The following is a 64,081-nucleotide window of genomic DNA, read 5'->3' as shown; positions in this document are numbered from 1 at the left end:
CCTACAGGAGGTCAGTCGAGGATTACCCAGTGGTGACATCCTGACCGTGAATCTGAGTGGCACGGGCTAGAATCCGCCAGGGAGCCTCAGTTCCATTAAGATTACGGGTAAACCTTGTTGGCGAGTGCCAAACAGCACGACACCTAGGTTCAGGGATTCTTGTTGACTACCTCAAATCACTATCTCAATTGTCAACATCGTTAGTTATGAAGTCATAGTGCTTCTACTAAATGCTTTATTGTAGGTAGAATTTACAACCTTACGTTTTTCACTGAGTTACTGATATCTTCCTTTTAAATTTCTTCCAGTATACATTCAAAACGTCTGTATTTATCAAAGCCTTTGTCGTGTAAGCGGTTCCGGTCTCGGCTGCCATGTCGTTTATCATTAAAAAAACTGTGTGTGCGTCTAGAGTGCTCAGTAGACACCGCGTTAAGAAACTAAATGGATCAAGATGACAATAGGTCGACTTTCAAATGTACGGTTTTGCACTGCTTCTGTTGGTCACAGATAAATTATTCATTTTTCTGCCAACAAATTTAGTCATGCTTCGGGTTCGGTTCACTTGTTGAACAATTTATTTGGATGTTTTAACTAACAGGACTAAAACGACTTGTCATCGAATAAACATAAACCTCAACGGAAAGTGGAATATCACTTTTGATCTTTTCAGAGAAGTGATTCACAAAGGTTAGAATACTTGCAAGTTTCCATTGACCTTGATGTCACAAAAATGCAAGCTCTATATAGGCTAGTGTGATAACCCAGATTTAAGCTGTGAGAAAGTCCAGTCTCTCCAATCGCCAAATAAGTCTGTTATGTGGTGGACCAGACGATATATAAACGCAAAAAGTATCAACAAAGTTAATAAAAAGCAATAGTAATATTAATATATACCAGTTAAATGTTACAAATACAATAAAAATGGGACTTTACTTCAGTTCACCCAAAATGATGCGTGTTCGGCTTTAATCTGGTACAATAAATCCACAATTATAGATGCTTGGTAATTCCAAACGTATCGATGAACTCTCCAGTGGTGTAATCCAAAGTAAGGTATGGTGCATTCGCTCTCACTGTCTGTGAATGTAAATAATATTTGTTTCAGATCTCAGTTAACTCAATCACAAATGAAAATAGAACGAGGAATGTGTGAGAAGCAGTGTATTTGCTAGCCAGCAACGGTATGTCACGCTATGTTAGAATCACAACGGAAAAAGTGTTGAAGGTCATTTACTCAAACAACAGGTACAATCATTTAATGATAAATGTACATGTAGTGAGAAATTGACGAAATAAATACCAATAATAATAAAAACTATTTACAAAATAGGCTTGCCAGACCTATCTCCACATAGCTCCCCCCAGATTGTCCGGAGGTAACACTGGTTATAATAACAACAAAAAAGATGTGAGAATATGATATATATGTATATACAAAAATAATATTTACAGTTATAACCAACAAACGTTGTGGAGATGGATATGACATATACGTTAATAAGGTATATTTGAACAGGATTTCAAAGCCATTAATCCTTTGTCTAAGTTTCAAAAAAAGAAAGAAAATCAATGTAAGTACTAAGTGTCTCAGTTAACGTTTCCTTTTCGTCTTTTAGATGACGGCATCTACTCTTTGGAATATCAGTATACGTCTTGCCGTATTTTATAACAAACTTGTGATAAGGATTTTACGAAACAATCCATAACCGTCGGCTGCTGTTTCGTTTCAGAATTCCTGTGACGAAAACGCTACTTCTCTCTGACAACGCTGTTACTGAGATAGTTTCCTCTAGCGCGGTAATTTTTTATTAAATAATTTTTTACTAAATCTAGTACAACCTTTCCTCTTGTGTAGAATACATTTAAATGAACTTAATAAAACAGATAAAGGTTGCCATGAATTATATTACATCTGAGCAAAGAAGCCACCTTGATAATTATACATGATCCTCGCAATAACTATTTTTAGGTTCCATTTGAAAGTAATTATTTTTGTCGCTACTGCTAATATCATTGACAAATTGTCTGTAATAGTCTCTTATGCAGGTCATTATTTTCAATCAATTAGATAGGGCAGATCATTTATTTGGTCTTTAGACTTACCGGTGAACGTTCTAAAAATACAGGAAGTAGTGAAGTACTTCTTTAAGCTAAGTGAAGAGTTGACCATTTAACATATTAATTTTGACGAAAATAAACAATGAGGTGTTCGACTTGGGTATCAATTGACATTGGTAGAAAGAAAATATTTTGGTTTTGATATATTTACTGTCAATGGTAAAGGAATATGGGAAATTCCCACTATTTAATCCGAAGTGATGATAAAGACGACAATCTAATACATTTTTGTTTATGTGCACATTGACTATGAATTTTCCTAGAATTTCTTTAAAGTTCGCCTTTATTTTCCCTCTCTTGTGTTCCAGTATACACTTACTATTCTTGAATACTGTCATATGTTAATTGCAGTTGACGAAACTTTAATAACAACTTCCTCATAATTGATTGTTGGACATCTGTCCTAAGGCTAGAAAATTAAAGAGTGTTTCAAAGGTAAAGGTCCTGATTGACCGCGGTAGACAGTTTTGATTCGGTGCTCAACAAATTGTTGTCTACAGAATCAAAGAGGGAGAATGTGCACACAACTCCCAAGCTTTGTTATTCTTATGCTTGGACAGAAAATGTCGAACCCTTGAAATAACAATGGATTCTATTACTGATGTAAAATTTAAAGACCTGGGGAGGAGATCAGATGAGATCTTTTGTTGAAAAAACGCCACATAATGTACAAACTAAAAAATAGAAAACATGTTTATAAAAATGTTTGTCCGAGTATGAACTGTTTACAGTCTGCTGACATTTCATGCTATTGTAGCGTGGCGTCGAGTCACAGTTGATTATGAATACCGCTATAGAGAAACACGTGACAAATAAATCCTTCGGAAGCCAAATATCAGAAGGCAGTTAATGGACCAATTCGAGATATTTTTGCTATGGATCTCGTGGTATCTAAAGAATACCGGGATCGTTCCAGGATACAAGCTTGGTTACTGGGCGTAACTGGATTCACGCGAGGTCACAATCGAAGTAAGTATAATGGATGCTTTTAGCACAGTTAAACAAAGAGCACATTAAAACAGTCACTGGTGCGATTGGTTATAATAATAATTGTTTTTTCAATAAACTAATCCTGTTCTCGTGATAAAAGTGAGTCACTACACTATCAAAGAAATAATTTTCCACAATCGATAAGAAGTCTGCTAAATAATGTTGTAAGACCTATTGTTCAACATTTTAGATACCAATGGTCTAAGTAGGCACACCTGATATGTTGATTAAACAAAATCCTGGAAATTTCATGAGTTAATTTCAATATCCGTTGTCACTTTTAAGATTAGTGAATACATTCTACAGAATACAGAATCTAAGCTCTCCACCTAGCCGATCAGACACTTGATTGACATATTATAGGTTCCAGGATTACCATAGAAGCTGTGGCAGTTGCAGTATTTGCACCAAGTAACTCACTCGGATCCCATATAGGTTAATTTTGGCTGTGTTCACGAAGTTCTCTTTGACATGAACACTGGACCGAAAGTAACTACCAGAGTACGAATTGAACAATTTAGAGTATTACTAGTAAGCTTATAGAACTTGATTACTTCTAAACATCGCATCTCTGAACTCGACAGCTATGTTTTCTGAGCTATTGTGATTTACTAGTAAAACAATAAAGCATGTATCGAATCCAAATTCATTTCCTAATATTCCGAACATCAAAACCAGATCATATCTTTATTGGCGCTGAGATAGAGTGAAGCTTAAGTTCTCGGAATACTGGGATTGAAAGGTAGATAGGTAGTGGCATTGGGTTCTAACCACACTATCCTCAAACTGAACGCAAGACAACTGTGAAAATAAACATTCAACATTTAAAACAGAAAATCCCAACCAAGGAAAAGGCAGGAAGAATGACTCGAAATTCAGTTGCTTGAATGGTATGGCTCGGTTTTGTAGGCATGGTCTTGATTATGTGACATTATTTTTATCCATATTAAACATATTGTTATACCTCTAGTGGTTTTTGTCATGTATTGGTGATTGCAATAATACGAATGAATTAGGGTAGATAATTGCGTGACTTCCACGTACGATCTTATAGATTAGGCAGTTACATCATGACAACCTACAATTGTAGAATTAGGTCTCTCATTGGAGCAGTATCAGTATAAAAAGTAGACCATAATTCTACATTGTTAAGCCCGAAGTAAGAAACGCAACAACTTACTAATAATCCTAATTTCCACTTTTACTTTCCTGATCGATTTGTACTTATGTAAACCCATTATTCTAATAGTCTTCTGATTATTGCTCACATATATTATCGTAATACTATATTGATCAGTACTCATAACATACTAACTCAACCGATACTAATAACTGTTCGTCTATATTATTTAGGTTTAACGGTTCATTAAAATCTTTATTAGCATTTACATGCTTCAGAGAAATAAACTTGTTTAAAAATCAAGCTCTAGAAAATATGACCTGTATATAACGTAAATATTCCTTTAATGGCAACGTAAGCAAGGACTGAATAGTTATCTGGACCTAACTCTTGATATTCTTTCTTCACTTAACACCTCATTCTGCTTTAAACTCTGCACTATCTCGTAATATCTTTTCTTCCGTCCACTGCCTGCCTAATTTCCAATTTTCGAGTTCCATTGCCAAACAACAAGGATAGCACCACAGAAGCTTGCAGTTAGTTTCATTTATAAATTTTCTGTAATCATAAGGTCATTTAAGATAGTTAATACAATGACAGCCACATAATTATCTGGACTGATTTTAATTTTTCTGACTCGACGGAGTGACTAAAAGATCAATAGCATCAAGCAACCCTAAATTAGTTACCATACTGTGTGTTTAATCTGGATGCTTTCGGTGCTTTCGTCACGAATATAATAATACAATAATAATATATATTTCTGCATGTGCAGGTACACGCCATCTTTACAGGCATGATCTATAAATTACATCTGTTGGTTCACAAAATGCTTCTCAACTTATAAGTTTATAGTTGTTATATAAGTGAATCTTTGATTCATCTAGAAGAGGTCCGTCGATTCCCAGATTTTCCAGGTTCAGCAGTAGTCCGTCGTGAAGCATCCTATCAGATGCGTTGCTTCAACACGTTGTTGGTTTTCACAACGGACATAAATGGACTTACTGAGAACACTGGTGAGGCTGATCGGTTTGTAGTTTGGTATAAGTTGTCTTTATCCTGTGTTATGAACCGGATGAACAGATACATACTTCCAGTACGTAGGTAGCTCACCGTGGCCAAGTGATATCTTAGTATTGTGGTCAGCGGGGTCACAATATACTAGCTGATTTGTCGCGAAATTTTGAGAAACATTTCGTTCAATCCTGTGGGTTTTTGCATGTCGGACTTGTTTCGGGCATTTATTACGTCGTCTCGACCTGATAAAATCTTTTGGTCTATTCACTCTTCGAGAAGAGGCTTTAGAGGGTAAAGATCGTACGGAAGTAATCAGTCATGGCTTCCGTCATTTGAGATCCACTACCTACCATAATTATATCGGTAATGCAAGGAGGCGTTCTTATCCTGTACTTCACATATGTAGACAGTCTCAGTGGATGAATGATTGTGGGTCAGGCCGACTACTTTCATATTTTGGTCGAGCTGCTTGGATCGAGTCTCTACACTTATTTCGGATCGATTTGCAACGTTCCATCTTATTTGCTGTTTCGAGATTGGTCAATTAGTTCTTAGATTCGCCAGCTTCATAAGTAGTCTTTTCCTATCGATATAATGAGCTATCTTTTTTGTTTAAGCAGTAGTATCTATTTAGTAAGAACGGCATAACTCCATCGGGTTTTCTTCCAGTCTAACATGCTATATTTATTCCTAGCCTACTTCTTGCATAATCTAGTGCCGCAAAGTTGACCGTTTACAGGCTTGACTAGCACTGCTGACCTTGAGCAGACGCATGTAAGCATCTTTTTGCTAGCTTCCTTCTTTGACTTGCTTTGAGTTCAGAAAGTGAGCAGCCAGCTTCTGTTTGCACACTGCAATTATAAATGGGCACAGAAACACATACAGTGGACCGCTTAGTACTGTAAAATGCGGAATAGTGAATATACATAAACGAGCCGAAAGCAGCCATGCTACGAAAAGTCAAACGGTAGTGAAATAGGAATGGGAGACAGAACAATTACAGTTTACAGGTCAAACACAAGCTCGTGATAAACGGAATACGTAACAACATTAGTCTGGTTACTCATTGATTGCGCGACAAAACACAAATAATTTCAATTTGGAAACAGTTTCAAAGCCCTAGCTGTCGTACTATTATTCTCGTTATAACGCCTAATTAGATCTGGGAGGCAGTTAAGCTTTTTTCGTTTATTCTGAAAACAGAAAATTTTTAGTAGAATATGTTTAACATAAAAAATTATAGAAATCTAATGTACAGCAAGAAACCACCATACAGCATGTGGTTACCTTATGATACTTAATAAAATCCCATCAGTCACCATCTTTGAGGAAATCCGATAGACGATTTATCACTTTCTATACACGCGAAGCAGAAAGTGTGTCATAGGAGTGAGGCATGAGACATGTATGGCACCAAGGCACGAATCAATAAAAAGATTATAATCTTGAAATCCTATTTGTCTAGAAAAACTCCAGGTTCACCACAGTCCATCTAACATTTCATCCTCCTGTTATTACATAAGGCGCGCTATCTAAAAAGGACAGTGTTATTGTTTCTCGTTGAATTAGTAAACTGTTTTGATCGTAAATTACGTATCAAAACTACGATTTACACTTTAATTGAATCTAATACGGTTAAAGTGATATTCTGTTGAGTTTTTTGTCTTTTGTGTATTTATTACGTTCGAAGCATTCTTGGTCTGTGTCAAAGTACTTTCGTTAAGGTTTGAAATATTGCTAAAGTTTTTCTTGTGGTAACCTTTTATTCGTTGACTGACATTTGTGTTCATACTGTGATCATATTGTGTATTACACTTTGATCAGACTATAATGGTTGGTAGTACTCACAAATGTGGACAACCAAACTGTCTGTTCCCTGTGGAAGAGGCAATGCATTGTGACGAATGCCATAAGTGGTTCCACAAAATGTGCACCCGCTTAAGTCCCACCGCATACAAAAGATGCTCAAAGCCTAACTCACATTGGCTTTGCATGTTTTGCTGTGCCAACAAGGCATTACTAATACAGGAGGCTATGAGCCTGTTGGCTTTGGCCTGTAAAAAGAAGGATGGCATGTGCGCTGACAATACGGGCACTGACAGCGACAAATGTGTCAGTGTAGTACCTGCTATTACGCGACGCCTCAAACGACCGACTCTGACCGACGTAAAAGTGGAATCTTCGTTGACATTAACAGGGGGAGTAGTACTTTCGTGCCTTAAGGCAACCCTCGTGCTATTGATAGAAGAAACCAGAGAAGTAGTGAATAGGTCTTCAAGTATTCATTCACTTCCTTGTTTTGTATAAGCGTTATATTCCCTATTATCTTATATTGAATGTTGAGAGCCTTTGTTTGTCTGAACAGGTAATCCGACGCTCCACTGTTACCGCGCTGAGATTGAAATAAAGACCTATTCACTACTTCTCTGGTTTCTTCTATCAATATCACGTCGGGCTCACCAATTTCGTGCCTTAAGGTGAATGAATACTTGAACAGTACTGTTTTGGCATATGCTTGGTTGTTTGGGGTCAACTCTTAACCAACCAACCTAGGCTGTTACAGTACCACCTGGTACTGACATTGTTAATAATGCACCGTTAATGGGAACCGAAGATCTGGATAAAACAGTCACCGTTCCAAATAGTCCCAGTGTTATGAGGGATGAAAAATGGACTACGGTACGTAGGAAACGAAACGAAAAGAAAAAAGCTGTAAGCAGTACACAGGTAGTTAGTAACTCACTGGTGGACTCAAATTGTGGGCCACAAATTGCACTACCAAGATCTGAAGGTAAGAGTGAAACCCATCCTGGCGTGACTGAGAAGAAAAATCTAATAACATCGAATATTATTGTGAGCAGGAGTCAAACGACCCTGGTCCAAAAATTAGACACGCGCATGACTTAGAAAAGCTAGGAGAATACATTCGTAGTATTTTACCAGATAACTCCAAAGGAGTTCAGGTCAAAAAATTGGTAAGAATAGGCAAGAGGACCGAGGACAATGTTGAACCCCGTCCATGCAGACTCCTTAAGGTAATCCTAGGATCGGAGAAGCAACGGGATCTCTTGTTAAGTAGCGCTCGTTGTCACGACAATTCTGACATCCGAGTTAGAACTGACATGTCTCTCGAAGATAGAATAAAAAGGAAGAAAGCACTAGCTGAACTTGAAACCCGTCGGCAAAACGGCGAGGAAAATCTCCGACTAGTGGGTTTTCGGATAATCAGGTCTTGGAAGCGAATGCTACCAAGGCCTATGTGGATACGCTGTTCTACTTGGGAGTTTTATATGCCAACGCTCGTAGTTTACGAAATAAGTTCTAAGAACAAGAAGCACTAGTAGACAGGTTAAAGCCACTCATAGTAGCAGTGACAGGAACTTGGTTAGTTTGTAGAACTATGGTCTACTATGATATTAGCACTGCTCTAATAATAGACCTAATCCTAAATTTGTAGATTTGTCATGATATAACTGCCTAATCTATAAGATCTTACGTGGAAGTCACACCATCGACTACACCAACTCACTGTATCGTATCAATTACCAATACATGATGTGGAACAAGGTTAGGCTAGAGAAAGAACAATATATTTAATATGAATAGAAGATATAAGGTAACATTCAGCAGAGACCACGCCTGCATGGCCGAGCCATGCCACTCGATCAACTCCAGTCCATTCAATTCATTGTTCGCGCCTTCTCCATTGTTGGGTATTTCTCCGCGTTAAATATTGAATATCTATTTTCTGAGTAGTCTCGTGTTCACAGCTTTGTGGATTGTGTGGCTATTGTCCAATGCCACTACAAGTCCATGACTTAGACATTACTCCATAATTATCCGGATACCATTGCATCAGGAGCGATAGACATAGATGTAGAAAAGGAGGCGGCGTCCTGTTATATATAGCCAATGGCATAAATATCCGCTCCTCTGCTAGCGAATCACATGATAGCAGCACTTGTGAAGTCATTATCTGTAAGTTGGCAATAGGATGTAGTACATTTATGCTAGGTGTCATCTATCGGAGCCCAATCTGCTTAGCTGATGACTTTGTTTTAGAGCACATTCATCTTTGGAGTGATAATACCAGGTGCTTGATAATAGGAGACTTTAACGCACCTGATATTAGTTGGACTGATATGACCACAGAAGGATCTATAAACTCCTTTGATAGTAGGTTCCTGATAACAATAATGGAGCATGCACTAGTGCAGCATGTATCCAAACCCACACGTTTTGGTGTTAACCAGGGTTCTTCTCCGCCGGATTTGGTAATCACTCATGAGACTGAGGATATTGTCGACTTAAATATTCTTCCACCGTTAGTGAACAGCGATCACGCTGTTTTGTCATTCACGTTTAGGACTAGGGACATGTTATACGATCAGGTTACACCGCGCCCAAATGTATGGAAAGCTAACATATCGGCCATTCAGGAATGCGCTGCTAAGACAGATTGTTTAGTAGATACTAGCACATCAGTTGAAGAAGCATGGTCTGTATTTAAAGGTAAATTTAGACTAGTTACGTCCCCGTTCATACCATACCTGGTACCGCGAAGAACGAATAACAGTCTACCAGGGATGACTAAAACAGTCAGGAAACTTCTTAGAAGAAGGGAAAAGCACTGGAATATGTTCATCTCTACTGGCTTAGAACAATACAGATCCAGTTATTGTAAGATTAAGAATGCCTGTAAAGCGTTAAAAAGCAAGACTAGACATTCATAAGAAAAAAATTGGTTAGGGATTCTAGATATAGTCCGAAACGGTTATTCTCGTATATAAAAAGGCGAACTAAGAGAAGCGATGGAATTCCATCACTTTTGATACGAGACAATCCGTTAATCTTAACAGAGAATGATGCCGAAAAAGCTGAAGCTTTATCGGAATATTTTAGTAAAGTGTTTTTTATCGGTAATGAGGAATGACCAATGATTCATTGTGACCGTGACGGCTCGCTGATGGATCCTGTAGTCATTGAGAAAGATACTGTTTTAAGGCTACTTCAGCATCTCAAACCTTATAAGTCCAGTGGTCCCGATGATATTCATCCTAGGATTATGAAAGCCATATCAGATGAAATTGCTGAACCATTAGCGATACTATTCGACATGTCTCTGAGACAGTCCAGACATCCTAGAGACTGGAAAGACGCCATAATAAGTCCGGTGTATAAGGCTGGGAGTAGGGATTTAGTTAGTAACTATAGACCCGTTAGCTTAACTACTGCAGATGTGAAACTGATGGAGAAAATCATTCGGATAGCTATTATAAACTATGTTGAAGGGCAAAATCTTTTCTCCAGGGCACAACATGGTTTTCGGAAAGGCCTATCTTGCTTGACAAATCTTCTCATTGCACGAGAAGAGTGGGCTGCGGCAAAGGATCGGAATGCTCCTGTGGATGTAATTTTCATAGATCTAAGTAAGGCCTTTGATAAGGTTTCACACTCTGGTCTTAAATTCAAACTGAAACGTTTTGGAATCCATAACACAGTCGTCGATTGGATAAGTAACTTTCTCCATGACAGGAGGCAAAGGGTAAGGGTCAATGGGGCTCTCTCCTCGTGGGTACCTGTAAAAAGTGAGGTTCCCCAAGGCACAATCCTAGGTCCTCTTCTCTTTTCACTTTATGTAAATGAATTGCCAACTGTAGCAAAATCATCCGTTCTACTCTTCGCTGATGACATAAAGATTTGGAGACCCATACATAGTATGTCGGATAGAATAGTATTACAGGACGATCTTAGCTCATTGGTGGCATGGTTAGACAGGTGGTCACTAGAAGTAAATCCTGATTAGAGTGTAGTGATGCAGTTAAATAACTCTGATGAATCGTATGACTATACACTACGTGGATTCGTGCTACCCAAAGCAAGAAACTATAAAGACTTAGGAGTTATATTAAGCAATGATCTCAAAACGACTAGTCACTGTAAGGCTGCTGCTGCAAAAGTCTATAGGGTATTATGGTCAATTCGTAGGTCTTTTCAGTATTTAGATGATGAAATGTTTGGATTACTATACCCGATTTATGTGCGACCACATTTAGAATACGGGATTCAAGCAGCGAGTCCTTGTTTCAAATATGAAGCAGATATGCTAGAAAGAGTCCAACAACGAGCTACTAAGATGGTACAAGGTCTAGCTGGCCTATCTTATGAAGACAGACTGAGACACCTTAACTTATTTCCGTTATCTTACCGTAGAGTACGGGGTGATCTAATATTGGCTTATCGCATACTGAACGATGACCTTGGTATTAACATGTCTTATCTTTTGTTTCCGTCTAGAACCGATCATTTGAGAGGACATTCGAAAAAAGTTCAAAAACCGAGATCAAACCGTTTACGTCTGGAGTTCCGTTTCTCGCACCGAGTAGTGAATTACTGGAATTCCCTACCGGAACACGTAATATCAGCACCGTCTGTTAATATATTCAAAACGAGATTGGACCTCCACAGTATTACAAACTGCAAGGATTAATATAGGTCGACAGATCTCCTATCCTTATTACTGAAGACTGAAGACTGAAAGCGTCGTTGATTATCGCGAAATATATTGATTACAGAACTTACAAACAAACGCGGGTTGTTGCATGGGAACGTTACTCCCCGTTTCAGGTGAGCTGTTGTGTTGTGTTTAGGACCTTCTGAGAATACCCATCAAAGTGAAATATATTGTCTTTGACGGTGAAAAAGATGAAACTTTTGTGTTTTATGCTTGCAATTAGGCTAAGTATGCAACTAGTTTAGTTTTAGTAACTTTCTTTCACTGTGAATTAATTGCACGACCAAGCCAATTTTTCCACATTACTATGACCGGTAATCTTCCATTATGTGCATAAGCAATCGCTTGTCATCCATCAGTCGCCGTGACAATCAACAGACACTTCACAGTTGTAACTGTGTATCTAGAAATTCCTAGATGTTTCTGGCGCAACTTCTAGTGGGCCCTGATTGGATAAGATGCTTCTCAGTGTTTTCAGAGCCTTTCTTGTCTTTTTGTCGAGGAGTTTTCTGGATCTTCTCAGCAGTCATGTGAGTGTGTTTTGGGTGGGAGTGCGGATCTTCCCCACATTCACACCCCCAAAAGCCCTGGTACGGCCGAGAGTGGGTAGAGTCCGCTCACTCTCTCGAAATGCTCTCACATGGCCACGCGTATATAGCCTCTGCCAGGGAAGTCCTACTCACTGCCTTCTCGTGGCGGGGGTGTTGTTCACGAAATTGAGAGGATGAAAAGCGAATGTCTGGCGCTTTTACCGGGTTGGTGGACATGGAGAGTCCACCTAGGGGAGTTGGAAAGCCCTGATTCGAAACCAATGGTGCACATGGGCTCGAGTATTTTGAGGGAACAAATGGCGTGTAAACCAATCGTTGGTCTCCGGCTACCATGGGACTGCATCTCCTGACGTTGCCCCACCGCCGTGTGGATCAGACCTTCAGGTCGAAGGCTCGGGGAGTGGCCCCCTAAGGAAACCACCTGCTTCGGTTTAAGCATCCGGGCAGTATCACAGCCCTCACACAAATCAAGTGAGATTTGTGTGGCGCACATGTATTTGGTGCCTCCTTTCACCAATATCTATGTTCAAATAATAATAATAATTCAACCGTACCAGAGCATTTGGAAGCAGCGTAACTAGCCTTATCACTAAACGTTGTGGTTCAGAGCAGTGTACATAAACCTGTACTCGTTAAGTGGTTTGAATCTATATTAATTTTCTGCACAAGTACGTTACAGTTCGATAATAAAAGGAATATATTATGCTTACGTATTAGTCTATATTTTTTATGTACAGTAAAATGAGTCATTCGAAGTTGTTTTTCATGTGACATTTACATTATCGCTACTCACTTCAGAAGTTATGATATCATTGAGGAGAACGTTAACACAACACTCAAGACCACTGAAATGGAATGTATCCACCTAGTCTCAGTGTTGGTTTAAGTGGCTAGGACAGTATTCACTTCCAATATTTCTGTTAGTGACGTAACTACTACCGAACTATTTCATACGGAAATTCACAAAATTATCATGACTAAGAAAATTCATGTATTCATCTAATTTTGTGCTTATGTATACTACTGACCTATATTTTTAGTGTGAACAACCTGTAGATCTTATTGTTTTAAGAATAAAGAGCTATATTGAGTGTTAAAACGTATTTTGTTATTTAAAAAAATAGGTATGCCATTTTATTTGACAGATTTCGAACCTTCTACGAAGTTTTTAATCATCCTTATCCTATCACTTACACCTCAGTCAGCTTATGCTCAAATTGATGGAATCTACTGTGGTGAAGAAACCTGTTATGATGGTAAGTTTCGAAACCAGTATACTATTATATAATGTGTTAAAGGGTCTTGAAGATTAAGTGATAGGAGTGGGGATATTCTGCCTAATAAATGTTTGTTGATAAGCTCAGATGTTACTAGTATACCATACTGATGTACCAGTAAGATTTAAGATAGCACCTATTGGATTCTTGTAAAAAAATTTAACGGAATTACGAGTAGCTTATTTCTTGTTAAACGCTTAGTAAGTACTACCAATATTTTACTACTAAAACGCTTTAAATTGGTAAATATGTGAAGACTAAAGAACAGAGACCAGGATTCAGAAATTATAATGGATAGTTTAAAGGTTCTTAGTGTTCAAAATTAACTGCATAAGTGTTCCTCTATACGGAATTACAATGCATTCATCTACTCGGCTTTTTGTCTCTATTACTAGCTGCTAACTATATTCTAATCGTAATTCTAGTTTGTGACCCTAAATAAAATTCCTATGTCGTGAATTATTCACCTCGACCGCATTTTTATTAGGTGGAAGTAGACATAACTTTCTCACAGTTATTTTATTCAAAACTCAGAACCCATCCCATCCGGTGCATCATTCCAAGCTACTATACCCTATCGGGACGGCGAAAAGAATCAATGAATTTGTGAAATAAAAAGTGTCAGATAATTTTAAAATTTAAGATTTTATGCAAACTGAAGAGCTAATGCACCTGTACTATTGTGACTGATTCTGATCTATACCACCTAGGATTTTAGACTACTGAGCGCAATTATCGCACGCACCTCAACCGTGTAGTGAATATCTATCAATGTGGCTCAAATTAACAGTTAATGACTACACGGATTAATATCACGTCTTGGTTTTGACCATCTCTATTTTTCTTCCAACCTGTTCCTACACTAGCAAACACCGTGGCTGCTACCTTGACACAATGGTCGGGCTTGTTTGTCGTGATGACCCAACCGAGCTATATTGGCTGGAACATATGTTCCTGTAGGTCCTGCCATGCCAGACAGGTCGATTGGAGAACGGTAAGACTAAAAGCAGCAACTCAAGGTCTGAGGGCGAAGTCGTACTACTGACTAGAGAGAGGTGTGACAGCAGTAAGGTGTTTCTTTCGGACAACCAGCATCTGCAGCGATGCTGCCTTCTCACAAGGAAGGAAGGGGTTAGAAAAGGTCGACCCTAAAAATGTCACACCTCACCTTACCCCACGGATTTGCGTCTCCGGCGGTAAGGCCCTTCGAAGAACGGAGCTAACACATTAAAAACCGACGAAAAGGCCGTGCGCGACCGGCCTCAAGCAGTTGTCCCTTGGGCTCTGCAGTCACGCTCCCAGGTTGTTAAGGCCAACATTAATCCGATTTCCTCTCCAGGTTCCTCAAGAAATACCCTTCCATGGTGTGGGCAGCCGGAAAGTGACATCAGCCCTCATACCCTTAACAGCACACGAAACCGGGTTGGTCACATTCAAATCCTTCCCACACCTTCTAATACCGCTCTTATCTCTACGACTAATCCTTCTCACGTCCCTTTATGACCTCCACTGCTAGGGCAAACGATTTGGGTACGCGTAACGTTATTCCTGGTCTCCTGAAACCACGCTCTGAACCACACGTATTAGCTTTCAACGTCCGAACACTGTGACAAATAGAACAACAGGCTACCTTAGCTAGGACTTTAGAATCTCACGCCATCGATGTGTGCTGCGTTTCCGAAACGCGCATACAGGATCCGAGTAGCGTCATTCACTTGACCTCACCATATCAAAGCAACGAACCGACTGGATTTACGCTTCGTGTATCTGGAAGTACCGATGCTGTTTTCCGTGGCCTCGCCGGCGTAGGTATAGCATTGAGTCCTAGGGCAGAACTGGCTCTCTTAGACTAGATCCCAGTAGACAGTCGTTTGTGCGCTGTCTGACTAAGCGGAACATTAAGCACTCGGAAAGATAGGGACACTCGTCGTTGCTTCTTCGTCGTCTGTACTTATTCTCCCACTGACTGCAGCTCAGACAGTGTAAAAAATGAGTTTTACAGAAAGCTTTAAGCATAAGGAAAAGCATCTTTTGACATGGCGACCCCCTAATTGGTCCCAATGTTAGACCCAAATAGATCACATGGCTATCAGCCACCGATGGAGGGGCTCGATAGAAAACTGTCGCTCATTCTGGGGCACATGCTTAAATTCAGATCATGCTTTAGTGCGAGCGCGTATTTGTCTGCATCTTACTGGACGTAGGAAAGACGCTGCAAGGAAATCTCTTAGGGTCATACTTAATGATAGTCAAACTAAAAGTATATTTCAGGAACAACTAGAAAAACAGTTAGGCAGCCATTTATGTGATGCTCACCTCGAGGCAGCGTGGAATGATATCCGAAAAGCTGGGAAAACAACAGTGAAATCTGCTAGTACGGTAAACCACAAGGTTAGAGAGAAACACTGGATCTCAGCAGCATCTACCGCACTGATAGATGCTCGCAAACTCATCTCATCTGGCTCTGAACATAATGAAGAGCGGAGTCAGCTTAAGCACAAGCTGACAAGATGCCTACGCAATGATCGTGAACAGTGGTGGGTAGCGAAAGCAAGAGAGATGGAAAAGGCAGCTTCAATAGGTAATAGCAGACAATTGTTCAGACTTGTTAAGGAAACCAGTATTAGGAACCCGACTGCTAGCAAAACTATCTCAGAGAGAGATGGACATATTATAATTCTCAATCCAGGAGATTGGATCGATGGCAGAACACTTTAGGGATCAGTTCAACTGGCCTTCAGTCACACTTCGGCTTCCCACGATCTCCAGTCAACCTGAATGGCAAGTTAATGTAGGTCCTCCGTCCCTTTACGAAGTTGAAAAAGCCATAGAAAATCTGAAACGAGGGAGAGCAGCAGGCCCTGACAGGTTTACTCCTGAGATTTTTAAGGATGGTGGTCCAGTATTAGCAGCAAGATTAACTGAGGTCTTAGGTAGAATTTGGGAACTGGACGTAATCCCATCTGACTGGTCTCAATCACTGATTGTGCCAGTCTATAAGAAAGGACAAAAGTCCTCTTATGACAATCACAGTGGAATCAGTTTAACTAATATAGTGTCTAAAATATTAGCTTCAATAATACTTCGACGCCTAACTAAAGCTCGTAAAGAGTAGACTAGAGAAAACCAGGCTGGTTTTCGACATGGACGTGGTTGTATAGACCAGATATTCACACTACGTCAAGTTCTAGAACATAGACACACATTCAGATGCCTCACAATCGTAGTATTTCTCGGCCTTAAGGTGGCATTCGACTCTGTTGATCGTGAGGTTCTATGGCAGTTTTTGTCACTGAAAGGAGTACCAAAGAAGTACATTAACCTTGTAAAGGCTCTCTACTTGAACGCAACTGGTCGAGTGAGAGCTTATGGCGAACTGTCATCAGAATTGATTACCTCAAGTGGTGTTCGTCACGGTTGTTCACTCTCTCCATCGTTGTTTAACTTTGTCGTTGACGTGCTTTCAGATATAACAGTCTTCATCTTAATTTTCAGGGCTTGAACGTCTACCAGGAGATTCACTTGTTGACTTAGAATATGCTGATGACATATTTCTATTTGGTGAAGACGCTGACAAAATGCAGAGTCTTCTGACCACTCGAAGCAAAAACGCAAGCATGTTCGGCATGCGATTCCCCCCTCGAGATGCAAAATGTTACTTCAGGATAGGGTTGCATTGACACCCGAACTAATGATAGGGAGTGAAGTAGTTGAGTGTGTCGACCGCTTCACTTATCTTGGAAGTCTCATCAGCCCTTGTGGTCTGCTGTGTGACGAAATCTCAGAACGGATACAGAAGGCTCGACTAGCTTTTGCCAACTTGCGTCATTTATGGTGTAGGCGAGATATCCGTCTATCAACCAAGGGACGTGTTTACTGCTCAGGAGTTCGTTCCGTCCTACTTTATGTCAGTGAAACATTGCCGGTAAGAGTAGAGGATATTCGTAGGTTACTAGTATTCGATCATAGGTATCTTCGAAACATTGTTCGTATATCCTGGGACCACCGAGTAAGTAACGCAGTTGTTAGGAAACGGGTACTAGGTAAGGATGGCAAATCAATTGATGAAGTGGTGAGACTTCATCAGTTGAGATGGCTGGGACACGTGTTACGTATGCCCATCCACCGACTGCACAAGTCCATGAAGTTACTGACAAGTGAACTGAGTCATGTTGGTAGGTGTAGACTACCTGGTTGGGGACCGCGAGATGATAGCAACCGATGGTTAGAGACCCTGAATGACATGGCTCAAAATCGTTTGCAATGGCGCAAGTACATCCACTCTTCATGCTCTCCCGAATTCTAATCTTCTAGATTGTTCATGTCCTTTATTTTCTTTCCAAATTTATTTCACTGTATTATAGCCCTTGAATAACATCTTTAAACGGCAATGTTTCCGATTACTGCTTATACTCTTACCACCTCTACTGCTACGGGATTAGAATGAACAACTGCATCTCTATGCTAATGTGATGTGGCAACTCGAACTGATGTACGTACGTACGAAGCTCCACGTTGTTACTGACTGATTGATCGAGGTAGATGAACAATTTATCCCATTAATATGTGTCTCAAGCACCCTCATTCCATGAAGATTTACAACTTCATCAACCTATTTGCCATATTTACCTAGCACTACGCTTCTAACCACCACCCAGTCGATTGTTTCAACATACGGGAATCGCTTCAAACGTATCTATGTCAAGATACTAGTAACCTAATAATCTACCACTGAAAGGGGAGGTGGATTAGTGACGGTCTTAGTGACCCAGGAGCGTGACGACAGAACCCAAGGAACAACTGCTTGAGGCTGGTCACTCACGCCATTTCATGGGGAGTTCTCGATGTATTAGCTCCGCACTTCAGAAGGCCTTACCACCGGAAATGGAAATCAGTGGAGTAAAATGAAGTGTGACATTTTTAGAGTCGACCTTTTTTAACCCATTACTCTCATTGTGGGAAGGAGGTATCGCTGCACGTGCTGGTTGTCCTAGAGAAACACCCTACTGCTTTCACATTCCTCCACAGTTAACAGTACGACTTCGCCCTCGGACCTTAATTTTCTGCTTCTAGTCTTACCGTTTTCCAACCAACATGTCTGGCATAGTAGGACTCAAGCCAATGTAGCTTGGCTGAGTTATCACGAAAAACATGCCCGACCACCCCGTCAGCGTAACAGCTATGATCGAGATGAGTTAATGTATGATCGAAACTTAATTCTAATAATATACATGTCCTTCATGTTTTTTTGTCTTAGGTAAATAATTCCAAAGAATTAGATTATTTATTAAATCAATTTTCTGTTAAATATTTCCCATTGTAAAGTTCACTTAAATCAATTAGAAAACAATATGCAACAAAAATCTTATGGTTGAAGTAATTGTAAAATTTATGAATTGTAAACAGCTAAAAATTATTTTAACGATATACTTCAATTAGATGTATACAAAAATGCAACCAAATTAAAATGCGTTTATAATTTAAGTAATTATTGACAGTACCGATAAAAAGAATCTTTAAAAGTAGTTCACTCATCTAACAACCAAAGGTGTATGTGCTAGACGTTAAAGTTCACTTTTATATCTGTTAACTAGTGTTATTATCCGGTTGATCAAACTGAAATAGATGGCTTGATTGCTTTAACTATTAAGCTGTTGCCCTTAACAGATTTAGACTTTCTCAGTATTATTTATAATATAGTTATTTTGATTCTTCTACTATTGGTCTTGTTAATTTTATCTTGCTGCACAAATATTGTAGTGAATGAGAATTCATGTGGGGAAGACAGATTTATTGTTTAATACAGCCCCCAAATGCCCTGGTAGAGTCCGCTCACTCTCTCGAAATGCTCTCACATGGCCACGCGTATATAGCCTCTGCCAGGGAAGTCCTACTCACTGCCTTCTCGTGGCGAGGGTGTTGTTCACGAAATTGAGAGGATGAAAAGCGAATGTCTGGCGCTTTTACCGGGTTGGTGGACATGGAGAGTCCACCTAGGGGAGTTGGAAAGCCCTGATTCGAAACCAATGGTGCACATGGGCTCGAGTATCTTGAGGGAATTACAATAGCTTTGAAGCAGAAAGGGTTGTGGCAGTGAATTTTACATCAAACGAAAGCTTATAGTCTGTAAAATAAACTAGGACCAAAAATAAATGTTACTGTTTTACGAGTTTTAAAGTAAATGAAATGACGTCCTCAAAAATAGCTTCCGTAGTTGGTCAAAGTTTCTTGTTTCTCTGTTCACATCAAGTTTAAATAACCAATTAATGTCACCAGTGTTCATGGTCTTCCATATATAAACCTGTACTCGATAAATAAGTTATATTAATCGATAATGTTGAATAAATATTTCCGAGTTACTTAATTAGTCATTCAAGTTTAGGAATATTGTATCGTTATTTGTTTTTTTTCTCAATATGTCAGTGTTAATAATAGCCATGGAACTGTGTTGCAATGTTTAAAACGCTCAACTTTCAACTGCTATATCGTAAGTTCGAGTTCTGTCTCTTCTGTTTAAGTTTAGGCAACTAGATAGTATCACTATGTTAGGGGTGGTCAAACCAAAATGTGGCATCAGTCCTTAAAGTCGCTAACTTCTAGTCTTACCCATGTTGGTAGATGCAGACTACTTGGTTGAGGTCCCCGCGACTATCGTAACCAATGGTTGGAGACTGGGTGAAATGGCTCAGAATCGATCACAATAGCATCGGTGTATACACTCTTTGTCTTCCCTTAAACTATGAGACTAAAATTATTTCATATCTTTCTTTCTACGAACTAATTCTTTATATCTGTACTATATCCGTACATTAAATCTTTCCTTTATATATTACACCATTGAATTAACTACTTCTATGAATCCGGTGTTCGTCTTGCTGTGTTAATGAGGTGTGACAACTTTGACCGATGCATATATTTGCCTAGTCCTACGTTGTAACTATGTATCCCTATCCGTGTAGTTAAAAGCTAAGATTACTAATCTTTATTTCTTGAATCAGTTGAATAATAATAATAAATGACAACAGTCACACCTTGTTCTAACTTTTGTACACTTAATTTTTATGTTTTACAGTTTTGTTGTTTTTTTTTTCCTTAAAAAAAATTAATTAACCTGGTTTTTAATTATAACAGTTAGGAATGTAGAATGTTGTCACTATTCCTAGTCTTCTTATTAATTATTTTGTAAACAAAAATTAATTTTGAACAACTTATTGATAATTTTTAATCGATCATAACCTCTCCTCTCTCTCTCTCCCCCCATATTGATTGTATTGAATGTGTTATTTTCTTTTATATTTCATTAAAATTAATTAGATGTTTTGCATTGTATATAATTCATGTCTAGCTCTTAGTTGAAATATAAATCATTGGCATAAATTGATTGAAGAGAGCAAGAGATAATGTAGTTGAATATCGAAAATTCATATGTTTATTCAAAAATAAAAAAGATCACATTGGTTGGTAACAAAAGTAAAACTATGTTTAACAGAATTTTATTATCACTATTATTATAATTGTTATCATCGTGAAAAAAGAACTAAGTATATATTACATATATTTGGGATTGTACAGCTTTGAAAATGAATTTAACGAAAAGTGAACTCTTCGCTGAAACAATTTTTCTTTCTTATTTTATGTTTCAATGGGTGTATTCCGTTTATTTAAAAATAATTTGATCGAGAGATAAGACATTGGAGTAAGATTTTTTAATAACTTCCCTTTATTACGTGCGTAAGGCGTACATTCTACACCATTAATCTTTACTGATCAATATTTGTCAAAATTGAGCTGTGTATACTGGTTTGTATGTTCAATTTTGAGACACACTTTTTGTTTAAGTGCTGGTGATACTATCGGATTACTATGGGCTAAAGCATGTAGGGCTGGATCTGGATTTCTGATTCTCTAAATAAGAGTCTATTGATGATATTTATTAGTTTAGTTGCTCCTACATATTACCAAACGTCTTCCTTTACTTGCTACTATTATATACTGGAGTATACTACACGCTGGTTTGTATTTCAAAATTATCTCATGTAATGAAGGCCATAGCTTCATTAAGGAATTTTCCATCATTATCAAGTACTGTACACGTAACATCAGGATTACCCAGTGATTTTACTGTGCATCGAAAATATTTTAAATGTTTCTGAAACCCAATACTTGTAGCTCACATATGTCTTCAACTTTTAAAGTTGATCTTGTTCAGATATATATTAATACGGAGTGAAATGCTGAATAGTTTACTTGTATCCTGATAGGTTGATGAAAATCCTACCTGTTCTACAGGAGGTTTAATGTCGATATAGGCCTAGTGGGTTTTTTATGTCCACTCAGATATTTTGTCAGTCACGAACTGACTATCATTGGTAAGACTTCCATAATGAGTAAAGTGGTCATCACACATATTAATTTCACTCCTTATTGTTAAACTACCCAATGATATAGATTTGGTTTGAAGTCATATTCTATATTTAGATGAGAAGAAATGTATCTTAAATGATATTTTATTGTTGTTTATGGCCTACAAGAAACTCCAGACTCTGTTAGCGCGTTCACTATCTACATACTATGAGATAACCAGAGAGCCTCGATGTAGCAAACAAGTTAGATGAAGGAAGTATTTTTTCTAAGGGCCTATTTATGAAAATGAATAAAAATAAACTATGCATCCTTGACTTAGTCATTACAGACGACAGTTTCTTGTAAAGCGTAATAGGCATACTTCCTGTTTTGGGGGGAATGATGATGAATTCGGACCTCGATCATCTAATATCATTGTCCTATGGGATTTCAGTAACAGCCGTCCCCAAATGCCTGGTATGGTCGAGAGTAGGGTGGGCCCGCCCTTCCTCTCGAAATGCTCTCACACCGCCACGCGTATACAGCCTCTGCCAGGGGAATCTTACTCACTACCTTCTCATGGCGTGGGTGTTGTCTACGAAAATGAGAGGACGAAAAGCGAATGTCGGGCGCTTTAACCGGATTCCAAACCAATGGTGCACATGGGCTCCAGTATCCTGAGGGGACAAATGGCGTATGAATCAATCGTTGGTCACCGGCTAACATTGGACTGCATCTCCTTACGATGCTCCACTGCCTTGTGGATCAGACTTTCACGTCGAAGGCTTCGGGTGTGGTCCCCTAAGAAAACCACCTGCCTCGGTCTGGGCACTCAGGCAGTATCACAGCCCACACACAAATTAAGTGGAAATGACGATATTTACTGGAAATTCTATTCTCGCTTCGATTAATAGTCAGACGATTCACGTTATTATTATTATTATCATTATTATTATTATTACTATTATTATTGTTATTATTTACTACGTCATTTATTCACTCTCTTTTTTTCCCACTTTATGTATCCTTATTTTTCGACTTATACAGCAGCTCGCCTATGGTGGAAACTCGGTTCTATCTAAACGTTCTCGGGTCATTGCCTGGTTGAAAATTGTATGCTACCACCAAATACGAATACTGAAGCAGTTTTTCTGAAACCACGTGCACCATTCAAACTGGCTGCCTTCAACGTTCGCACACTTATGCACGTTGGTCAACAGATAGGGCTTGGTATGTCTTTAGAAAGTCTTAATATCGATGTTTGCTGTCTATCCGAGACCCGTATTCAAGACTCTGGTGAAGTACTACAAATTCGTTCTCCATCTGTCGCTTCGAAAAGCTTGTTTTACGTGCGCTTATCCGAGGACCCTGTGGCATCTTTGTCTGGTCTTGCTGGCGTTGGTGTCGCACTAAGCGCTAGGGCTGAGGCAGCACTAGTCGATTGGATCCCCATTAACAGTCGATTATGTGCTGTTAGATTAGAAAGTTCCATCAAAGTGAGAAGAAATCGGCGTGAGAAACGATGTCTTTTCGTCATCTCCGCCTATGCCCCGACAGATTGCAGCCCGGATGCAATCAAGGATGAGTTTTACCACCAGTTATCTGTTCTTCTCCAGAAAGTGCGTTCGACAGATATTGTAGTACTAGCCGGAGACTTGAATGCTCAGGTCAGGCATCTAGTCACAGAAGAGAATCGTTCAGGTGCCCGATAGGGACTTGCTGGTCGCAGGACAGATAACGGGGACCGTCTACTGCAACTGTGCACAGAACACAACCTGTTTCTGGCTAGCACTAACTTTCGGCACAGTCACCGTCGATGTGCCACCTGGCGTCCTCCCTCTGCATCTCAAGCCTGGACTCAGATTGATCACATCGCGGTCAGTTACCGCTGGCATGGTTGTGTACAAGACTGCCGCTTCTTTTGGAGTACCTATCTGGACTCTGACCATGCCTTCGTCTGCGCCAATCTCACCTTACTTTTCAGTGGCCAACGAAGTGACCGCCACCAAAGGATTGATGTCAGCAAGTTGGTTGCAACTAAGTATCGAACCGAGCTAGCTTTCTAGACTAGCTACCATTCCACCGAAAAATATAGATGAGCATTGGTTGCAACTTCATGACGTCATCAAAATAGCGAATAAGGCCGTGTGAGCGAAACAATCTGCGAGGATGACGGGATGCCAATCACTAACGTCCATCGACGTCTTGGACGATGGGCAGAATTTTTCGAAGGGCAGTTCAACTGACCTGCTGCTCCGGCAACGTCGATCAGACTATCCTGCCCTCCATGGCCGGTGACGACTGATCCACCAAATGAGGCGGGAGTCCGCAAGGAACTCCAACTCTTGAAGCGCTACAAATCACCGGGCCTAGATGACGTAACTCCGGCCCTTTTTAAAGATGGTGGTGACTTTCTGACTAAGGAATTGACGACGTTGTTTACAAAGGTTTGGGAACTAGAGAGTGTACCAACGTCATGGAATGAGTCGATAGTTAACCCTGTTTTTAAAAAGGGTTCACGTCGTTCCTGTAACAACTATCGGGGGATAAGTCTACTTCCGATTGCGTCCAAGCTATTGGCTTCCGTCATTCTTCGTAGGTTGTTCAAAACCCGAGAAAGATTGACTCGCGAGGAGCAGGCTGGGTTTCATTCCGGTCGAGGATGTATTGATCATATCTTCACCCTCCGCCAAATATTAGAACATCGTCATACCTATCACAGGCCAACAATCGTAGTGTTTCTTGACATCAGGGCTGCCTTCGATTCGTTGAACAGGACTGTTCTCTGGGATTGTGTATTGAAGAAAGGTGTACCTGAGAAGTTTATTAACATCCTAAAGGCCCTATATACAAACACCTCAGGCAGAGTGAGGGCATACAACCATCTCTCTCCATTGTTCCATTCAAGCAGTGGGGTTAGGCAGGGTTGCCCAATCTCACCATTCCTCTTCGACTTTTCGATCGATGACATTCTGGAAACAGCTTTGATGGATGTAAGTAATGGCGGTGTGGATCTGTTGCCTGGAGAAAGAATTCTCGACCATAGGTATGTGGATGATATTGTCTTACTGTGCGATAATGCCCAAGCCATGCAGTGCGCACTTAATCAGTTGGCAATCAGTGTCCGCAGGTACGGTATTTGCTTTGCACCTTCGAAGTGCAAAGTATTTCTAACAGGACTGGCAGGATTCTAATCCTGTACTCACCCTGGATGGTGAGCAGATAGACGTAGTCGAGAAGTTTGTGTATCTGGGTGTTCTGGTGGTGGCGTGAGTGTAGAGATCAATGCACGTATAATGAAAGCCAGAGCGCCTTATGCCAATCTGGGCCATCTTTGGTGCCTTCGTGATGTCAGTTTGGTTGTTAGATGTCCAATCTACAACGCGTCGGTGAGAGCAGTTCTGCTCTATGCTTGTGAAACCTGGTCTCTCCGAGTTGAGGACCTGAGACGACTCTGTGTTTGATCATCATTGTCTCCGAAGGATAGCTGACATTCAGTGGCAACACCATGTTAGTAATGCAGAGGTTCGGCATCGTGTGTTCGGGCGCAGAGACGATAATGTCACTGTAGTGTCACTATCTTGAAACATTGACTTCCGTGGCTTGGACATGTTCTACGAATGTCGTCCCAGAGAACTCCGCATCGTGCATTATTTGCCGACTCTGGGACTGGTTGGATAAAGCAAAGAGGTGGTCAGTGTATGACATGGTGTCGTGATATGAAAGAAAGCTGCAAAGTGCTGGCTTGTGTTGTTCCTTCACGATTCCCTGGCTGGGGTCTGAGAGATGGGGCAACACAGTGGTTAGAGACGTTATCAGATATGGCTCAGAATAGAAGCCAGTGGCGATCCTGCTGTAACCTTCTTTTACCTTCTTCATAAAAAGTGGTTGTATCTTCCGTAACTGAAGGATTTCTTCTGATTGTACCTTTTCGTTTCGCCCACTATTATTATTACACTGCCTTACACTAATCTGGTCTTCATTGTTCTTCTTTTTTTCTCTCCCCATTCATTGTTTTGTGTGGCGCATATATATTTGGTGTCCTCTTGTACCAATATTTATGTGTTCAAATAAATAAATAAAATAAATCAGTAACAGCCTGAATGGGTCAGTGGTATTATTTCATTAGAGATCAGTATTTCAGTGAACTCAATCAGAGACTTAATATTTCATCAAATTTTGTAACATTGAAACCAATATGTCCTATTTTGAAACTCTACATATATTGTGGTGTGTGCTACTGATACCGACAGATATAAGTAGTATGTATCGTCGATCGAAAGTGAAATGCATTCAGGCAGAAGGCTAAGAAGATCAAAGAAAAAAGAACGAGAACAAAGAATGATTTGTGTGGAACCTAAAGAACAACGAAGTCTGAAACGATTGACATTTTGCAACTGAAGTATTTACTGTTTATTTCTCAGATTTTACTAATATGTTCTGTAGTTTTGTATGCAAATACATTTGATTGTCCCCACTTGTGTTCTCGTTCACTACAATATTCTAAAATCATTTCTTATGATTGATAATTAGTTTAGTAGATTTAACAGACAATTGTTTTTAACCTCATTGCCATCCGTTGTTTAGTATAATGAAGTACAACCCAACCACTCAATGATCAATCAATGTAAATGTTTTCTTCTTGAGTTATTGATTTTGTATCAATGTAATCAAAAATGTGGTTATAGAGTTTTCGTATGTCAGTTATGTAAGCAGTGATAGTATATCAGATAGAAATAAGTTAATAGGCAAAGGTTTGTATTTATAATTTTTTCATAGTTTTCAATATCAGCAGTGGGAAAGTACCAAATCCTTACAAATAAACTTCATACTTATTGAACAGGTTAGTAGCTCGTCAGACTTATTAGCTTAGTAAATAACTTGTGCTAGGATCTAAAGTGATAGGTGCTGGGTTCAGACTTTTTCTACACTTTTCAAAAATGTAATAAACAGTGTTTACATTTATTCCACGGTATTAATCTTTTTCCGGATTTCACAGTGTTAGGTATTGGTATATTCAATCAAAATTAACCTTTTTAAAAATAATGGTTGCTCAGTATTTAAGACATGTAACGTACAACCATTGAGTTACGTGTTCGAATCCCGCACCATCTGACTGGTTGGGTAATATCACTAGCTTTCTCACTAAGAGGTGTAGGTCAGTGTCTAGTATTCAAGTCTATACTATGTTGCTAAATTGTATTAAGGTATCAGATAACGCTTATCAGCTTGTCAGACTTAAAATTATCTCAGCTTTTGATATCCATATTATATTGGCGCATCTGAGATTTAATTTCGTCTGTTTTTTTTGGGGGAAAAATGTCAGTTTTACAGGTTACCCGAGATGATGATAAGAATAGAATTCGTAAAGCATATCATGAAATGGCAAGAAAACATCATCCAGATAGACAGAAAACATCTGAGGATAAAATAAAAGCGGAAGAACGCTTCCGTTTAATCAACACTGCCTATGAGGTATGTTTAATAAGTAATTTAAAAAATTATATTTAAACTTTGCTAATCTAAAGAAGCACTGAATTGTTTAAAGGATCTTTGAACTCCAACCATGTTAAGAGTGAAACATTTAGAAGCGAGTGATACTTGACGATGTCGCGTTGTGTAACACCGATTAGTTGGATTTGGGAATATGGCCCATTGAATTCCAACTTCCTGGTCTAAAGTCAACATGTTTGCTACTGCATCTTTGGCCTACGTTATGGATGTGCACTCCCGAAGAGAGTTAAACCAAAACAAAACAACGTTCTGTTAGTTTCTGTTTTCCCATGGTTCCCTAACTAATATCAATATGTTGTAAGAACAAACTTAAACACTGTATGATGATATCGTAGTTTATGCTCTTCAAAAGTCTGTCTCACGATTCTTCCATCATTTTGGAACATCAAAATGTTTACATTTATACCTTCATGAGTACATCTGATTCACTGCAACCGATTTCGACGCATGATACCTAAAGTCTTTTTCTCATAGAATACGGTTGTTTCCACTCACAAGTTTCTGACTTCTTGGAATCATGTGATGTATACGACATATTAAACGGGCTTTAATCAACAATAGGTTTATATTATCACCAACTAATTAACCATCTTCATGAAATACCCAAAACCTCATCTCAACTGTACTCACAATAGTGAAATATTCAAAGCATCATTAAGTTAATATGATTTACATTCATATTATTTCAACTTAAACCATAAGTAACTTACGGAATATAATGAATATTTTCCACTTGTTTATTAAAAAAATCATTTTCCCCTATTATTTCAGATTCTTAGTGATCCAGAACAACGAACAGAATACGATTATATGCTTGATAATCCAGATCAAATGTACTATCATTACTATCGGTATTATCGACGTCGTGTTTCGACAAAAGTTGATGTTCGATTAGTAATTATATCAATTCTTCTTATTATATCATCGATACAAGTAAGTTTTATTATTACTGTTGTATTAGAAATGTGTTTGAGATGTGATTATTATAATTATTTGTAAGGGATTTGCATGTTTGCTACCCACCTCCAGATATTACCTCGATGTATAGTGGTGGGGCTTGGATATCGTGGTGAATTAATTGAGCTATATTGACTGGAATATTTGTTTCAATAAATCCTACCATCTCAGGTAAGTTGCTTAGAGAGCTTTAGAACTAAAAGCATTAAACTCGTCGTCTAAATGTCAAGTTGTACTACTGACTGTACGGAGGCGTGACAACAGTTCAGTGGTCTCTCTAAACAATCATCTGGGGTGATACTGTCTTTCCACAACTAATGGAGCTAGCTAGAGAAGGTTGATCCTAAAAATGGCCGTAAATTCTTAAAAAATACAGAGGTAACAATTAAACGTACTAACAAAAAGTGTGTGCGCGACCGGCCTCAAGCAGTTGGTGATTGTTTTGCTTCTCTTTCCGACCGACGACTGTACAGAATATGCGTATTCAAAATCCATTCTCGTGTTGGACTTATTTAATTCCGTTATCCGCTAGCACGATTTTTGGGTCGTTGACTATATACGAGAATTGTCGACATGTTTATTTCAATAACGGTAATCACATGACCGAACTGGAGTCAGATCTTGGGCCATTAAATACTCTCAGGTCGTCAAGACTGTCTCTAACTTAGTTTTTTATTAAGTCCCTCAGAAAGTATGATTCCACAGTGTAAGCGCTCGAGAAGTTATAACCCCCTTTATACCTATAACAGCCCTAGAAACCACCTCTTTTACAAATAAACATCATCTTAATTACGTAATATTTCTTGTAACTGTATCTTTATTATTATGACTCACAGTTGTATCTTTTAAAACCAATGGTTATTGGGTTCACACCTAAGTGTGAACATCATCAGTATCCGTGTACATTCAGCATATTTATTTTGTTTCCCTTTCTTCCTCTCTTGACCTGTTGGTTGTGCATGACTTTTCTAATTGGTTGGCAATATATATATATATATATATATATATATATATATATATATATATATATATATATAACCCTCTTAATTTCTGATAAATCATGCTACTGATTTGCCTAGACTGTCTTCCTAGCCGGTTTTGATAACCCAAACTACTCGTACACGACACCTCGAACAATAGAGAGGATGAACGGGCTGCGAGCAAAAGCTTTACTTAAAGTTAGTTCATATATGGAAAAAATGAGGGTATTTATAGAGTTATACATGACCCTGGGCTTCTTTAAATTCATAGAACCGTACTAAATATAGTAGCAGTATAGGTAAATATTCAATCAAAACCACAACACGTGATTCTACATTTTCTAGATGTTTCTGCGAAGCTCCTGCTCAACGGCGACTGACTCAGACGTTTCCTCGTGTTTCTGGGTCTTTAGAGATTTTGACGAAGGATATTTTGGGGCTCTTCCAAGAGTTTCCACCGTAGTAAATCTGTTATAATGGTCAATAAATCTGACATAAGTCTCCCATGTTTTCAAATCAAAAGGCGGAACTGCTGACTAAAAGAATATATTTTCTGTTCTATGAAACTAACATGCTTATATGCAAAGTATTTAACACAATAATTGAATTCAAAACAGATTTATTTTTCAACAGATAAAGGTGATAATCTGGTCCAATCAGATAGACCAAATAATGCTAGAAACGCTACTGGTCAATTTCTGAGGAAACAGGCATGCACTATTGATTGAAACGTGGTTTAATTTTTTGAGTAAAATGTTTCTATATTTATGAATGATCAAAATGGGGACTTGTGGAGACTGTAGTAATTTAAATTATAAAAATTATGAGTCGATCTAAGCTAGACCAGCATTGGAAACTTGGAAGCACTGGACAACCGTCTCGTCGTAGTATAAGACTACTCATCGGCGCGCACCCATGACCCAGCACGCGAGACTCGAAACCAGGACCTTCGGCCTCACACGCGAACGCTTAACTTCCAGACCATTGAACCGGCATCCAACAGTGTTAATGTCTAACTCCAATCGATTCATGATCTTGAGCAACCCTTCATCCATTGTTCGAGGTGGAGACTGAAGGTCCTGGGTTCGCGTCTCGCATGTGGGGTCGTAGATTTGCACAGCTGAGGAGCCCCATACTAGGAAGAAACAGTCGTTTAGTGCTTCCAGGTTTGCAGTGATTATCTAGATTAGATCGGCTCATGAATTCAACTACTAAAATTTATGAGTGACTTGTGAATAACATTATCGATTCAGTTAACGAATAAAAGCTCTCTACTCACTCTTGATTTTCTCATTCAGGTAACTGGTTTTGGAATACATATGTGAAGCGTATATGTAAGTATCAGACTCGGACCACCTCACAACATAATAGGAGTAAACACGGTTAACAATTAATAAATAAATGATTAGAGGTTATAGTAATGATGGATCATTTACTGTCTATTGTAATGAATGTCTAACTATCATGGTTAATTCTTACTCTGTCATATCAGTTCGTTCACTGATCATTCCTCTTTTTTCTGAGAAAAAATGCTTACAACTTTACTGTTTATATTTCTTTTAGTATGCTGGTCAATGGACAAGTTATAATCATGCATTAACTTATTTACTAAAAGATCCAAAGCATCGTGCCAAAGCAAAACAGATAGCTATTGCTGATGGTCGTTTAAATATATCCAAATATGAAGTTGGCAGACGTTTAACACGTGATGAACTGAAAGAACGTGAGGAACAACTACTTCGGGATATATTAAAGGAGACTGTTGAACTTCGGTAAATAAATTGAAAGTGGTTAGTTTTCATTGTATCTAATGCACTTTTGGATGCTTCGCTTTTTCTTTTTTCTTGTTTCTTGGATTCGTAACGGTTGTTTTGCAGGTATTTTCTTCTTTCCATGCGTAATACGTATCACTTTTAATGGGTTTCAATATATGTATGTTTGTATTCATATTTTGCACAAATTCCTATCTTTTTTCGTGTTTTTTATTCCCATCATGCACTTGGTGGTAGTGGTTGTATACAAGTGGTCAAGTGAGAGTATTTTGAGAGGGAGAGCGGACTCCCCACCCTTGGCCGTACCACGACATTTGGCGACAGCAATAATACAACCCTGTATCACAACCCATGCGAGTACATTTTCGATGTCCGCGATAAACAAGAAAGTTTATAAATATTTTCCTTTAGCATCTGAGAAATATATTTGTAATCTGTTGTAATATTACACCAAACAGGCTTGATACGAAATGAAGCTGTCTATTTCTGGATCCGTGTTTTTCTATTATTTTTAACCGAATCTATCTGGCGAAGCTAATGAAGGACTTTTACCATTGACTTGATTGAAAATTACAGTTTCTGATAACAATAGTTAGTTTAAGTGTAACCCCACAAATTAACAAATCATTTCCATATATTTCCATCTCAATGATCAACATTCTTGGCTGACGTACGCGATTTGCATAAAGTAAACTTCATAATAATGATACACTTGACACAGGTAAATTCGATAGAAGATAATGACATTGGTTTGATGAAAATAGTGACTATGTTGACAATAGATAATTAAATTTTGAATATTTAATGTTCAGAATCTCAAGATAAAGATGCTATTATATTTTAGTGTTTGAAAATTAGTGATCTGAACACTTATAGGATATTTTGAGGAGCAAGTAGACTGATATTGGCAGCTCAACTTATGCAGTGCCTCAGATTAAAAATTTTCCACCTATTATCTGCAACTATCCAAAAATCCATAAACCAAATATCCTTCTATGGTTTATATGTTTAATAATTAATTTCAGTTTTTTATCAGATAACTCATTAGTTAGCAGAGAAATTAAAGCTTATCACGGACTGAAGAAAGAACATTTTAATCTTTGAGAGAGAGAGAGAGAGAGCTGTATTTTAACACTTGTTAAACCTCATATCAGTGAGATTTTATTGTGAAATGAAGGTTTGTAGCTTGTTTGCTCCCTTTGAATTGAATGTAGTTTAAATGTGCAGGGTTGTAGCGTGGCGTCGAGTCATCGTTGACTATGATCACCCACTGCACTGAAATTACTTCGTAGATGAAAAACTAGAAGGCGGTTGACGGTTGTAATAATATATATTTGTTGGTAATCTTGTGGTATCGAAAGAATACCGAGATCATACCAAACAGTACAAGTTGAACTACTGAACATAACCGAGAGCGTTCAAGGTCATAGTCAACGAAAGAAAGTATGTTTTTAGTACAGTTAAACAAACAAATACAGTAAAACAATCACTGGTACAATTTGGTTATAATAATAAGTGTTTCCATTATACCAATCGTGTTCTCTTGATAAAAGTAGGTAGCTTGTTTGCTCTCTCTGAGTTGAATGTGGTTTAAATGTATTAAGATGACAATTAACTGATAAAAGCTTACTAGTTAGTGATCATAAATAAAATTCTCTTTACACATTTAAACAAATGCATAAAATTCATATTGTTTTGTATGGAGATATGGCGAGTAATTGCTTAATCGTTTGGAATGCAAATATCATATGAAATTGACTTCTTTTTTTTTTAAAAAATCGTGTGTACTATTCGTTCACATCTTAAGAAGAATTAAATATAACTCAGTTCAATTTAGAAAAATCTGACCGTTAATCTAACTGTAACGATGGTGTATTCCTAAATCATATTTAATTAATTTTTGGAGTCCAATCGATTCTTATCACCAGTTTTTGGTTTTGTTTTGATTTTACACTTTGAACTTTTTCTCTTTTACTCAAGTTGCATTATCGATTCAACCTGAGGTTATTTAAAATTATTAAGAAATCGGATTTAGCGTTCAATTAATAGATTTATCAATATTCAATTTCCATATATATATATAAAGTAATAATGATCATTGATTATTAATCTTATGAAACTTGACCAAATAACATGAATTTAAGTTCATTCAATTATTATCGCCGTAATAGATATTATCTTCTAGAAAAGATTATCAATTAGCCGTAGTCAATTTAAGACCTTAATGCAGTCCAGATGGCCACACGTTACTTCATCCAAGCAAAGGACTAATGTCCTCAACAGCAATAAAAATCTCCAAATATAAGAAATATACCATCTTAAAGAAGCATAAGATGAAGTAATAAAAAGAGTGGAAAATGGAATAATACATAATCTAAAGATTAATAAATACTACTACATCTTCATGTTTTCTTCATGTCACCCAATATATCTAATCATAGATAATGACAACAAGGATGTATACATGGCTCAATTCAACAGTTAAAGTTCTCATGGATTGCCTCATGTGTCCAATTCTAATATTTCCTCAACTGTCTATTAATAGTAACATGACACGTCAAAGTAGTAGGTGGATGGACTTATGTAACAAATATTACCTAACTACTTTAGTCAGCGAAAGTTTTTAACTTCTTCAATCGACTCTGTCCTTTGAACTAGTATCCCCTACATGTAACTATAGTAATGCTCACTTACGAATAATATCTCAAAGATACCTATGACCAGTTACTTAAAGCCCACTCATGTTTTCTCTTTTCAGGGCTCACATTTTATGTCACAGCAAATTGCATCGTACATAAAAGTTAGTAAAAAGATAGAATATGGTTAAGTATAAAATGTTCTATTTTTACATCCACACATATTTGAGGTACAATGTTTTTCATTCATAACGTTCAAATGCCGTGGTACGACCGAGAGTGTGAAGAGTTAGCTCTTCCTCTCCAAATTCTCTCACATGGCCACGCGTGTACAGCCTCTTCCAGGGACGTTCTACTCACTGCCTTCTCGTATTTTAATAAATTAGAATTTTATTTTGCAGTGATCTGATTAGGAACCCCTTTAGTTCGACTCTTATTTTATCCAACATCAGATTTGATGGTACAGGAGATACATATTGTATATTTTAAAGTGTGAATCTGTCGCTCAGTGGTTGTTAAGATGATTAGTTTTAATCATTATTCTGATAGTTAGTTTTCTTACCGTTTTGATGAAATGACCCAACGAATTGAAACCTATTAGTTTTCTATTCTAGATCTTCTGATGTTCTAGTCAGTTTTTCGTTTCGTTTTTCATTTAATTTTCAATGTTATTTCCTCATCGAAGCTTCAACAGCACGATTAAGTGACTTCTCAAATTTGACAAACCAAAACTCAAGACTGTCTGTAAAGATGGCAATATAATTACGGAACTATATAAGATCTCTACAGTATTTACTAAGCTCGTAGACGATCATAAAAATGCTTATTAAAATGGATATATGAAGTCATAACAATATACGTTATGTGACAGCTAATAGCTGTGTCGAGATCATAATGGCAGATGATGTCAAAATGAGAATAAAGAGAATCAAAATATAGAAACTGTTATCATAAAGCAAAATTCGAAAATATCTGTTGCAATTAAAATAATAAAGTGAATATTGTCAACGTGTGTCCATACTCACGAATGTTATGATGACATATACGTCGCACCATATGCTCAAAAGTTATCAGAAATGGAACGGGTTACTGAATATTAATAAGTAGTATAGAGCAATGCACAAAAGGAAGTAGAGTGATAAAACAAACCTAACACTATATTTTTATTGGTGAGCACATTTTCCCCGTTAAATTGGTCACTCAAAGGAGAGTTTCTTTTTTTTCTTTTGTATTTCATTTCAGAGGTGATTGTTGTCGACCCAGCCTAAAACGTGTTCTACTGGTTAGAATATTGTTTTTCCCTTGGACTTGTTATATATGGTTACGTTGGATGCTTTATTGGGTTGTAAAGTATTGGATACTTCGTAGGGAATATGACGAAGAGGCACGGATATTTATCACTAGACGTCGGTTAAAAATAAATGAGAGTGAATGGGATTATGCAGGCGAAGAACAACAAGCAAAGTATTTATCACAAAAACTTTGGATTAATGAGAATTATCAGGTTTGTAGTTTTTCCTAATTCAATGTGCTATTGATTTGTTACCTAAATAAGTTGAATGAGAATTTTTGGTGTACAGTGTGTTGGACGAGTGTACGTTTTATGTTCGTTATCATAATCAGTGAACCGATAGCTTAGTGGTCGAAACAGTCAGCTTCAAACTAGTAGTTCATAATGAGTCAAACATCGGTACATCTATTCGAGTCAATACACCATATATCAAGACAGATACTAGAGTAGTAAAAGTAGTATCATTATGAGTGGGAATTCGAACAAAAAGAATGAATTGCTGGAATGGAAAACGAAAACGACAATTCCAAATCTCGTGATCTAATATGGGACAGAAAATGAATACATTTGTGCCATCGCGATCAATTCTAAACTGTGTCATCTAAAGTCCTCTAATCACTCATTGTAATAATTTCGCAGGCATCAATATGGTAGTCTTCACCTACCAACACATTCCAATCTAGTAGTCACTAACTTCATGGACTGATGTCATATCTTGGTTTGGCAGCCCTTAGATCACACACCTGTACCCCACTATTCTCGTGTTTTGTTTTTTATAGACAGACTGTATTATTGGTTGCTCCACACAAGACATGTGACTAAAAAGCGAGTGTATAGATCTATATTTGGTAAATGATTTATATAGTTGTAGGCATTCAGTGTGTTAAGCCCTTACCCTAGTCTCAAGTTTTCTATCCATGTGGAAGCATTTATTTTCCTGGATTATTGTCTAGCTCCATATTTTTTAATCCAATGGCCACTGATCACTGTTCCGATTGAGCTAATTAAGCGGAGTATCTATTGAATGGTTCCTAATTTCCTTGTCGAACAAGAGATGCACTGTGGTTAGTAATGCAAGTGAGTAATAGCTATTGGTGAAGGTTTTTCGGAAGCAACTAATGGGAATTGAAATTCAATAGACACTTTATATCGCTTTTGCAGTGTTCGCGAAAGTATTCATGATGCGCAGAAATACTAAAATAGACGTGCACACGAAGATTACTATCTTTTGTACAAGGATAATGTTTTTTGACAGGCTCTTTTCGTCACCCTAGCTTCCTGATAAACTCACACTTGTTAATCAACAGATAAGAAATATTTAATTCTGACCTGTCAAATGTTTTTTGTCATTGTCAAAAACCAAGATGGACTTCTGTGTAAAAAGCCAGCGGAAAGTGTGCGTTTGGTTTTTCATTAATACGAGCATAGTAGGTCAGTTGGCTACTTGTGTTAACAGTTGTGTTTTTCTACTTGTTTTAAGTTCTAGGATAAGTCTCTTTGTAGTGAACTAGGTTCTCCTTAGAAGAGTTTATTGATGCGACTGGTCTTACTTACTTCTTGACATGTTTCATTCGTTGATCATTCATTATTTTTAGAACTATTTCATGGTTGACACGCATAATGTTCAGTCTTAGAATGAATAAAAACCGTCTAATGCTAAATTTTATTACTAATCACATGTTTTATTTAAACACATTGGTACAAAGTGCCACCAAAATGTATATGTACTACACGAAGTTGTTGACATTCAATTTTTGTGTACTGTCCGAGTTCCCGAACCAAAACGAGTGGTTTTCTTAGGAAGCCCACTCCCCGAGCCTTTGACCTAGAGGTCTAATCCTTAAATCAGTGAAGCAACGTTAGGAGATGCAGTCCCATGGAAGCAGGCGACTAACAATAAGCTCATACGCCATTTTCCCTTCAAGATTATGGGGCTCATGTGCACCATTTGTTTCGAATCAGAGTTTTGCAACTCCCCTAGGTGGATTCTCTGTCCCCAACAACTCGGCTTAAGCTTGGAACATCCGCTTTTCGTTCTTTCAATAGTGTAAACTACACGCTGTCCATGAGAAGGCAGTAAGTAAGTCTTCCCTGGTAGTGGCTGTATATGCGTGGTCATGCTAGAGCATTGTTAGAGGAGGAGCTGACTTTCCTCACCCGCAGTTTTACATAGATACATATTTAAATCTTAAAAAAATAATTTTCTATATCTATTTCAGAAATTTCTTGCAGATCAACAAGAAGCAAATCGAATTCGAGCAGCTGAAGATACTGATTTAAAACGTTATAGACGATACACAAAACGTGCTGGACCTGCCTCAGTGAATCTTGAAGATTTATTTTAAAATCCTCGCCATTCAAACTGAATATTAATTGTCCAATGTCCTTGTTGATCCTGCCATAGTCCCGTTCTATGTATTATATATATCGAGTGGCCGATCATTTGTTATTCTGTATATCTATAGTACACAGTTTTCTTTCACCAGGTTGTTTTGTGTATACATAAAAGAGCAGTAGGTGATTTTCATTCCATACTCTTAATCATGCTCTCCTTCTTCTCCACAGTCGAAATCTTTTATTACCCTACCCGTATTTTGTTTTATTTGATAAAACCACCGAGCTTAATTTCTAAAAAAAATTACGTATGACTTGTGAACTCAGCCGTAGGTTCATTTCTTATCAAACTTATGCTCTGTCTCTCACTATGTCATGTATGTGCCTTAAATTTTGATTTACTATTGGACTTTTTCAATCCTACAATTAGTAATTATGGTTTGTATTGTTTAATCAAAGTTTGTATAAATAAATTACTATTTAGCAGATTTATACATTTTCTATTTTTAGTGGAATTGGTTTATTGTCTTTTATGAGCATATGCTTCCCATCGTAATTTGTCATGGATGTAAATCAATGTGTTTTGTTGCTTCTCACGATTATTGTCTTATCTTTTCAGTGTTATAACTAGTTTTTTTTTTCTTAAATAAATTTATAACTGGGATTCTGTACTATGCTAGTTATGATGATTCTACAAAGTAACATGAATAATACTAATTCAAATGAGTATTTATAATACAAGATAAGTGAAATCGGTTCTCTAAAATATTATCGATCGAAAGTATTTCTCTGCTGACTTTAGTTAGTGAATTACTTCTGGAATTCGGAGGAAATAAACGTTAATTATATGTTTACAATTTAAGCGATGCTTATTTTCAGGCGAATTTCGACTCATCCTCCAAGCACTTAGCTTTAAGCTATACTCGATGTGTGAAGGCTAGTAATACTCTCAAATTTCCCAAATGAAAGCAGGTAAAGTGAGATTCTAACTTTGGACTTAGTAGCTGAAAGTCGAAAGCCTTAACCATTACTACACCGCTCCACTATTTAGTCAATCCTGTGTTGAAAATAGTGACATTAAAGTAGAGATTTAAATTAGCCAACCACTATCGAAATAGAACATGGTACAAGTATACATCAGCTCACATTGTTAAACCTTATAACACCATAACACGCGAAAATTTAGAAAAGTGAATGTTGTAACGTGTGGATTGCAGGTTTTGATAAGCAGCGTATTTATCGATCGAATCAGTGACACGTAAGGACGACCTAGAGTCTCTATTGGCCCCGCTTCCCTGTCTAGCCCAGCCAGTTGAGTCTAGAACGCAAGTCGGTAAGAGTAGAGGATATTAATAGGTTACTAGTATTCGATTATAGGTGTCTTCGGAACATTGCTCGTATATCCTGGTACCGTCGAGTGAGTAACGCAGTTGTTAGGAAATGGGTACTAGGTAAGGATGGAAAATCAACTGATGAAGTAGTGAAACTTCATCAGTTGAGATGACTGGGACACGCGTTACGTATGCCCAACGACCGACTGCCTCGACGTGCTATGTTCAGTGGTATAGGAGTAGGTTGGAAGAAAGCTAGAGGCGGCCAAACCAAAACATGGCACAAGTCCATGAAGTCACTGACAAGTGGACTGAGTTATGTTGGTAGGTGTAGACTACCTGGTTGAGGACCACGAGATGATAGTAACCGATGGTTAGAGACCCTGAATGACATGGCTCAAAATCGTTTGCAATGTCGCAAGTACATCCACTCTTCATGCTCTCCCAAATTCTAATCTTCTGAATTCTTCATGTCCTTTTTTTTCCTCCTTCCAAATTTATTTCACTGGATTATACTCTTTAAATAACATCTCCAAACCCTAATCTTCCCGATTACTGCTTATACTCTTACTACCTCTACCACTACGGTGTTTGAATCGACAACTGCATCTCTGTGCTAATGTGGTGTGGCAACTCGAACTGATGTACGTACGTACGAAGTTTTACGATGTTACTGACTGACCGAGAACGCAAGTCACATCCTGAGTTATGAATCGTTATATTTCAAACATACTCTGTTTATATACCAACCAAACAGACCACATCGTACCGTAAAAATAGAAAACAACATCTGTACAATATTTAACGAGTGAAATAAGTAATGGCCAATAGGGAATGCCCATTTAGAATCCAAGGACATCATTAGACTTAACATGATAATGATTGGTATATTCCTCAGCATCCCTAACAGTGAAGGACACGGAGATATTTAAACATTTAGTGAACCTGGATTATTCAATTGGAATAACATCATGATCCATTCTACCTCTTAGAAGGTTAATTATGTTCGGAATATTATTGAGTAACACCGGATTTTTCTGAGTTTCTTTTGAGGTTGTTTTTAAGCTGGGGATTACTTCCATTTCTTTCTAAATAGACAATAACAAATCACTTTCATATTTTATGAACTTCACTAATTCCGATCTCTAAATTATCCGACAAATATATGCTAGTCTCTCTGAAGTGCTATGTTGTGAATTACATAATCGGTAAAGTCATTGATGTGCGGAGACGCTTTTTGCAACTGTACGAGGTAGTAGCTCATGTCTGATTTATCATTTTGGGGAATATAATTAGTTAAATCATTCTTCTCTCTACTTGCTAGTGATGAATGAAAACAAATTACTAAGAAACAAATTGATTCTTGGTGTTACTGGCAGTGTTGCTGCAATCAAAATACCATGTTTAATAGAAAAACTTCTAGAAATAGGATTTGAAGTTCGTCTAGTTGTTACAGACAATTCACTTAACTTTTTTTCAGTAGACACTGTAAGTGTCCCTGTGTACAAAGACATAGACGAATGGACAAGATGGAAAAAACGTGGTGATCCTGTGTTACATATTGAGGTATGAATTTATGATTATTTGATTCTAATGACTTTATTATTATAGCTTAGAAATTGGGCAGATATACTACTAGTAGCTCCATTGAGTGCTAATACAATGGCAAAGGTGGCGTATGGACTAGCTGATAATCTACTTACAACACTTGTGCGTGCATGGTGGTTTCCCAATGAACAAAACATTATCCATAAACCAGTATATTTTGCTCCTGCTATGAATACTTTAATGTGGCAGCATCCATTTACTCATGAACAAATTGAACGTCTAGTTGGTAGACTTCATTGGAAATGCATAGATCCTGTTCAGAAGACGTTAATTTGTGGAGAGACTGGTATTGGGGCAATGGCAGAAGTCAGTGATATTGTGAATTGTTTAAAACAAGAACTAAATAAAAACTTGTTTTAACTGGATCGTTATAAAATATCGATAGAATTATATTATAGGAATGATCCAGTGAGAGTCAAGAAAATGACTATCAAGTTTTTTACGCTAAATCTCAAAATGGATGACTTTTGACCTCAAGTAAAATGAACAGTTTAAGTAGTTTTTATAGTGCTCAGAAAGTTTAGAGTGGCTAGTGAAAACTTTTGTAATCAGAGTAAAAGTAATAGTGTCAAACGTATAGAGAACTCACAGATTTACACATAAACTTTGTGGTAAACCCAGAAAGAAATTGTTTTGTTAGTGCCTCATCGAATAAAGGGCGACCTAGTGAATCAGGAATGTTGAAATAGATCAATATTTTTAATCATGACTTCATATTGATATAGAGACAAAGATTGTACTCTTATAGTTGTCTCTTCGGAATTCTTCATCGGATTTATTAATATGGATTTCATAGGCGATGATAAGTTTTCTAAGAAGTTTGCAGGTATAAGAATGATTTAGTAAAAAATCGTCATTATGAATAAATTGATACTTAAATCGAAAAGTTGATAATAAACCTTAGAAAACCAATTCTTTAACCACTTAACTGTAATGTTTCATCATTTCTGTTGCGAAATGTTTGTGATATCTGTAAACTCTGCTCAGTGGCTGGAAGTGAATTTATAATCATATGGTCATTTTCAATTTCTCTCAAGCTTGTCTATAGATGATACTTTCTTCAAAACATTTATTGACTTAGGCACAAAGTAAAGCTTATTTTTAAGGTGATTCAATTAAAAAAGACTGTAAATAATGCAGGATTTGACTCGAATATTGAACATTTTAAGCTGGTACACTTAACATTACTTCATCAGTATCAAGTTAATAAACGAGAAAAGTTTACTTAAGTGTTTACTGCTAGAAATTACGGAGATAAATAATCATGAAAGCTTGAAACTTCGAGTTCGCCAATGACATACAGTAATGTTAGGGAGGTTCCCTAACATGATAATGAGCAGCTTATTAAAGGTTTGTGAACTTAAGTTATAGATTCGTAACTTATGATTGCTGAAGAACCTGTATTAGGGTTTTAACTGCACATAGGGATTTATTTATTAATTTACTAAATGTTGTATAGAAGACACTGTATTTTAAGAGCTGTTGTGCATAAAACTTAAATGTGAACAACTTAATAAGATTGAAACGCTTAAGAAACTGCTTGCATCGGGTGAAATTATCAGTGATTCCTGTGTAAGATATACAGTCAGATTTCTAATTGTTAATCACAACGCGTAACTCCACATTCGTTATAGAAACAATAATAGAAAAGCAGTATATAAGGTCACCTGAATATATGGAATAACAGGAATAGGTAATTAAGATTTTAGAAGAGAGGTGTCACTTTTCACTTCTAGCAACCAAGTGACCATGCTAACAAAATCCCATTCATTTTCCTTTTATTTGTACTAACGTTTCGTCTTGTGGATAGTGATAGGAACTTTGGAGTAGACTGGCTAGTCAGACAGCTAAAGGGGTTTATAACCTATGTATCGTAATAGGAATCCAGTATAATGTTTATTTATTTGAAATGTAGATTATGTTACCTGTGACATCAACTGAATGCTTACCTATGGTAATTCGATTGGTGTTAACGGTGGCAGCTGAGAAATAAATATAATGGAAGTTAAATTATTTTGTCGTCTGCGATAATACTTCAGATACAATATACAATATAATCAACTGTATAGTATGACTGGGGACGCTAGACCACGATACTAGATAATCAAAACAATTGGCTAGATGGTATAGAAATATTCCCTATCCATGACCAGCAATTGTAAATCAGCCAACAGATCAGAACTACAATTTATTGGGATGAAATACGCATCAGTCACAATGTAAAATCCGAATATAATGGAAGTATAATTCTTTTTCATATACAGTAATAGTCTATTTGCTTAGTACTCGTCTGCCTTTACTTAATATCCAATCAAATCTTACTTTTACTAGGGAAACATCAAAATACTGATTCATCATTGAGAATGTTGGTGTGGAATCCCAAAATGTTTATTCAAATGAGCTATAGATTTGTTTTACAATTTGGCTGAGTCAGTCGTTCCTTTTAATTTGACTAACTATTAGTCAACTATGCCAAAAAAATAATCATTTTAACCAATACCTGATGTTTAATGCAACAGAGCATACATAGGATACTGAAGAATCATAAAGAGATGACGCAACTCAGTGGCTTAAGATATTATCAGAAATAGGTTAGGACGAAATCTAATGGCGATCTTGCTATAGTTCTCTATTACACTCTTCGAATAAGTAAATCGTCCCCCTAACTGGGATTTATCCCTGCTCACTTTTTCCAAGAACTGAATTGCTTTCTATGATTTTTCCTTATTCTGACCATATCCATCCTACATCTATCACTTCACAACTTCATTCCCTTGTTTGTGTGGCGTATATCTATTCTGGTGCTCATTTGTACCAGTGTTTGGATAAGTCATACGGTAGATAGAACCAAATCGTTTCGAGTGGTCAATCGCACAACTTAGGTTTCCCTCAATGGGGCTTGATCCCGTCTACATTTGACAAAAGCTGTAGGCATTCGAATCTACTACCCTAGTTTATGTAATCAGAAGAAATTCGTGACACTCCTGCTCCTTTCTTGGGTTGGTTTGACTCCGTAAATAATTTTAATAATGCTTTGCCCAGATCTTGTACTTGTTTCTCGTTCGTCACCTTTCGTTTGTATTCTTCATTATCTGATTATTTACAATTTTGTTACATGATCTCAATAACTCTTGTGTGGTTATTATTTTAAGATCTATTTAACCAAGTCTGATCTACTTCCTATTTTCAACCATTGGTTAGAAGCTTTATTATTCTAGTCACTACTGGTACACCAGTCTTTTAACCATCATCAACCTGTACTTTTCATCTATTACGGATAATTACATGGTCTATTTCATTATGATGATTAACTTAAAATTGTTTTGATCTGATTTCCTCATATACCCCTATAGATATCCATGTATATTGGAGTAACGCCTGATGACGATCTAAATGCAAACAATATTATTCACTTAAATGTGTTGTCCGAATTAAAATAAATAAATATAGAGAGTGGAACGTTATTCAATAGAAATAGTCTATTAATTAATATCTATTAAAAAAGTGACTAACTAAATGCTATTTCATCATTGGGTTAGAATTACAATTTGTACACAGTATGTTGTTGAATACGTTCTGTTTTGATGGATAATTTAGTCGGAACAAATAACGAGGCGTAGTAAAACAGATTATCTGTACGCACTTTATCAGTGTTTAAAAAAGAATCAAAAATAATGTATAAAGTTGTTCACTTTCGCCAAAACGATGCATCAAGGGAGAGTTTCTGTAACATTGTATCAAACCATCTTTTAATTGCTGACATTGGTACAAGAGGATCAGATGTTGAATTATCACGTGCAAAACTAGCAACATAATTAAATAAACTTTCAGCTGCGAATCGAGTGAACTGAGTCATCTTATCAGCAGAAACTGATGATTCAGGAGTGATTTCTTCTGTTTGTTGTGGCAGATTTGTTAAAAGATCAACAGAAATTCCTATTTGAGCAGGTACGACTCCATTTGAGCATTGAAAAGAGGCATTAGTGCCAAATGGGTGTATAACATTTTGAAGCTGTGCATCTTCAAAAGTAAATAAAAATTAGAACCTTAATTTTTACTAGAACGAAACTAGTTAATCGTTAAAAATTACTAACAACTAATCATCACTGCATAAAATGTGATTAAAGTCACTCACTATCACTTTGTAAAAGTTTCTGCAGATTGAAAAAAATTTACAGATTCAAGTATGTGCAAGCCCATTAATACAGAGGTGTGGAGCACGTAAAATTGATGTGTCGAATATGATGACTGGTTGGTATCATGTAATACCAAAAAATTAAATCACCCTTATCCAAGTGTTACAATTTGATCATTCCTTTTACTTTACATAGCAAACATACTTGCCGATTATAGCTCTTGTTGATTGAACTGAAGATTGCATTTATTGATGATAAACCACAGATTCTGGAGCGATTGATATCACTGCAAGAAATACCTGGTGAGATTTTGATTCTGTTGAAGCTTTTCTATTCGAAGATAAAATTAAATACTGTTTATCGACTTTTCCAATTATAAAATTGAAACAATCATAAAAATGTTTTCGAAGGTAATACTTTTTTGTTTTAGATTATTGATGATTGTTTTATCTGTTAATCCGTTTAAAGACGTTAAGAACAGAAAAGTCCTTTTAGCCAACAACTTTCAATGTAGTTCATACAATATCTTCAACGATAAGCAACGCAGGATACTAAGAAACTAAACCGAAAAGCGCTGACAGAAATTACTCTAAGGTTACCATAAAGCTTCTTCGCTTAGTGTACATGAAAGTATCGTATATACGGTGAAATTGGAAGATATTAGTAAAGTGTCTTCTTGAGAAAAAAAACTAGAAGGATGTTTGGGAGGAAAAACGTATTTCGCCATATGCAGAAGTAATATAACATGAGAATCCTAAAGTGACTTGCTACAGCAAGAGAAAAAATTCACAGCATGTCGTCCCTTGGTCCAGCAATGCTAACAAGGTTGGGATAATGGGGGAATTATTTACTGTCTTAGACTTATGGTGACCTACACAGGACCTTACCGATTTTCTCATGTCTTCATACTAGGTCAGGAACATTGTTCTGCAACGAGCTTGACAGCTGCTTGCACACCTGGATAAGATAGTTTGTTCAACGTATCGAAGACAGTGTGGCAATAATGTTTGCTTGTATACGTATCCTTGTGATATGCCTGCCCATTAATTTATCTGTTGATCGTATTAGATTAACCTACTGATCTATTAATAAAAGCATGCGCGTGCTTTAAAAAAGCCAGTGCTTTCGTACTTGCTGTGAATTAACTTTGCTTTTAGGTATTTATTGCACCAAAAGCATACTTGGTCTACTTTGACTTAAATTATTTCGGTTAAGATTTAAATTATCTTCAAATCAATCTTGTGGTACTTTTTAGTTGACTCTCACATTAGTGATTATCTTGTGTACTTTTTGTCGTTCATTGAAAGATATTGGGCTGCAGTGAAAGATAGAAATATTTCGGTAGATGTAATTTTCATAGATCTAAGCAGAGCCTTTGGCAATGTCACCTGAGTCCCAAATTGAAACTGGAAAGCTTTGAAACCCATTATGAAATCGCAAACTGGACAAACGGCTTTTTCAATGACATGAGTATCTGTAAATGGGTCTCTATCAGCGTGGAGACCTGTACAAGGTCGGATTTGGAATATGGGATTCAAGCAGCGAGTCCTCGTTCTGAGTAAGAGGCGTTATGTTAGAACGAATTCAACAGTTCGGATTCATTTTAGTACAACGTAGATTAGACCTGTCTATTGTAATACTGGATTTAATTAATTACAGTACAACTGCCTGATATTCTATTGCGTCATATATACATTAATACAATTCCAAGTCGATATAAACCCAATACTATTACTATTTCAGTTCAGTTATCCACTAGATTATACTGTACTTTGAATCCGATTATTACTACTGTTCGTGTTAGATAATTCTACTGCTTAAAGATATATTCAAAAACGTTCTTATTGGAGCCCTTGTTTAATTTACTCTTCGTCGGTCACAGAGTCAGGGATAATGAACATGATAACTTAAAGTCGACCCTTTGGAGATTGTTCAAGGAATTTGTCTGACACAACGAATCTGCGGCTATATTGTTTGTGCAAGAAATATGCAACATATCTGAAGTAAACTGAGTGATGTAGTCTAGTAGTTGAGATTCTCAAGGAACAACCTTTCGCACTTCAATAGCTTTCAACACTCAGTCATCAATTATGTCCAAATTTGCTATTTTCGAGATATTTGTTAAGTTATACTATAATTTATTTAAGACCAGAAACCTAGTCAGGTATAATACTTTAATGACTAATTTGTCCAGTTTATTCAATGAGGATTCTTGAGGATACTATTCTCCACACTGTTCGCAAATGTACATCACATGAATCGTATATAGTACTTCAACGAAATCTAAGTGAAATTATTAGGGCTCCGTCAACTAACTGGTTTACATAATTGACGCGCATTTAATGATAAGTAAATAGACTTTGATATTCGTTGGAATGAGCTATAAAGCCAAGTTACATTGCGCTACAATGTGAAAAATCCAACTCTAATCGGTATTCCAGGCAAATGAAATGAAAGACCGAAAAGGAACACCTTGACATGTTTTTACCACATGACGCCTGTTACCAACTTAGAAGTATAAGTATCAAGACAACACAAGGCCAAACTACTTCCAGCACTGACGAAAGCCAAAAGTCATGGAACAAAATACAAGAGAAGGAATGAAACTAACTTTTAGCAAGTTTGCCAACTTTATATATCGCGCTAGGCTTCTCGTTCGTTAGAACACCAAGAAAGTGCCAGTTAGGGACCCCATTTTGCTGAATCCCCAGGTAAACTAGAAAGAAACTACTGCAAAAATCATATCGTCTTACCCCCGCCACCCATATTTGGCGGAAAGACAGTTTCTCCTGTTAGAAACACAACAATGTGATTTACATCATTTAAGGGTAGCAAATCCAGAAGAAACTGAGACTCTGATACTCTATTAAAACTTGTTTGTACCTAAACTTTGATGTGAATGAAAATTGAACGCACTGGTCTTCCAGCTACCAATACTGCAAACATTACGACTAGTAAAACATAAATGGTTCAGGTGGTTATGGACGGAATAGAAGCTTTCACTGAACGGACTTCCGTATCTAGTAGCTGTGGATCACCAATACCTCCAGGCAGGAACCTATGTATATTAAAGATAAAATAAGAAAAAGAAATTGGTAAGCCATAGGAAGATACTATCCTTAGTCCTTAAGAATATGTCAAGTTTTCTCTTGAAAGACTCCTGGTAAGTCGTTTGGACTAGCTCAATCGGCAGCGACTCCCAGAATTTGATTACTATTAAAGAATAGATATTGTGTCTACAGTTCGCTTTGCTGTGTTGTATCTCCAGGTTCTGGGTACTATCCCTTGAGTTTGTGTTGGAGCTAAACGTAAGCAGGTGTTTGAAAGAATGCCCAGTAGTGTTAAAATGCTGTAAGCCATTGGAAGGGTAAGGGTTTAGTGATTGAAGCCACTCTTCATAAGGCTTGAATTTGAGTCCCCGAACTGATTTCATGGCTTGCCGTTGGATACGTTCCACAGTGTCGTTATCCCTTCGGAGTGAGGGAGGAAATACTGTTTCCGTACTCTAAATGGTGACTAATGAAACTGTTAAAGATTATATTGAAAACTTTTGCGTCAAACTGGCTAAAAAGCGCTTCAATTTGACTAATGCAAGGCACTTTTGTCACATGTGACGCTAACTGCAGTTAGCGTAAGACTGCAAATCGTAGTGTGTCAGCACTCCTAAATCTTTTGAGATACTTCTAGAGGAGAGTCGCTTAAGTTGAAGCTGTAGTCTGAAACATGTCTCAGATGGACTACTTTACACACTGAAGTGCTAAAGGTAAGTCCGTTATCGTCTGCCCAACTTTGAAGTCGAGTCAGATCCTCCTGAAATGTTTGCATACCCTATTGGTTGCATATCTTTCTTCAAAGTTTCACATCATTAGCGAAAAGTAATATGTCTGACGATACCTGTTGCGGAAGATCGTTTTTAAAAATCAAGGGAAATAGTAGCGCATAAGTCCGTACAGTGAGCGCTTTAAGTCCAATAATCTTGGAACTAGAAATTGCAAACCAGATAGTTTCTTTTCATTCGCTTCTTGATTTATTAACGAATGATGTACAAGAAAATGATTAACTCAATAAGACGAGGTGTATGTTGGTGAGTAAGGCAAATCAATAAAAAATAACTCTTACAAAAAATGTTATGTTAAATAACAAGTGATAAATGTTATGAAACAAATGTTTCAGAGATAACAACCGAAAATGAATCCTTGCAGTTTGTAATACTGTGGAGGTCCAATCTCGTTTTGAATATGTTAACAGAAGGTGCTGATATTACGTGTTCCGGTAGGGAATTCCAGTAATTCACTACTCAGTGCGAGAAACGGAACTCCAGGCTTAAACGATTTGATCTCAGTTAACAAAGATCCCTCTTCCGCCACGATCCAGTGGCGTCGTCCACTGATGGAGGTTTCTGAGTACTTGACGTGCTGTAAGACAAATCTTCAATGATATTATGTTATCGCGATGATATACTAGTTGGGACAATTTTGAGACCTGTCTGAATAAATTATATAAGGTGATAAAACCTCTGTATTTAACAATTGTTTGTAGATTATCCGCACACCATACTGGGTGTACGGATAGTTAGGACGGACATCCTTTGCAGCTGGTTTTTGTTATTAAATCTCATAATTGGATCTTTGTAGTTGTTGGTACTATATAAAGTCCACATAGGTTATTCTAGCTTCTGAATAGATCAGCTAATTCATTCTTTTCAAGCCACAATTGAACTAGTTGTTTAAATGCTAATTAACTCGAACTGTTTTCATAAGGTCGCATATGCGTTTATTGATTACCCCATTCACTGAGGGTTTTTAACTTATTTTTACCTGGATATGATTGATCGACTAACGTGTGAGGTAGAAAATCAGGTTCATCGATAGAGAAACATATGATTGAAACGGGGCACAAAATTGACATTAATACACCTTTTCGAACGCTGTGTAGAAATTGCCAAGTACGAATCCTCAAGTTTATTGAAGCCTTGGCTATTCTGAAATCTAAACCCCTTTTATGTGTACAAAAACAATTTGTCGCAATCCTGAATTTACCTTTGTAATCCTTAAGTCATTGTATGGCCTAGGATAACGCGACAATTTCTTATTATTTCTGTATGATGTAAAATTGCTTTTTTCCACTTTGTCACTTTTAACTTGAACTTTCATTTAACTGACCTTATTAATTTTCATATAAAATGTCCCAACAAGTATATATGTAACCAGATTGTTCGAAATGTATGGCGCAAATAAATCACATTTTTCAGACCAACCCCTCATTGTTCCACCCAAAGGTATAAATAGCGAGCCAAGCCTGGCTGAGCTGAGTTGGCTCATTCGCTTCCTCTCACGTGTTGCGGTTCGCTTATCTTCTTTTCGACGTCATCTTTTGTCCCGTTCCATCTCGCTTTTCTTTCTTCGTTTCTCTCCGACTGTCTGTCTGTGAGAAGTGTACGAAAAATATCCGAAGTTTATTCTCGCATTTGACTTATTTTACCCCGTTTTTCTCTAACGTACGCGTCGTGTTTTTCTGAATTGATTATTCCTTTGTACTTGATATCTGCTTGATTTAGAATTCCAGCTACAATATGTTCGTTCGTAGTCGTCTGGTACTTCTAATTTAAAATGTGCTATTCCCGGGATTCCCAGTTTGTACTATAATTCAAATATTCTTAATCATCACAGAATATCTAGTCAATAATTATGTACAAGGGTAGTCAGAATGTACATTTCGATAGCAGTCATTGTAAGATCCAAAGTATGGTTTGGACTGCCGAATAGCCTTCTAGGTACGTTAAACACGCGCCTTTGCCCGTCAAAATCAAAACAAGTAATCGGGTAAATAGCGGTTCTATAATTCATCGTAAATTTGAATGTAAATCGTTACCTAAACAAATATTACCAGCCGGCTATTCAACCAATAATTGTTCAATCAATAAAATCTAGATTACAATAAATAAAGTAGTTGATGAAAGATGAGGGAAAATTACCAGTCACAACAAATGAACGTTATTCTATCCTGACTGGATAGAACACACAAAAGGAGGAGCAAATCAATATGGCTACCGTCAAGAACAAGTGTCAAGTAAAACAACACAGATGCAGTTCGGGAAGAAACACAAGCTTAGTGAATGTGTAAGAAAAACAAAAACTATAATAAAAAAACACAAGTATTAACAATTCAAATGTAATCAAAAGACAACAATGTACAACTAAGAGGATCAATAGGAACAAAGTGCAAGTATATACATGGAGGGATTTTCACAAACACACAAAACATTCAAAATCGATCTTACGGTCATCCTACTGTCTAAGTGGAGTCAGATAACGGCACCACAATAATGCCATATTAGTAAGTGAAAAGAACGAAGATGACCCAACTTGAAAGTACTTTTTCGTCAGGTATGTTCGTACATATAGACGCAGTGCATCAGACTCACATGCTGGTTTTCAGGATGTAGATGATGATAGCGGTCAACATTCTTTGGAAGAGCATGCACCTTCTAACTCTCCACTACAAATTAAACAAAGGAGAAGACGTTGATCATTTACTTGGAAGGAATTCATCCTTGGGATCCAAATATTGTCACTTCCATCATTGGCTTTAGGTCTATGCAATATGTGGTGAACTAAAAGCCAACCACGCACAGCCATCCTTGCATATAAGGATGTGTTTCTGTAGGTCTTTCAAGACGGTAGTTGTCGTCGAGTGAAAGTTTATATTTAAAACAATTTCTGTTGAGTAATAATTCAACGTGTAGCGTTCGACATCTGGTGTCTTAGGAGTTGCACAGGCAGCTGGTTTGCAACTACCTTGATTTACTTGTGATTATATAAAAACAACTACGACCTGTCTTTGATAATCAGTCTCATTCCATACCTAATTAGAATGTCATCCGTCCGTCAATACACTAGGCAAATTTTAATTAAAAAATCATGCATATCAGTGAGTTTTCCGAGTCGCAGTTTATAGTAGTACATATTTCTGTTAATGGTTAATTTTACAAGAGTATCATCAATCTAAGACCTGAAGTTCCATGCAGTAAGTAATAACGGCGAGAAGTTTGTTTAGTCCATGGTGAAATTTCCACATAACTGCACCTTTCGCAAGTAAATCTGCTTTACTACGTGAAATATAAAGAGTTGGTTGCTTGTATATATAACCAGAGAAGCTAATATTCACAGTTCAGCAGGTGTTGCTATCAATTGAAGCAGATGTATAACATTTTCAATCGCAGAGAAAGCTACCATCTTCAATATCAATCTATTTCTAGCATAATCGTAAAAAAGGTGAAAGTCGGCTGAAATCACAGCAAGGAAGACAAAATCATAAACAAAACTATATAATGTCAACGTTGCTTGTTTCGGCTCTGATGGCCGTTGTGAAAATATTGTTTCTATGGTTATATATGCACTAATCGTGTTATATCATATAAAAGCACGTCATTAGTCGAATTTTATTGTATGGATAAGTTGAAATAAATGTTTGCGTGAGATGCAGTTAAAAATTTGTTCTAACAATACCTGAATAATGAATTTTTAACGACTTTATAATGCCATACACCGCAAGATAAAAATACGGCTGATTACCCAGTTTTCAAATCAGGAAACTGTTTTGGAAATTTGTTCAGAATTAGCCTTTAATTTGAACATCAGACGAAGCACAAAATAAGGAAGAGGCCCAAAAATATGTCGCTATGTGACAGTTCGTTGCCTTCCCCTGCACATTGTGGCACCAACGGCGTTACGAAAAAGACAAATCCGATAGTTTTATTCAACGCAGTGTGACGTAAAAGAATGTTATAACGCTATTGTAATGTTTCGTCACGGACCGTGCCCATTAAGGAAGAAGAACTGACGACAGTGATAGCGTTTATTATTATTAACAGCGGTGGTGGGTATTATTACAGCCAAAAAATAACGTTCGGTTTTTACAGTTGATACGGAGTAACACTAGATATCGTATATAAACATGATTACATATACTGTCATAAATTAGGAAATGTGGTCATCACTTCGTCGTAACAAAAAACACTGAATGTTAATGTACACAATCAACTGTGAGTTGATATACTTTAAGTTCTTCAAGTGAATTTATCAACGGGCTGGAGCCAGCGAGTGCCAAGTTATCGGGCAGACAATCATTCATTTTTAATGTAACAACTTTTAAGTTAGAACGTAGACAAACGCAGAAAATACAAGGGTTAAGAAGCGAAGACAAATTAGTCATACAAACAAATAATAGGGGGTAAACGTTAGAACAGGCAGACAAATTCGGGTGATTGTCAGTAGAATGTGTAGGACAGTTTGGTGTTATAAGTGAAGGGAAAAGTGATGTGTTTCAATAACAATAACGATAGATGTGTTGCAAGACATGCATCGAGCTTTAAAGGTTTTTGTTAAAAACATCCCGTTTTATTGAGTACAATTAGTTGGTGTTTCAGGAAAAAACCATTGACAGTAATTGTAAGCACGGTTTTCGAGCCATCATCTGAAGTCATCAGCTAAGTACGCTGAAGTTAAGTTGGTTAAAATAGCAATTCAGATTAAAACTACTAGTAAGGAGAAAATTAGCGACCTTCACGGGGTTTGATAGTAGACCTCAAGGGATACATTTTGTTTAGTTGATCTAAAATGCATTCTGAGTTATAGATCATTGTCAGTTCTCTTGTTCTCCTTATGTATTATTGCAAAAATAGAACTAGCTGTTGAAGTCTATCATCATAAACCTAGTTTTTAACCCCATTACTCATTTTTTTGCTAGTCTCCGATCTTGTTGAAAGAGCTTTATATCCCTCCTGAGCAGAAATGGTGAAATGAAAAAAATATTTTTCGAGATAAAAACACATGTTCATTTTGGAATGAATTCGAAACACTTGTGAAATGACAGTAGCAAGCTATCTTCACATAAAATAGCATTATAAATGTTTGACTACTCCACCAACATAGTCTCCAATGGTGTCTAAGCGTTCCGTGCATACTGTGCCTAGATCCCTTTCAGTGGGGATGACTGATAAGAAATTATTCCCATGAGATCCAATTTGTTCGAGTAGCACGGGATCGGATGTTCATAATATGTAATTTGAGCATAATTTTAATCCATAGGTTTTTCTTTCATTTCTCCATGTTCATTAGAAACGACGATCAGTGCTGTTCAATCTCCACGGATCTCCAGATTATGATGATGCCAGAGTAAATTAACCGCTTTCCTACCTAAGAGATTGTCCGTAGAAGTCAAAGGTAGAAGGGGTCTCAGTATGATTTTTTAATTCCATATGCTGATAACCCCAGACTCCTAGTAATAAACTTCCGTTCTTCATGTAATTTCCGAACCGAAAGATAAGTTTGTTGGTGAAGTCCATCTTTGTAATATTTATCATCGGGAATATATGAAGCTCACCGTTGAATGTTTCAGCAAGTTAAAAAAATATTGCGTTTACTGTCACTAAAGTCTCAGAAGTAAACCTAGGCTGAAGATTGGTGTTTGAGATAATGTAACGTCTAAACTAGGACACATACTGTCTCATTCTGATATATCAAGAGAAGTGGCTTGATTATAGATATGACCCGAAAAAACCGGAGGCTAGTGAACACCGCACCGTTTTTACATGGATGCTAGAGCGAAATATAACATCGATTGATACGTTAAGCCTACACAGCTTATTCTAGCTTTCGGATAGACTAGTTTTTTCATTCATCTCTGGTCACAGTTTGACCTTACTCATTGTTCGCTCATCAGCCTGGTCTGTTTTTATGTACACGTACGAATGTGTATTACCTATCTTACTCATCACGTGTCTGTAACTTATTTTTGTTCCACTATAAATATCGATCCACACTTGATTAAACCGAGTCGGCTCATTCGCTCTCTCCATCGCTCATCATTTCGCTTGGCTTCCTTCTCTTCGCTTCGATCTTTTGTCAAGACCAACGGTTGTATGAAGTATACGTATTCAAAATCCATTATCGTATTTGACTTTTTTAATCTCATTATTCACCAACACGAGTTAAGTCGATGATTATATACGTGGATTAGAGAGATGTATATTTCAATAACAATCATTCATGTGATTCAAGTGGAGTGATACCGGGCCACTAAAGAACCTCTAGTAACCTAGGGTGATTGGTTATGTGTCGGCCAAAATCATCTGAGCAATGTCAAAGTATTGTGGCCCCAGTGTTTATCTAATTTCTTATTTTGTGAACGCGCAACACTTTCTATTATTTTATATTAAATGTTGAGAACAGTCTGTACTTGAAAGGATGGCCTCACTTTCCAAAAGTTCTGTTCCACGACTTAAATACGGATCTGCTCGACCATTGATTTTAGGCAAGAGGAGTGATACCTACCGTTACGATAAATCTTCAAGGTACCGGCTAGTAGCATTTGTTCCATACCTCCGAAAGTTATGCAACATTTAGTATACGATGGTCTACCTCAACAACACAGTTTCGGGAAAAGCTGTCCGAGAAGATACAATCTGTTGAATGCAGGGCATAAATGTACAACTATCCCTTGTCGTAATGAGAAGATTACTGTGATAAATCTTGGTGTCTAAAAGTTTTTTATAAGGTCATTTATACCTGTCTCGTAAATAGGCTCGAACTGTTAAATAGTTAGTCACTGATAACAGGTTCATTTGATTCACGTAGAAAAAGTTGACCTCTCAAGATAAGAATATACGACGTTTTCTCAAACTGAGTAATTTCGAGAGAGAGTCCCCAGGGTTCAGTACCATGGCCTCTGTGTTTATTTAACGAAAATGACCTTCGTCAGTAAATGCAATCTGAGGTACAAAATTTCGTGCAGAATGTGAAACATCGAGGGGGGGGGTAACCATGATGATAAGCTGATAATTCGGGGGATCTGACTATAGTTCAAAGTTAGACGGATAACGATAGACTTACTTTCAACACTTGAAATTGTGAGACGGTTCATCTGAGACGGTGCAGATTACACAAAACGTAAGTAACTCCCGTATAAAGTTACCTCAAGCCGAAAAAGATCTAGGAGTATTGATTAAACTTTGCCTTGGATACTGACAAACTCAACGAATTCAAGATAGTCCTCAGAAATAAGTTCCAGGCCTTTCGTGATCCACTCAATGGAGAGGAAACTACTATAGAGAGAAACTGGAAGGGGGTCAAAGAAGCGATCACTTCAACATGTCATGAGGTCCTGGGCCACAAGAAGCACCATCACAAGGAATGGATCACTGTTGAAACAATGGATAAGATTCAAAAAAGGAGGAATAAGAAGGCAGCAATCAATCCCAGCCGAACAAGGGCAGAAAAAGCCAAGGCACAAGCTGAATACACAGAAGTAAACAAATAAGTGAAGAGGAGCATAAGAACCGACAAACGTAAATATGTGGAAGATCTAGCAATGACGGCAGAAAAGCCTCCAAGAGACGGCAACATGAGAAAACTGTATGACTCGACAAAGAAACTCTCTGGAAATTGCCGCGAAGCAGAACAACCAGTGAAAAGCAAGGAAGGCGAGGTAATCACCAACTTTGAAGAGCAACAAAACAGGTGGATAGAACACTTCAAAGAACTCTTGAATCGACCAGCTCCACTGAACCCACGCAACATCGAAGCAGCGCCCACGGACGTCCCAATCAATGTTTTGGCACACCAACGATTGAAGAAATCAGTATGGCCATCAGACAAATCAAGAGTGGCAAAGCAGCAGGATCAGAAAACATCCCAGCAGGGGCACTAAAAGCAGACGTAGCGGCAACTGCAAGGATACTCCACATTCTCTTCAATAAGATTTGGGATGAGGAACAAGTACCGACAGACTGGAAAGAAGGACTTCTGATCAAAATACCGAAGAAAGGCGATCTCAGCAAGTGTGATAACTACAGGGGCATCACTCTTCTCTCAATACCAAGAAAAAGTCTTCAACAGGGTATTGTTTAACAGTATGAAGAACTCTGTAGACGTTCATCTTCGAAACGAACAGGCTGGATTCCGCAAGAATTGATCGTGTACAGATCGAATTGCGACACTACGGATCATTTTAGAACAATCAATCAAATGGGATCCGCCACTGTACATCAACTTCCTTGACTACGATAAGGCGTTTGATAGCGTGGACATAACAACACTATGGAAGCTTCTTCGACACTACGGCGTGCCTGAGAACATAGCTAATATCAAGAGGAATTTCTCCTGAGAATTGAACTGCAAAACCGTGCATGGAGGACAACTAACACTCGTTCGAGGGGAAGACCGGTGTCAGGCAAGGTTTCTTGCTCTCACCCTTTCTCTTTCTCCTGGTGATCGACTGGATCATGAAGACGTCAACATCTGGGTGAAAGCATGAGATACGCTGGACATCGAAGATGCAGTTGGACGACCTAGACTTCGCTGATGATATGACTATTCCATCGCACACGCAACAACAATTGCAGAAGAAGATGACCAGTGTAGCAGCAGCCTCAGCAGCAGGATGTCTCAACATAGACTAAGTGAAAGGCAAGATTTTCTGATGCAAAACAGCATGCATCAATCGAATCGCATCTGACGGAGAAGCTTTGGAGGATGTAAAAACTTTTATATATCCAGGCAGCATATATATACTGAAGCTCGTTAAGCGAAAGCCCCTTCTATTTCCTTTCCAATGATTTGAAACATTTTCGAAAATATTAGTCTCTGCAAATCACACAACAGTCTCATGCTTGCTGGTGATTAGAAGTGCAAGACCTTTACGACAAATATTATTCTGTTCATGAAGTATTTCATATGGTGAACTGTCAGCTATCCCATAACATTTAACAACATCAAAAATCAGAAAGCTGGCATACAACAGACCAAATGGTTCATATAATCATTGTTTCAAAACTTAAAGGGATACTAGAGATTGCACAAACCAGTTGCGTCTCTAAGTAAAAGCTGACTCTGTGAGCTGCTTTACGACTACGAGAAAGATTTCAATGACTGTTGATACTCCAGGTTGCTAGGATTTCCGTCACTCAAGTTCCACTCCAGATGTTAGGCCGATACTTCACAAGTCTTCGGTTGGTGTTGGTGTTAGTATGTTCTTCTTGAGTGTGTTTGATTCAACAGTATACGTCTGGTTTTCTAGTGTTTTCTCTAAGGCCTGTATCAAAACTGAACTTAATTAAAAATTCTAGATTTTCAGGAGTGTGTAGCGTGGCGTCGAGTTCAGATTAACTGTGAACACCGCTACCAAGAAACACGTCCCAGATAAATCAGAAGGCGTAAGAAGCTCGTTCCAAATGACTCCATAAAATCCCCGAGAAGCCAAATATCAGAAGACAGTTAATGGACCAAGTCGAGGTTTATTAGCTGGCGATCTCGTGGCATCGAAAGGATACCGAGATCGTGCCAAGATACAACCTTGGTTACAGAATAAACCGAATTCGCGCGAAGTTACAATCAAAGTGTAAGTACAAGAATGGAAGCACAAAATAGCTGTCATTAGCACAGTTAAACAAAAGCACATTAAAACAAACACTGGTACAGTTGGTTATAATAATAATTGTTTTTATATTGAACCAGTCGTGTTCTCGTGATAAATGTGAGTCACTACAGGAGCCCCCCGCTAGAAAGGGTTGACACTTTCGATAACTAGCGGTTTAAATCGTGGGACTGATCGGCTGACGAGCGATTGTAGGACGGAAGAATTGGCGAACAGGAAAGCGATCGTTGATCGTCGAGTTGCCAACGAAGGTCGTTTTCGGAGAACGGTACCAGGAGCGATGTGCTGTATGTATTGCTTGAGTTGGCATGCTACACGAGAGTGGTTTGTATCCGGAATCTGAAGAGGGCGTTCGTAGGGGTCCGGACCAGAAACGCTGCAGACGTAGGACGAAACCACGTTGAGCCAAAAGACCAGAAGCCACCGTAACGACCAAGTTCGAGACCAAGCGTATGCCAAGCATTCGAAACCAAAATATCGACTGAGTGCGTTGACAAGAGCATGTGTGGCCAGTCCAGCTTTCGCCAAAGTTGACTGAAGTCGACGGAACCAAACGGAGGTGGTCAAAGGCGTGGACTCAGGAAACAAAAAGAAAATCAAAAAAAGAAGAGTGTAGCATACGTGTAGTATAGGAATAATCCTACACCGTATCGGTTGTTGACTGTGCGACTATTCGCGGAAGCGTACGGGTAACCGTACTCGGCGACCGGAACGTGAGACGGCAGTCTCGTTCGCGTCGCGTGAGCCTGCAATCTCATCCGAAGTCAAGGGAGGCGTGGTCTGCTGATCTGGACGTGAGACTGTCGTCTCGTCCGTAGACGGTGCAGATGACGCGTGCTGTTGACTGGGACGTGAGAATGAGGTCTCAGATGTATCTAGCATGGGACCTGAAGATGATTTGAAGATCCCGCTAGTAGGTTTGCTAGGTCTAGCATTGAATCTCAGGTTGTCAGATAGGGCACTGTCATCGACGTGTGCTGGTTTGAGACGATCAATGCTGACGATCTCGACGCGTCCATATCGATCAACCTTGAAGGTCTTTTCGTGACGAGCGATCACGTGAAAAGGGCCTTCGTAAGGTTGTTGCCAAGGTTTGCGTACCGAATCTACTCGTACAAAAACATGTGAACAGGTAGATAACTCTCGAGGGAGAGCGACCTGTCGATGTTGTATTCGAGTTGACATCGGAGACAGCGTTCGCATAAATGCAGACAGTCGATGGACGTAGTCTGATTTACCGAAATTAGGTCTGCTCCGTGGTGTGAAGAATTCTCCGGGCAGACGCAATGTCGTGCCGTATACAAGTTCAGTGGCGGAACATTGGATATCTGCCTTTAAGCTCGTTCTCGCCCTTAAAAGAACGAGCGGTAAGGTTTCGTGCCAGTTGCCGTTTTCGTGTGCTCGTAGAACACTTTTAAGTTGGCAGTGAAACCGTTCAACTTAACCATTTGGTGCTGGGTGGTAGACGGATATGCTTATGCGTATGCATTCCGTACCAAGCAGCCGGGTCAGCGAGGAGAATCGTTAATAGGGTAACATTTCTCGAATAAAGCGTGGAATTCATCATCACGCGGATAAAAAGTGACAAGGATTCGGTACACAAACGTGTGAGTCTATTATATTAATACTATTCTTATCGTTATCCGTCATGTCGCGTATATTATATATTAAAAATATGAAAATATACGACAGACGTGGATAGATAAATCATAGACTCACCGAATTGGCTTCTTTGGAAGATTTGATCAGAAGTTGAGGCGTGTTCCAAAATACGGGTCACCAATTTTATTCGAGTTGGGATTACCAATTGTAGCGTGGCGTCGAGTTCAGATTAACTGTGAACACCGCTACCAAGAAACACGTCCCAGATAAATCAGAAGGCGTAAGAAGCTCGTTCCAAATGACTCCATAAAATCCCCGAGAAGCCAAATATCAGAAGACAGTTAATGGACCAAGTCGAGGTTTATTAGCTGGCGATCTCGTGGCATCGAAAGGATACCGAGATCGTGCCAAGATACAACCTTGGTTACAGAATAAACCGAATTCGCGCGAAGTTACAATCAAAGTGTAAGTACAAGAATGGAAGCACAAAATAGCTGTCATTAGCACAGTTAAACAAAAGCACATTAAAACAAACACTGGTACAGTTGGTTATAATAATAATTGTTTTTATATTGAACCAGTCGTGTTCTCGTGATAAATGTGAGTCACTACATGTGTTTGGAATGTTTTAAGTCACTAAAGGTTTCTCTTTGGTCAAATATATTCCAGAGATTGAGAATACAGTAATATGAGGCTTAACTCTCAGTTTCTTATTTAATTTCTGGACTTGGAACGAAATAAAATTATTAAAAATTGAGGGGAAAGTCTTTATTTCAAACGGATTAAAAATTTACTTCAAAGGCTTTGTCTTTAATGGTTTCTCTGTAATTGCTGGAAAAACGTTTTAACTGGGCATATTAGATCGGTTATTCGTATTTAAGAATCCAGCTTCTTCTTTGGAGTTGTGCGTAGTTTTTCGCACTTCGATTCCGTAGTTAACAATTTATCAAGCATTTCATTGGAACCGTTTCAAGTTATCGGTAAGGAAAGCTGTCCTTTAAGTTCTCTTAAATTTTCTAGATACAGGACAGATGGTCCTCAATCAGTAAATTACAACAACCAATAATAGGAGGTTTATGACCTGTAATACTCGAAATAGAAACTTTGGTCGGCATAATTATAGAATCGGGATTTAATGACTCCAACAGACACGATGGATTCTGTACTATCAGTTTCAACAGTAAAATCATAAATAGCATCACCAAAACTGTAATCTGAACATAAACAGTGTAAAATTCTATCTATGAGCTTAATATACTCCTGTTTAATTTTGCGGGGAAAATGTGATTGTCCCTCAGGATAATTAAAGATATTTGACTGGTCTTATTCACGGTACTTTTTAGACATAAATATAATTACGAAATTGTCATAAATACCTCAATAATATTGGGTTTAAAATATATAGCCAACAAAGTGTTACAAAGAATTTGTACAATGAAATATATAACGCAACCAATAAATTACTAAAAATCATAGAACTAATTGCATGTTAAAAGGTAAAGTGTTTATAATAAACGAGAAGCGAAATTTCATGTAAATCAGATCAATTAGATGAATCAGCTCATGTGTAACCAGTCAAAGATGACAAGTCAATATGGAATCAATCAAGACTTTGCGGTTGTTTAGGATAAATCTCGTTAAGTAACAAAAATGTAAAGAACATTTGAACCTAATTCAAAAAAAAGAAAAACAATCCATCTTATAGTTTCCATGATGGGCTGATATTTATTAAACAACCAATGAAAACTATGAAGCACATGACATTTATTCCATTTTAATATAAATGGGCTGAAACTAAAAGTACAAACAATTGGGTTTTGACTCTAGTTCGAATGTTCAACTTTCCCCCCCCCCGCGAAACCTGAAACTCCTCAGTTCAAACTCCTGAGGAACAATAAATTCACACTACTGAATAGTTCGATACTAGGATGAGACGTCTTACCAATGATTGCTGATTCTCAGTGGGGATTTTTTTTATAGCTAGGATCAATCAGTGATATAAACTCTGAAATTTAATAATCATCAAAATATCTTTTAACAACGGACATTTATATTTTCACGACATAGGATAAACAAAGTCCAATATTTTATACTTACTTACTTACTTGCGCCTGTTACTCCTCGTGAAGGAGCATAGGCCGCTCACTAGCATTCTCCATCCAACCCTGTCCTGGGCAATCCTTTCCAGCTCCTTCCAGTTCCTATTGATCCTTTTCATATCTGCTTCTATTTCCCGACGTGATGTGTTCTTTGGCCTTCCTCTTTTCCGCTTCCCTTCAAGATTCCAAATTAGGGATTGCCTTGTGATGCAGTTTGATGATTTCCACAATGTGTGTCCTATCCATTTCAATCGTTTTTTCCTAATTTCTTCTTCAGCTGGAAGGTGGTTTGTTCTCTTTCACAAAATATTTTATACTAACTTCATAAATTCAAAATGAATATTTCATATAATCATTTATTACCAATCTACTCTGTCTATATCATTATTAAATTTATCTTAAATGAGAAAACCATACTCCAGAAAAGTGTGAAATACCTATTCATAACATGTTGTTGTTGCTGTTGTTGTTTTTTCTTCTTATAAACAAATGGATACATAAAATTCATATTTAAACATCTGGTTTTCTTCAACTAGTATAGAAAAAGTTTACTATGGGAAGTATTTTTCAATCTGAACAAGTTTCTACAAATTAGAGAGAGAAAGAAAAAATGTATATTAAGGAACTAAAATAATAACATATGTCTTAAACAAAAACTATACAGAAGAATAAAGTAAAATGAATGTGAATTCAGTTGCTTTTTATTGATAATATAAAATGTAAACTTTAGTTATTGTTAAAGTTAAACAAGATAAGGGATGAATCCATCAGGTAGATGATAACAGATCTAGGATTTTGGCATGAAATTCATTCATCCATTTAACTAAATAAAGTTTTAACATAATAACTGATGTCAGTTCATAATGAAAACTCTAAATGTAATTCCTAACTATAACCATCAATGGTAAATCATAATTCTAATTTCTCATATTGATTTATAATCCTTAGTTGATCCTAATTAATTAGATGGACACTTTCAAGGTCAGTTTAGCATCGCTCCAAGGTTGTCCATAAATTATAATCTCATCCAAGATAAATATTGTTACTCATATAACTCAGTAATGTCGTATAACTTACATTAATCTTTATTATTATGTTTCATAGCATTACTGTATGTACTGTAATATTACTGAGTTAATTGTTTTGTGATAGAAAATCTCTTCTAAAAAGTGTTCTCCTCTTTCTTCTTATCTGAATAAAGTTGGGATCATTGAATTATTTCTAATATAACGTAATGATAATCATTTTAGTGGAATTATATGGATTCATTTTTTTTCCCATGGTCTTAATTGTTGTTTTTTATCTTTGCGTTATTTATCTCGTCAATGCCATTTTCAAAAAATTTCGTTTTTGTTTTGTTAGAATTTCCCTCCTAGTGTAGTAAACAAGAACACCAGTGGAGACAATCGAATGTATTTTACACAAAATTATAGGACTTGTTAATAAAATCTAACAATCATAAAGTAAATGCTTAATTTCCGAAATGTCCACCAACTGTCTCGAAATGACTTGTACTTCATTGTTCTTTCATTTTCATACAAATTGAATCCTGTTTCCATTCTTTACTGTTCAATCCTCTTGTCTCACTGCTGTCAGACCTTCTGTTCACGACTAAGATCATCTACTACTTATGTCAATATAATAAGCACACACCACACTAGAAGATACAAAAAAGCCGTCCAGTACTAACAAGTTTTGAATGGTTTTCAAATTTACGTAGATTGTTGATCTCAATACTACTAAATTTATTTACTTATGGTAAATGTAACTTTAACATTCATAAAATACTAGTTTTACATCCAGAAAAATCAAAATAATGTATGCAAAAGAAACTGGTACAACCTCTTATTCAACCATGGTCTTAATCTCTCGTAATTTTGTTTTCTCTTCATGTTCTTCTTCCTTCATAGTTATCTGCTTTCCATCTATCTTCTCTAGAACTTTTGCCTCCGACAGATTTGTTTCTGTTTCTATGATCCTCATCAAAACATTTAATCCCAAATTCAACATTTTATCTTATCATACTGAGCCTTTCTTTCCCAATAATAATTTCTTTATCTATCTTCATGATGAACATTCGGGCCCTCAAGAATAAACCTTTTATTAGTTTCACTGATAAAATAACGTTTCAACGCCTTTATTTATTTTACCTCACTGTTATTGTGAGTATTATCATCTTGAAAAGTAAATATACCTTTGCGATTGTTCAGTTTTGAAAATGAATTCGCCGAATAAAGAACTCTTCGCTGAATCAATCCGTCTAATTAAATTTATTATCTAATAGTTGAATTCATGAGTGAATTAAAGCTAGACCACCATGGAAAACCTGTAATCACTCTATGGCCGTTTAGTCCTAGTATAGGACTCCTTACCGGTGCGCAACGATGACCCCGCCTCTCGGGACTCGAACCCAGCACCTTCGGTATCGTGAGCGCACATTTAACCTTTAGACCA

General features: G+C 37.5%; 3 protein-coding genes across 5 annotated transcripts; 2 read left to right on the top strand and 1 right to left on the bottom strand.

Moving 5' to 3' along the window:
- Positions 1 to 11,834: 11,834 nt before the first annotated feature.
- On the top strand, positions 11,835 to 39,232 carry DNAJC25 (DnaJ sub C member 25). Its single transcript, XM_051215546.1, has 4 exons — positions 11,835 to 13,569; positions 27,260 to 27,408; positions 28,219 to 28,380; positions 30,948 to 39,232. Exons 1-4 carry the CDS (start codon positions 13,440 to 13,442, stop codon positions 31,158 to 31,160), a joined length of 654 nt encoding a protein of 217 aa, XP_051066076.1. The 5' UTR covers positions 11,835 to 13,439; the 3' UTR covers positions 31,161 to 39,232.
- A 155-nt stretch (positions 39,233 to 39,387) lies between these two features.
- On the top strand, positions 39,388 to 40,721 carry MS3_00000387 (uncharacterized protein). 3 transcript variants are annotated; one of them, XM_051208172.1, is made up of 3 exons: positions 39,388 to 40,000; positions 40,045 to 40,314; positions 40,360 to 40,721. In XM_051208172.1, exons 1-3 carry the CDS (start codon positions 39,914 to 39,916, stop codon positions 40,714 to 40,716), a joined length of 714 nt encoding a protein of 237 aa, XP_051066075.1. In that variant the 5' UTR covers positions 39,388 to 39,913; the 3' UTR covers positions 40,717 to 40,721. The 3 variants fall into 3 exon arrangements, with proteins under 3 accessions (XP_051066075.1, XP_051066074.1, XP_051066073.1); XM_051208171.1 differs by having other exon boundaries at positions 39,388 to 40,185; positions 40,229 to 40,314; XM_051208170.1 differs by having other exon boundaries at positions 39,388 to 40,314.
- A 2,244-nt stretch (positions 40,722 to 42,965) lies between these two features.
- Positions 42,966 to 48,451, bottom strand: MS3_00007282 (uncharacterized protein). The gene is made up of 5 exons (XM_051215545.1): positions 48,387 to 48,451; positions 47,409 to 47,550; positions 47,246 to 47,375; positions 47,104 to 47,208; positions 42,966 to 44,376 (listed from the first exon to the last, which is right to left on the bottom strand). The coding sequence occupies exons 2-5, from the start codon at positions 47,436 to 47,438 to the stop codon at positions 44,045 to 44,047; spliced, it is 597 nt and encodes a 198-aa protein (XP_051066072.1). The 5' UTR covers positions 47,439 to 47,550; positions 48,387 to 48,451; the 3' UTR covers positions 42,966 to 44,044.
- Positions 48,452 to 64,081: the final 15,630 nt, after the last annotated feature.

This window comes from Schistosoma haematobium, chromosome 4 (genome assembly GCF_000699445.3).
Source record: "Schistosoma haematobium chromosome 4, whole genome shotgun sequence".
NCBI lineage: Eukaryota > Metazoa > Platyhelminthes > Trematoda > Strigeidida > Schistosomatidae > Schistosoma > Schistosoma haematobium.
The sequence above is the reverse complement of the archived record's forward strand: the minus strand, read 5'-3'. Positions and strand labels throughout refer to the sequence as shown.

Excerpts from the sequence above, each read along its gene's own strand:
- MS3_00000387 (XM_051208172.1), top strand. The coding sequence starts at position 39,914 with ATGCTAGTCTCTCTGAAGTGCTATGTTGTGAATTACATAATCGGTAAA. Across the intron at positions 40,001-40,044 it reads GCTTTTTGCAACTGTACGAG|TTAAATCATTCTTCTCTCTA; the intron begins GTAGTAGCTCAT and ends GAATATAATTAG. Across the intron at positions 40,315-40,359 it reads ATCCTGTGTTACATATTGAG|CTTAGAAATTGGGCAGATAT; the intron begins GTATGAATTTAT and ends TTATTATTATAG.
- DNAJC25 (XM_051215546.1), top strand. The coding sequence starts at position 13,440 with ATGCCATTTTATTTGACAGATTTCGAACCTTCTACGAAGTTTTTAATC. Across the intron at positions 13,570-27,259 it reads TGAAGAAACCTGTTATGATG|TTTTACAGGTTACCCGAGAT; the intron begins GTAAGTTTCGAA and ends GAAAAATGTCAG. Across the intron at positions 28,381-30,947 it reads TTATTATATCATCGATACAA|TATGCTGGTCAATGGACAAG; the intron begins GTAAGTTTTATT and ends TATTTCTTTTAG.
- MS3_00007282 (XM_051215545.1), bottom strand. The coding sequence starts at position 47,438 with ATGTTTGCAGTATTGGTAGCTGGAAGACCA. Across the intron at positions 47,209-47,245 it reads GCCAAATATGGGTGGCGGGG|TTTACCTGGGGATTCAGCAA; the intron begins GTAAGACGATAT and ends GTTTCTTTCTAG. Across the intron at positions 44,377-47,103 it reads AGTTGGCAAACTTGCTAAAA|ATGCACAGCTTCAAAATGTT; the intron begins GTTAGTTTCATT and ends TTACTTTTGAAG.